Source organism: Panthera uncia, assembly GCF_023721935.1.
Source record: "Panthera uncia isolate 11264 chromosome B2 unlocalized genomic scaffold, Puncia_PCG_1.0 HiC_scaffold_24, whole genome shotgun sequence".
Lineage (NCBI taxonomy): Eukaryota > Metazoa > Chordata > Mammalia > Carnivora > Felidae > Panthera > Panthera uncia.
Genome location: NW_026057580.1, coordinates 40,933,496 through 41,005,584, shown reverse-complemented (window position 1 = coordinate 41,005,584; position 72,089 = coordinate 40,933,496). Strand labels below are relative to the sequence as shown.

Here is a 72,089-nt window from a genome sequence, read left to right as displayed (position 1 = left end):
CTTTCACTTTCATTCATCTCCAAATACTTTCTAAATTTCATTGTGGTTTCTTCTTGGAATCACTGGTTCTACAGACGTTTTGTTTAATTCCCACATATGCATGTACTTTCAAAATTTCCTTTTGTTTTTTATTTCTAATTTCCTTCAATTGTAGTTGAAAGAACATATTTTGTATAATTTCAATCCTTTTAAATTTATTGAAATGTGTTTAACATAATTGCCTAACATAATGGTATATCCTGGTAAACATTCCATGAGCACTTGAGAAGAATATGTATTCTGCTGTTGTTGGATGGAGTGTTCTATAGATGTGTTAAGTTTAGTTGGTTTACAGTGTTATTCAAATTTATTTCCTTGTTGATCTTCTGTCTAGTTCCTTATTCATTGTGGCAAATGAGATATCAAAGTTTTCAAGTATTACTATTGCATTGACCATTTCTTTGTTCAATTTTGTCAGCTTTTGCTTCATATATATTGGGTCTCTATTAGGTATATATGTGTCCATATTTGTTGTATCTTTCTAGTATATTGACTTTTCGTCACTATAGTATGTCCACCTTTGTCTCTAGTATTATAAATTATAAAAATAATTTTTATTTTTGCTTATTTTGTCTGATATTACTATAACCACTACAACTCTCTTTTGGTTACTATTTACAAGTATCTCATTTCTATCTTTTCACTGTTTTTTAACGTTTATTTATTTATTTTTGAGAGAGAGAGCATGAGCAGGGAAGGGGCAGAGAGGGAGACAGAGAATCTCAAGCAGGCTCCATGCTAATAGCACAGAGCCCAACATGGGCTCGAACAACACGGGGCTCAAACTCATGAACCATGAGATCATGACCTGAGCTGAAAGCAAGAGTCAGACACTTAACTGACTGAGCCACCCAGGTGCCCCTCTATCCTTTCACTTTTAACATATTTTTGTCTATTAAAGTAAGTCTCTTAGCATACTGTTGGATCATTTTTGTTGTTTTGTTTTTAAATCCATATGCCGATCTCTGCCTTCCCCCCCATCTCTGTCTTTTACGTAAAGAATTAATCCATTTACATTTAATGTAATTATTGATAAAACAGGATTTGCTATTTATAGGTGTGTATTAGGTCTATAGATAATAAATTTTATTCTATTTTATTTTGCAGTTTCTTTTATAAATGTTTTATGTCCTTTGTGTTCTTCAGTTCCTCAATTACTGCCTTCTTTTGTGTTAAATACTTTGTAGTGTACTATTTTAATTCCCTCATAGACTTTATCTTTTACTATATATCTTAGTTATTTTCTTAGTGGTTTCCTTGGGGATTACCATTAATATCTTAAGTTCAGCTCATTAACAACCTTAATTCCATCTGTAACTCTAATTCCTTTTTGCCATATAACATAATTTATTCACAGGTTCTAGAGATTAGGATGTGGAAGTTTAAGGGGACCATTATTCTGCCTACTACAGGCACCTAAAAGTCACTATGTCCAAACCTTTTTATTAAATGTTGCCCACAAATGCACAATCACACACACACACACACACACACACACACACACACTAATAGATTCTACAAAATAAACAAGCAAATGACAAACTTCTGGTACTCTTCCAGTGCTTCCTGCATCTCAGTGTCTGGCTGAATCATTTGTTATTGTGCAAACTAGACCTAGGAATTACCTTTCACACTTTCCTTTCTCCCATTCTCCAAATGTCACTCATCATCAAACCATAGTGCCTTACCTCCCCCAAATTTTCTGCATTTCTGCATTTCTACTTCCATCACCCTAATCTAAATCATCTTTACTAATCTTTTCCTTATTATTATGCCCTAAGAAGCCTTTTTAGGCATTCTTTTCTAATTGCCCCATCCACAAAATGTAAGCACCACAAATATATTGCATAGCTGTAATTTATATATAAAAACAGTAAGTATATTGAATACAGGAGTTTTTTGTTTACTACAGGATTAAGAATGGCTGAGTAAAATTTTTAAGTTAAAAGATAATTTGTAAAGCTATCAACATTTAACTTAACATTAAAACTATATTTGCTGAGTAACTCTTTTTTAACAAATAAGAAAATTTTATTAACTATTCATTACAAACCAGGTAGTCTGATACATGCTTTTGAAACATGTCATTTAATCTTTTTTACAATATTTAATTTTTATCAACATCGTATATGTACATTGTTTTAAATGTTAAATGAAGCTTACTATGGAAAATAGCAATCCTCTACTTTTGTCCTTTCCTTTTTCCAATTTACACGAGGTAAATTTTAATGTAATTTATATGCTTATGTAAATCATAAAGTATCAAATATGTGCATATATGCAAATGAGTGATTTATATAAATACATACTATTAATAGACACAGAATTAAGTTCTTTTTTAATCATTAAATTGTATTTTCCAGCAAAAGTATAACTTTAAGAACTGAATTAATTTCTTAAAAATTATTTTAGTTAACTTTTGACTCTTGCTTGATATTGGAAAATAAAATTTAGCTTCATTGGCTGCTAGATATCTATTCAGATTTGTTAAAATTTTTCTTTTCAGCATTTGACAAGATGAATGATGAGTTGATTAACTTCTGTCAAGTTAAATAACAAAATATAAACTGTTTTTACTTAATTCTCAAAGCCCAACTCACACACAAGATCATTAAGATCAAACACAAACAACATCTACAAGGTAGCCAAAAGCAGTCTCTACCCAAGCTCAGACAATCTTTTGCAATAATTAACTCAAGATCAAATAATCCTACAAGAGAAAGTCCCCAGTTACAGCCACATATTCCTGTAGTTATAAAGCACTAATCTTGCATACATTTTGTGTATCATCCATAAATCCAATGCCAATGTTGCTCATGTGATACCTCAAAACAACACTAAAATGCAATGAAAGACATTAAATACTGAGGAATAAGATTTTATCAATTAGAGTTGAGTTTTGGAGGGTCACAAACTATAATAATAATACTGAAGATTTTTTTCCCCAATGAACCAATTTTTGCTCTGTTGGGAGTGATATCGCCCCTATGAAGAGTTCATGGTCTAAACAATTAGCATTTATCACTTGCATTCCTAAAATAATCTCCTGATAGTTCTCAATACCTCCTTCTTGTCTCTCTGATCTGTTCTTTGCAAAGCTGTCAGACTGATTTTCCAAAACAAAATTTGATCACCTCACCTCCTTCAATGCTTTCAGCAGCTCTCCAAATAGAGCAAAAAGGCATACCATTGCCTACAAATTATGCATGATCTGGTCCTAGTTCACATAATCTCCTATAAAAACCTCCAACTCTCTCTGCACTCCAGCAACACTGCCCTTTATTTCATTGAGCCACCCTTTCACCACAGGGACTTTGCACATGCTGTTCTGCCTGGAAGACCCTTCTCTGCCTTCTTTGCTTATTTAAACGCTATTTCTTCAGATTTTTGCTTAATCATTCCTTCCTCAAGGGATCTTTTTCTGTTATCCCCAATGTTATCAAATCTGCCTTTAATAAAATGTAACATCACCATACCCTCCCTTCAATGACACTCATCACAATTGTAATTTTATATTATTTGTTCTGTAAGTTCTATAGTCCCTAAATTGTATGTGTCTTTTTTCCACCAGTATCTCTCCAGTATCTAGAATAAATCTGGCACAAAGTAAGTGCTCAATAATTTACTGAATGAATCCATAATTGATGAATTGTGTTTTAAAGAACTCAACAGATTAACTAGTTTGAACAAGTAAAAAAAAAAAAAAAACAACAACAACATTGAAATCCATACCACAATCATAAGCAAAGGCTTCATGAAGCAAAAGTAAAACTATAATAACAAGTATAAACTATAAAAACAAGCAATATGAGTCTAGACCTTGAGTCTTCTATTATAATTGTATTCCAGAAATCTTATTTTAGAGTCCAATTAAGCAAAACGTGTTTGACTGAGACTTGCCATATTGTCACCTTAGAATGCTATCAAATGTAGTAAATGCTAAAACTGTTCCAAATATAATAAGTCTTTGAAACTTCAGATCACATCCTGAGAACCTGCAATGCCTTAGGGACATTGTTGCAAACCACAATTATCACAGCACAACTCAGCAGTCACAGACAACACGAGCTTGCTTTCAGCGATCTGTCAAAAATGCTGCACCAGTATTCTGCCTCCCAGCCTTCTGCTGTGTCTGAGCTGACGACAATGCCCTGGCATACAAGCAGGCATGCAGAAGTAGCTCTTACAAGCCTTAGGGTGTGAAGGCAGCCACTAACCTCTATCCACAAAAAACGGCCTTCATGCCACTTATGGCACAGCATTTAATACTGTCAATGCTGAGGACAGCATTAATGTAGTGAAAAGAATGACAGGTTTTAGTCAGAAATTTGGACTTAGTCCTATCCCCATCATTAATCAGTTGCAAGAGCTTAGAAAATGCACTTGACCCCATTTTACCTCTGTAGAACGTTAAACCGGATACATAGTTGAAACATTTTCACTACTAAATTCTCCTGCTAACAATTTTTAACCATGGACCTTGTATTTCAAAATATTACGTCTAGAAAAAGTCACTGAGTGAGCAATAATTGTTTAATTTTCTGTTTTGCTAAAAATTCTGACAAATCTCTAAGGGGGGGATTAGGAATGGCGGCCACACAGACAGGGGAAGCTGTGGGAGGCAGAGGGCAGTGTAGGTGACTAGGCTAGAAGGAGATGTCACTTTCATCAAGTAATTAAGCAACAATTTGATGTCCTGTTTTTATAGAACAAAGACCCATAAAACTGAGCACATTAGGGGGAAAAAAGCCCAGCAAGAATATGATTTTGCCAAGGCATTTTGAAATATTGAAAATAGCTCACGACATCCCATTACCTTTGTAATTATTCAAAGATCTCAGACTGGACACACTGCACAAGATGATTCCCCAAGTCGCTAGAAAAAGTGCACTCCAAAATGAATTTCTATTTAATGAATTTCATGAATTCATTAAATGAATTAAATGACTTCTGTAATCAAGTTAGGGAAATTTTTTAGGAGGAGGGCAGTCATCCCTTATCCTTGTAAAATTATATGTAAGAGGTCAAAAAAATTAAATTGTGTAATTTAAGGGAAAATATATTTTTCTTGCAAATATTCACTTTATAAATATTTTCTATCACTGTTTTAAATTTTTTTAATGTTTATTTATTTTTGAGAGAGAGAGAGAGGAGGGAGGGAGAGATACAGAGACACAGAGAGAAAGAGAGAGAGAGAGAGCAGGGGAAGGACAGAGAGAGAGAGGGAGACGCAGAATCCGAAGCAGGCTCCAGGCTCTGAGCTGTCAGCACAGAGCCTGATGCGGGGCTCAAAATTCATAGACCCCGAGATGATGACCTGAGCTGAAGTCGGAAGCTTAACCCACTAAGCCACCCAGGTGCCCCTTCTACTGTTTTAAATTCATTTACATTAGGCATTCTCAGTGGGGCACTGTTGCACCAAACAGGACAAAAATTATTCCTTGGGGAGTGTTAAAAAAAAAACAAACAACAACTTAATATTATAATGGTATGTGGCTCTCCAAAGTGCAACTGTACCTTATAAAATATTATTCCTTCGTATTTCATTCCTTTCGTTGGGTTTTGAGTCCTTAGGGGTATCACACGAGCAGCACTGACATTGAATTCACAGAGGGTACCAAATGTATTCCAGGTCAGTTCTACAAAACTATGGCTAATAGAAGGCTGTGAATTGAGGACTTTCTCTTGCTCAATTGATCTTGATCTCAAAGTTGCATTGCAAGAGGTGGCCTGCACATGGCTCTGGGATGCTGTTGGCCTGGTGGCTATTTATGTTTGTTCCTCATGCTTTTGGGTACAAGTTGAAGTTTGAAAATTAAATAAAAATAGTTCATATTTTACCGCTTAACTTGATAAAAACTATTTGATATTTTATTACTTATGTCAAGTGCTAAAAAGAAAAAATTCAACAATATCTGCATGATAAATTAGCAACTAAATGAAAGGTTATATTTTCACATCAAGCAAAAGACTAAAGTTTACTTAAAAAGTTAAGAAATTATTTTATTTTTTTCAATAGTTTTAGTTTTGCATAAAAATAACACTTTTGAGGGATTTCTTTAAAAATTAAGCTACATTGCTATCATTATTATATATTTATATATATTGCTAGGATGGAATTTAGTTTCTTTTGGCTTTTTCTTTTTTTTTTTTCTTCATTTAATAGCTCTCTTTTTTTTAAATATGATTTTCTCAGTTCATGTGATTTTTTTTCTATTTAAGGATGGAAGGGATTGTCACACTGTCTACATCATAACTGGAACAGAATGTCATTTGTTTTAATTTTGCCATTTTGATAAAGGGAAAAATCAATAGCATACAGGGATTTTATATGTTTGATTTAAGCCTTTAAGAAAGAAGGGGCATGTCAACATCTGAAATGAAGATTACTTCTCCAGTCTAAAGACACTGACACACAGGTCATTTACTCTGAAGGGCGTCTCAGTACAGGGAGGTAGCCAAAATGAAAGTTTTAGAAATGGGCTACAATTCTGTGAGCAATGCTAATTCTCAGACTGTGGGACAAGAGCTGTTCACATCCTTCCTGTGTAAAGTCAGTTGCTCCTCACCTTGTAACTAAACTGTCTCATGGTTTCCATTTTGGGTCAAAAGCAAAAATGAAGCCTCATTAGAGTTTTTCCTCTTTGGCCTAGCGAGAGATGTGAGTCAAAATAATATAAAATGCCAGACTAGACCAAAGATCTACAGAGGGGTTCTACTAAGTAGAAGAGATGTGTGGGATTTAAGGGATTTCTCCCTTGGACAGAAAGGGAGTCTATTCTATGTGAAGAAAAAAGGTGTGCACAGATATTTGGGTTACCAGAGATGCTGGTGTACTAGTTTTCTATTGCTGCTGTAACATATTATCACGAACAGTGGCTTAAGACAACAAACAATTATTACCTTACAGTTTTATAGGTCAGCATGTCTCCCTGGGTTAAGATTAAGGTGTTGGCTGGCCTCCTTTTTGGAGGCTCTAGGGAATAATCTGTTCTCCTGTTTTTCCAGCTTCTAAAGTCCACCTGCATTCCTTGGCTCATGGTCCCCTTTCTTCAAACCCAGAAGCGGTGGGTTGGGTCTTCTTCACATGGAACTTCTCTGACCCTCCTTCTTGTCGCATCTACCTTCTGACCATAGCCAAGAAAAGTTCTCTGCTTTTAAGTTTTTATATTGGGCCCACCTAGATAATCAATAATAATCTCCCCATCTTAAGGTCCATACTGCAAAGTCATTTTTTCCATGAAAAGTAACATATTCACAAGAATATTCTGGGAATAAAGGTGTGGATATCTCTGGGGGACAATTATTCTGCTTGTCATAGCTAGTTAAACCTCAATATCTATTTTCCTGTCCTTCAAAAGTAGAACCTCCATGTTATTTACTGAAAGTAGGGAACATCACTGCTCAGAAAGAGGACCATGTTTTCTAGCTTCCTTTAATATGTTTAACGTGACTAAATTCTACCGTAGGATATAAGTGGAAGTGCTATATGCAGCTTTTGGAAGCTGCCTTAAAGAAAAAGAGCAATTCTCTCTCTTTTATCCTTCCTGCTCACTAAAATGTACACATAAGGAATAAAGCTGGATCAGCCATCTTGGAAGAGGACATAGAAGCTGCATAATGAGGATGACAGAGTAATGAGTTAAGAGACTGAATCCTAATTTGTCATGGAGTTACCACATCAACCCTGTGATTTTAATGTGAAAAAAGTTAGCTTCTATCTTCCTAGCCTCTGTTATTAGGGGATTTTGATGCCCAAACATACTCATATCAAATATAGCGTGCAATGACATTGACCGTTCAAAGTATACAAAACAAGATAAACAGGTAAGGAAGGAGAAAGGGGGTCTTGGGATTTCTCCAGGCTTTGGCCAGCTACAGAAAAAAAAAGTCATGTGTATGACCATAGAATACAAAACAAGAACAAACAAAACACAGCAAAACAAAACAAAACAAAGCCCTCAAGAAGAAGGTGTAAGTAACCAAAGAGACACAATGGAGGTACAAGGTTCAAATACAGCAGCCTTTGCCACTGCAAGAGCCTGTTCATTATTTTTCTCTGCAAACTTTGAAAGAGTCAAATTTTAATTTTAAAAGTTAAAACCTTATCAGTTTTCCGTAGGGGGAAAAAGGACCCCAAATCTCAGTGGCTTAAAATAACAAAGGCTTATTTCTATTCACTGTGCATGTTCCATGCGGGTCAGCAGGGAGCACTGCTCATTTCTATAATTCAAGGATCCGGGCTGAGGGAAGCTCATCTTCATGTGTGCCTCTTTGTTCATGGCAGCAGGAAAAAGAGAGTATGGGGAATCATACACTGACTCTTAAAAATGGTGCTCAGCATAGCACACTATTTACAATAGCTAGCAGGTGGAAGCAACCCAAATGTCCATTGGCAGATGGATTCATAAATAAAATGTAGTATAGTCACACAATGCAATATTATTCAACCTTAAAAAGGAAGAAAATCCAGGGTGGCTCAATAGGTTGAGTGTCTGACTTTGGCTCAGGTCATGATCTCACAGCTTGTGAGTTTGAGCCCCACGTGGGGCTTTGTGCTGACAGCTGGGAGCCTGGAGCCTGCTTCAGATTCTGTGTCTCCTCTCTCTCTGCCCCTCCCCCACTCAGGCTTGCTCTCTCGCTTTCGCTCTCTCTCTCTCCCCAATGGAATACTACTTGGCAATGAGAAAGAATGAAATCATGCCATTTGCAGCAACATGGATGGAACTGGAAGGTATTATCCTGAGTGAAATAAGTCAGTCAGAGAAAGACAGGTATCATGTTTTCACTCATATGTGGATCTTGAAAAACATAACAGAAGACCATGGGGGAAGGGAAGGGGAAAAAATTAGTTACAAACAGAGAGGGAGGGAGGCAAACCATGAGACTCTTAAATACAGAGAACAAACTGAGGGTTGATGGGGGGGGTGAGGGAGAGGGAAAATGGGTGTTGGGCACTGAGGAGGGCACTTGCTGGGATGAGCACTGGGTGTCACATGTAAGCAATGAACGACAGGAATCTACCCCAAAAACCAAGAGCATACTTTACACACTGTATGTTATCAAACTGACAATGAATTATATTTAAAGGAAAAAAAAATTTTAATTAAAAAACAAGGCAGAAAATCCTGTCACATACTGTAACATGGATGAACCTTGAAGACATTATACTAAGTAAAATAGGCAGTCCAGACAAATACTGCACAGTTGATTTCATTTATATGAGGTACCTAGAGTAGTCAAATTTCTAGAGACAGAAAGTACAACCAGGGGCTGGGGCAGGTGGGGGAGAAAGAGAAGTTGTTGTTTAATGAGTACAGGGTTTCAGTTCTGCAAGATGAAAAAACTATGGAGATCTGTTTCATAAGCATGTTCATGTGAACATGCTTAACACTACAGAATAGTATACTTAAAAATGGTTATGATAGTAAATTTTGTTATGTGGTCTTTACCACAATAAAAAAAAATGGTGCTCAGAAAAGACAAATGACACTTATGTTCACATTTAATTAGCCAAAGTAAGTTATATAGCTGTGCCTAACTTTAAAAGTGGCAGGGGGTGAGGGGCACCTGGCTGGCTCAGTCAGTCAAGCATCCCACTTCGGCTCAGGTCATGATCTCACGGTTCATGAGTTCAAGCCCCGTGTCAGGCCCTGTGCTGACAGCTCAGAGCCTGGAGCCTACTTCGGATTCTGTGTCTCCCTCTCTCTCTGCCCCTCCCCCGTTCATGCTCTGTCTCTCTCTGTCTCAAAAATAAATAAACATTTTTTTAAATAAATGAAATGAAATGAAATAAAATAAAATAAAATAAAATAAAATAAGGTGGGAGGGGAAGAATGATAATCCCATTAGAAGTAAAGCTGACACAGGTGATGAACAATACTGACTATTATCACAGTCTCCTCTTCTGGAAGTGAAATCCTTCTTTCACTCTCCTTCCTGCAAACAAAATGCACTTATTAAATCCCTTTGCAGTGAAGAGAACTTGAAAGTCCCAGTGATGACATTAAGCTCAAAGCCCAGGGTCTCTGGGTGATGTGTGGTAGTCTTTATATCAGAGAATAATGGCCTCTGCAACAGGTCCATGTGCATGTCCTCTCAATCCAGGGACCTGCCCCTCCCTGTGGTGGTGGAACAGCATTGGGATGATGTCAATAAATACTCATATGAAAATAGGAAGAATGGGAAGCACATGGCAGTCACTGACCTATTGCAATTCTGATATTAGACTCAGCAGAAGTTGGCCTCCTACCCCAAAGGTGAGGAATTTTTTCCCTGAATAGGCTTCATGTAGGTTTCCTAGGAGGGGCTCCCCTGTCTATTCAACTCCATGGTACTTGGATCTGCCCTTTGGGAAGTTCCTCCTTTTCCATTACCCTTCTGGGCGCCTTGTCTGAAGTAGGCATTGAAGAATATATCTGCCTTAGAGACAGCAGTTTTCTCAGCATACTTCTCATCCATCAAAGGTATGGAATCTAAGGGTCATTTTAAGTCTCATACAGCTACAGTGGCATTTAATCCAGGTTGGTGCCTCTTTATCAGTAAAACCATCTTCCAAACTTAAACTTGTTTGACTTCTTCCCTGCTCTCATGTTTCCTTTCTAGACATATGCCTTTGCCATATTTCTGTGTTCTCTTGCCCCAATGCCTGTCTCCCTCTCCCTCCTCCTCTCCCTCTCTGTCTTCCTCTCTGTCTCTGTCTCTATCCCTCTTTCTCTCTTTCCCTCCCTCCCTCCTGCCTTCTCTTCCTAATTGTAGGCTTTTTGAGCCTAGTAGTGCCAATACCTTTCCCCCTGAACCATTTCATGTTATTTTGAGCCATTTGGTCCAATTGAAAGGAATTTCAAGCCAGCACACCCTAATCCATGTTCAGTGAATTGATCCTTGCTACAAAGCTGAGTTTTAATAGTCCCTTGTGGCTCAAAGTATGAATTTTATCCTTTAATGTTTGAGTTGAGAAGCAGTTGCATTTGAATCCCTGAATTTGTAGACTCTCTTTTTTATCCTTACAAACGGACCAATTTTTCTCCAAACTTATCTCTCTCTTGTATTTTGCCAAATGCAGTTCATGGCAGCCAGTTAAATGGGAATAATAACATTTTCAATCTCTTCCCTAAAATTAGGTAAATTAGGTAATACCTTCGAATTTACTGAAGGCAACACTTTTACCAAATGTTTCACCACTAGAAAATCCATTCTTCCAGTCTTCAGCAATGGTTTCTTTCATACTCTCTGACCAGCTATGAAGTCAATGCCACATATTTTAGGCTTTATTTTATTATTAAAACAGCACCCCAAGCTCTTAGGTTCTAAGTTCTATGTAACTTTGGAATAAGATAGATAAACCTGTGGTAACAAATCCCCCCCAAATATCAACAGCTTAAATAAAAGGTTTATTTTCACCTGTGTCCCATATCCACTTGAGGAGACTTCAGAGGGCTCTGTTCACAGTGGTCACTCAGGGACACACATAGACAGTCTGCATCTCAACATCTGCTTCTATAACCACAGATTCAAATGGAAGAGAGGGTGTCCCTTAAAGCTGGAAATATTTCATAAACAACACTAAGAGAAGTTCTATAGCTCTGATTTCAGATGCAGGGAACAGAACCCATTTTACCTAACTTAAGGAGGAAGAAATACATTCAAGGAATCAATGGCTCATGGACGGTAGGGAGGGCTAAAGAAATAGACTTGACATTGAACTTTCAGGAAACTCCCCCAAAGTCACACCCCAGAACCAGGTCGTCAAAGGAGCTGTGCGCTCTTTCTGCCCTCAGGACTCCACCAGTGTCAAGACTCCATGATAATAACAATGCTTTCTCAGTCAGGAAGCCACTATTGTTCCCCGTTCCAGACCACACCACACCTGCTGCAGTCTACATGTACAGAGTGGATGCAGAGAGTCCTGTCTATCAAAACCCACAAAGCCAGTGCCTGGGATCTCTGCTGATATTGTTGCAGGAAAACAGAAAGCAGCAGACACAGCAGACGTAGCCTAGTGTGGCCTCCTCTTAATCTCTACTTGCCAAATTTCACGCTAGTGCATCTAATTGGCCAAATCCAAATCACACCCAAAACCCGAGCTGCAGAGAGCTCTGGGATATGCTTTTTAGATTCTAGCATCTACAGTACAAGGAGGCCTACTACCACAAAGATGGAGTTGAACAACAAGCCAAAATATCCTGGCCTTAGGCCATAGTCTAGGGCAGCACATTCTACAGCATCAGTTTATAATGTTTATCTCTGCCTATTTTAAAGTAATTTTAAGAGGTTTACACTAAACATTCATAATCAGGCCCTCAGGGATTCAGGGAAAGTTAAAATTTTTCTGTGTTCTCTTTTATAATCTATGGGGGGTTATAATACACTTTCTTGAAACAAAATATGGTAAGTACTATGCTGCAGGCATACAAGCGTTCGCATAGTTACTGTCTCCGGTTTTCACACCAATTCTGTGAGGTAGTCTATCAGTTAGGGATTATATTCAGCTGCATGTCACAGGCACCCACCTACAGTGCCTGGATCAAGCATGCTGTTTATTTTCCATGCATTAAAAAGTAGTAGAGTGGTAGCCAGTACAGGGCCTGGGATGTCTTTCTCTTTCATCCTTGACTTGTCAGGCTTTCATTCTCTTGGACACAAGATAGATGTTCTACTTCTAGACATTATTATCAACTTCCAGGATGGAGGAGGGGGAAGAACAAAGGCAGAAGGCAGCTGTGGGGCTGGGTCTGCCCCTGTCCCTGTCCCTGTTATAGGTGGTGTTTACAGCACTACCTTGTGACTTTGGCACACATCTCATTCACCAAAACAGTATCATGTAGCAACCTCTCTGCTGGGGAACCAGAGAGGTAAAGTTTTTGCTTTGCTTTGGCCAGGCCCATTGCCAAAATCAGAATTCTGTCAGTAAGACAGAAGACTAGTGTGAATACTTGGCGAGTAACTAGCAGTGTCTGCCTTGGATAAACATTATTATCATTTTATGACAACAACAACAACAACAACAACAAAACAGAGTTCAAAGAGGTTAAATAATTTGATTGCAGCTCGATGACTTGGGATTTTGAGTTCAAGCCTTATGACTCCAAATTCAGGTTTTTGGATAAGCATTTATGCAAAAAAATAGTGAAAACTTCAGAAAATTTTTGACATATAATATATATAAAGAGGTAAATTGGATTAATCAGAAAAAATTTTTTTTGTTAAAGTTTGCAAAGAGCAGAAGTGGGAGTAGGAATGAAAAAGAGGGGAAGGATGAGATTTTATGTGGGAATAACACAATTCCATGTTTTAAAAACAACAACAAAAACAGCAACAACCCTGTGCTTAAAAGCAGCCTTAAAGACTATGGCACGTTTCAGGCTAGCTTTCCACTGCTGTATAAAAATGTATTGCCTTGAGAATTATGATAGTTATTAACCACGCTAACCTGAAAAATCATCTCCAATTGCCTTATGGTGTTTTTCAGAATGATTCTCATTTCTCTAAGCCTCAATTTTGTTTATTTGTTTTCACTGAGAAAAGGAAATGGTCTGATCTGCCCTGAAAGGCAGGACCACTGTGAACAGTGACAGGAATGGGGCTGTTGGATATTTCTTACAAGACTCCAAGAATTCTGAGGTTTGAAGGAAATGCAGAAGACATTGGACATGGGTAGCCAAGCTCCCCAGCTTAGAAGGCAGGGTGTGGTCCTGACTGAGAGTGTACTGGCAATGGCAGTAGTCTACAAGAATGTGTAACTCCGTCTCAGAAATCTGCAACAACCCCTAAACTAGTCTCTGGCACTTTGCAGCTTGTGGCTTGTCCCCAAAGGGGAAGAGATGTGTCTTTTCCTTGCTGTGTCCTCACCATGAAGCTTCAGGAGTCCCTTCCCTTAACTTTAACCTCCTTGAACATGGTTGGATCTTGGCACTGGACATGTTCTCAATCTGGCAGAAAGGGATGGCTTGAACAAATGTAGCCCAATCCCCGGTTCTAGTTACTGAGCATGGTTAATTCATCCCCAAATAGTCATTTGGGAGCTACAAAGAGCAAATTAATTACACTCTGATGAGTTTAAGCGGCAGCAACAAGAAGAAGGAGAGGTAGATAACACAGAGATTGAACCTGAAAAGGACTGGGGGTGGGAAAACTGTATAGAAGAACTGTGTAGAAGAACACACATAGGGTAAAGAATGTGCACATAGATTAAATTTGATTGAAGGCTGGGAAAAACAACAAGTTGGTTCCTGTTGGAAGATCACAGAATGCCCTGGCTCCCTTGCTGTTAATGCAATTACAAGGTATGCTTGTACAACCACTGAAATAATACAACATTGAAAGGGTGTGGTTTGTGGAGCTTTGGGCAAGTTAGGTTCCCTTTGAGGATGTGGGGTCAGGGAATTTAATCTTATCAGAGGCTCAGGGAGCTGCCTAGAGTGCTGCCTGGGAAGATAGGAAGAGGCACTATTCTAGGGACCTCAGGGTCTACAGTTTTCAATGATCCTTCAGGCTCCTTGCAAGACGAGAAGAGGAGGGAGAAGAATGTGGACTAAGCATGTAGTGCCAGGCTAAGCTGGAACTGAGGAGAAAGCACAGGGGAGGCCCATGGTAGGGAAATTTCACCCACAGAATTATGCTCCTTCTCTGGAAGTGTGTTAAGGAGGCAGCAGCCTTTTATATCATTTGAATCTAAGTACCAGCGGTCAACAAAAATTTGTTGAGACCTAAGGTCGAGTCTAAACTTCTCAAATTCTAGTATAAAAATCATAGGAGAAACTTGTTTGAAGTGCATATTCCCAGGTCCAGGCATGAAAAATTCTGATTCAGTAAGCTCGGGTTAGGGCCTGGGTACCTGCATTATCATCAGGCAGCTCCTATGATTTGGGATTCATGGCTCTTAGAGTATCCTGGTTACTTTGTAAAATTAAACATGGTGTCTTTAAAAGTTAGCATCCAATCAAACTAGAGATTTAACTGATAAAAATACAAACAAAATAGAGTATTCCTTTGCTACCTCTTGTCAATTGTTTTTGATGTTGTTTTGTTATACTCCTGAATTCATTCACTTCGGGAATTCTTTGGCCGATTACCGAATAATTTATTCCAGAATTAGAGTTATCAGAAGCAACAGTCTACAGATTCTAGATATTAATTCTCCAGAAATTCGCCATTAATTACAGCAAAACCCTGCCTGTGCCTGCCTGAAAGAGGCAAGAAGTGACAGATCAAGAGGGAGGTGGTCCTTTCCCTTCAAATTTTCCTTTCAAGATTTGAAGATTAAACACCCTTCTTCCAGAGGAAGAAATTCCTGGAACCCCAAAGATCCACAAGATTCATTAGGGCTGTGAAGTAGCTTTAAAGTTTTTTCACCAACACCCATCTTAAAATACATTTCAAGTTACAACCTAGAACACACACACTTACACACACACACACAAACACGCACATGCGCACAACTATATGTGTACATGTGTGGTATGTTTATGTGGGAATGTGTGAAAAATGGAAACATTTTATAAAACACTACTTAACTTTACCATGTGAAACACTCTGATATTTTCCATGCTCTGCCCTTTCTTTTCTTTTCCCTTCTCCTTTCTCTTTCTTAATGATACTCATGATACCATCAATGACTTTGTCCTGCTGTTTGAAAAATGCTGAGGCAGGTTTAGGATTCCAACTGTTTCAAGTAGGAAAGAAGTAGAGAGGAACTGGAATTGGAAAAGAAGTTTGTTCACTAATTTTTCCTTCTTTCTTCCTCAGGCAGTAACTCCCTGCATTTATCCATCATCTGTCTTCACTAAAATAGTCTCATCTTATAGAGAAGACTTTACTGGCTTAGAGGTTGATGTTTCAAAGCAAGAGAAACACTCAGAAGAATATACTGCCAAACAAATGAGTCTTTACTTCTTACCACGTTGACCTTGCCTCCTCACGTGGCATGCTCCTTTCTGCTCAAGTGTCTTATCTCCTAACCTGGAATTCTAGCTACCCACTAAATCATTCCCTTTGCCTACTCTTCTTTCCTCCAGAGGTCTGTGCTTATTTTCTCAGATGTTGGAAGATATTGAAGATACAGGGAGAACCCTCTATTCCCCAGTGTTCTGCTCAAGCAGGTGTAATCCACTTCAAAGGAAAGAGAATTCATGCTGTTATTCATTTCAAAACTAACCTGTCATTTTTGTCACTTATAAATGCACTAAGAGGCTCAAATGACCCAAGGTTCCCACAATCAACTTTCTTTATCCAACTAGCTAGTTTCATTTTCATTGCAGTTATTTTATTATGTGCAGTAAAAACATTCACAGTTTTGTTTGTTGTTGTTGATAGTTTAGCCTTGAAAAATATAAACTAAAGAAGCCAACTTTGCACTTACCATCACAGAGGGAAAAATTCACCCTAGACTACTTTTGTTGTGAAGCCTTTCCATCTCCGTAAAGAAAAAAATTTTCAACCCAGATTACAAGTGCTACCGAGCATCCTTCCACACATATCTCATTAAAAGTGTCTTCACTGGCTTTTTTCTTAACCACCAAACATTTTGCAAATTAACTCTCTTCCAAGACAGCTCCATTATAAATATTATTTTTATGGTAAAATTATTAACCTCAAAGTTTATCCAATTCTCAAGCAATGAACTGGTTTTATTCAGATTATTTTTAGTATATTGTTATCCACTGAATGCCTGAAAGTGAAAAATCTATCAAAGACAACTGGGATCATGTCAAAATGACCAATATGAGTATAAAAAATAGTAATAATAGCAATAGATTGAAGTGTACCAAATACATAAAAATCCATGAGTTCCTAAAGATATTACAAAAAGAAAGTCATTGACCACTTCTAGAGTTTGCTAGGATGCTAATTTGTTATTCTGAAAATTAATAAAGAAAAAATCCAAGCATTAAAATTATTTAATTACATTGTTTAATGCATATTTTCATCATCTGCATGACCAAAGTGAATTTGGCCATGTTTGTGGTGTAAGACTTCAATACATTTTCCTATGAGGTGAACTTTTGCCTTTCAATATGATTATAAAACTAAGCTTGCCTAATTTTACCTTTTCTGTAACTTCAAAAGAATGAAATTATTCAATATGGTCTTTTGTATTTGACTTCTTTCATGTGGCATTTTGTTTCTGGCATTCATTCATGAAGGAATATTTTATTCCTTTTAATTGCTGAGTAATATTCTATTGTGTATGGTTACCATAATTTGCTCACCCATTCACTGGTGCTTTTCCTGTATCTGCTGAAATGATCATATTGGTTTTTTTCCTTTATTCTATTATTATGGTGAATTACACTGATTGGTTTTCAGATGTTGAACCAACTTTGAATTCCTAGGATAAACCTCACTGGTCATGATGTCTTATCATTTTAAATGCTGTTGGGTTTGATTTACTAAAATTTTGTTCAAGATTTTTGTGTCTATGTTTATAAAGGAAATCAGTCTCTAGCTCTCTTTTCTTCTGAGGTCTTATACCAGTTTTGGTATCAGGGTAAAACTGATCACATAAAATAAATTCGGAAGTGTTTCTGCAAAGCCTGTTTAATGCCTTGCAGAACTTTGAGAAACATTAAAATATGTATATTTTAAATATGCTTATTTAAATGTTTCAAATGTAAAATAATCTGTTCTGACCTTGTTCATTCTTTTTCTGATTTCCATAACAAATATATCCTATTCATCTTTGAGCCTAGTTTGAAGTTGGCTGAATTAAAATGAACATTTAAAAAAAATTTTTTTTTAAGGTGTGCCTGGGTGGCTCAGTTGGTGAAGACTCAGACTTCTGCTCAGGTCATGATCTCACCATTCATGAGTTCAGTTCATGAGTTCAAGTCCCCAGTAGGGCTCTGTGTTGATAGCTCAGAGCCTGAAGCCTACTTCAGATTCTGTCTCTGCCCCTCCCCAGCTCACGCTCTGTCTTTCTGTCTCTCTCTCTCTCAAATATAAGTAAACATTAAACAAATTTTTTTTGAAGTTGACTGAATTAGTGATTTGTAATCACGGATTTTGATATTAAAACTAAGTAATTTTAGAGATTATTGTCACTAGATATCTAGAACGGGAAGCTGAAACCCTTAGAAATTGCCACACTCTTCCAGAACAGGGTATCTTCCCTCTCTTACAGGTCTCCATCACGTAACATTCATTACAAGCCTTTATGGGTAGGAAACCTATAAAGTGCCTGCTGTGCATATACTTACACTATCAAGTTAATGTGTCCATCCTTACTCTTTTTCCTGTCTCTAAAGGCCCACGCTGTTCCTAGTGACACAATCCAAAAAGGGAGCAGGAAAACAATGAAACTCCAGGACCCTGTAGCTTGGAGGTTACTAGTTGAACTGGGCATGCCCAGTCACCAGGCAGATTTTTTCGATGAAGTGGAAACTACAACAGCGCTTACCGTGTGCGCGGAGGTGGGCGTGCCCTCGTGGAATTTAGAATGTTGCCGCAGCCAATGGGGCCTCGCGGCCGGCTGCTGGGGCTCCTCATTGGGTGAGCGAGGAGACGAGCGAGTAGAGGGCCCCTGGAGGGAGCCGCGGAGGTGCAGGTCGGAGAGGCCGGGTACGCCGTGCCCTGCGCGTGAGCAGCTGCAGGGGCAGCGGCAGCATCCAGCGGCGGTGTCTGCAGTTCCACCCCGTTGCTTTACTTTTTAGCTGCACGAACGTAGTCATTATGCCGAAGAGAAAGGTAAGTCTCACCAAAAAGATTTCAAAGGCCTTCAAATTGTGCTTACAGCAGATCTTGTCATTGCAATGGATTGCGCGGAATGCACTTGGTAGTAACTCCGGGTTTGCGAATCTTTTTGCTTCTCCACGCTTGTTTTCAGATGCCTGTTGCAGACATTCCTCCTTCCCTCCCTTCCTCCCTCGGTCCCCAAGGATTTCTGAATGTTACTTTCTCTCCAGCGACGCCGCTTCCCTTCTTTTTTGAACTCCTGGTAACTGGAATGGTTTCCACCTTCTAACAAGAAGAAGCAAAAGCGCTTTCCATTCCCCTGTCCAGGAGGGGAGTTTCCTCTTTGAAACTGCCGGGTTGTGGAAAAGCAGTGATTGGGGGAAAACAAGTCCATGCATAGAGAGATCGAAAAAAATAAATAAGTCGGGCAGATGTTGGGGTTATTCCCAGGTGGGCCTAGCCCACGGCTGGGCGCGCCGCGTTGGCTCTGAGGCCAAGAGAGAGGGAAAGCCATGTTTAAAATAGCACTCACCCCCCTGCTCGCCTCCGCTGCAGACCCGTATGTACCAACTCCAGTGTCAATCAGGGCTGGGGACGGCGCAGGCGGGGCCGGGCTGCCGGGACCTGCCCGCAGTTCGCGGCGGGAGCGGCGGAGTTAGCCACGCACCGGACGGGACGGCGCCAGTGGCGCCCACTCTGGCTGCCAAGGGCAGGGGCCACCGGGTCCACTCTGGCGACCCAAGCCCACACTCAGTCGGGCAAGGCGGGGTGCGCGAGCTCCCAAGTCCCTCGGTGCTCACCGGGAACTGGGATCATTTTCGTCTCGGCTTCGGTTTCTTTTGGACTATTACGTCCCCTTCCGCGCGGGTCGCGGACACCGAGTATCGCACACCGCGACGCACGTTTCCGGAGGTGCCGGGCTCAGACCCCGTCATTGTCCCGGGGAGGGAAGGGAAGGCTTGCCTCCACCCTGAGAAAACCGGTGTGTGGCGGCTGTTCTCAGAAAATGCTTTGCACCCTCCCACCGCCTGCCAGCAGTGTGAGCCAGTGAGTGTATTAAATTTGAGGCAAAATTACAAATAATATCCTGCATTATCAATTAAAAACTGTGGACTGATTGGTGTAAATGAATGCGTTACTTTAAAATATTGAAGTTTTAAAAATACAGAAGGTTTTGCTTTCTTACCTACCATTACTAAGAATTTGGTGGAAACTTGCCTCCACTTTTTAACAAATATAACGAAAGTGGTTTTTTTTCTTAGAGTTTATCGTGCACATACTATGTGCTTCATATTGTGGGAAGAATTTGGTTTGCATGATTTCATTTACTCCTCAGTACACCCCATTGAACTAGGGCTTAGAGACATGAGTTACCCAACATTTCACCAACCAATTGCTAGTAACCAAGGTTTAATTAGATACTGTAGGTTCAGAGTCCTTACTTTCAAACATTATTCACTCATTCTTTTCATTTAGTGGCGGTAGGTGAAGAGGAATTTAGGAAATGCAGAGATTCTCAGCCCTAGAAAATGGATGGCATTTACTGATATTTGAGATTCATTATTTAAAGTTAATGTTTATGAAAGTATTGTTTTTCTAGCCCTGTTTTACTAGAACTTAGATATTTAAAATGATGCCACTATTTTCAGCATTTTATCTGAGGTTCAGTGACAGGGTTGGGAATTCTAGTAGAGTCATATCCTTACAGAGTGAATGGTGCCTTCCCCTTTCCTGAGAATTATTAACAAATTTAAATGAACGGTAACTTAGATATGCACAAAACCCATTATTATAATGGACCCTGATGTGCTGGAGTCCTTGTTGCTAAAGGGCCAGAATTGGTGAAATCATTCTTACCTTCCCTTGCTGTCCACCTTTCTAAAGGAAACAGTAGGGAAGAAAAGAATTACAGTAGAGGAACTGTCTTTTGGTTATTGTTTTATTTCCCTGGAAGGCAGGGAGCACCCCTATGAAGAAGCTAGCCAGCCATCCTGGGACTAGAGGCAAACCTGTGTACGAGTACCTGAATGTCATCCCTCAGGACATCAGAGTATTCTTCAGAGATGGAAAAACTGTCCTTGATTAGTAAGAAGGCTCTTCATTTATACCTGGAGCCCAAAGTTGATACCTGAAAAGAAGCAGCCACAAATTAAACATAGCTAACGTGGCCATCCCATCTATCAGTCAGACCTTAGAGCTGCCTCATAGAATCCTGGAGTTTGTTGGAGCTTACATTGGAAAGCACTATCTTTAGGTAAAGCCTGCCTGGATGCAAAGAGAAGAACTGAAAACAATCTGTGCCTAGCTTTTTGAGGTATGTAAAGCTGGGGCAACTGCTAAAGCATTTACATACTACTCCACATTATTTTTCTTGACTAAAGGGACTGCCTGTTCTACATTATAATACATTTGAGGAAAGTGCCCTACAATACCTTTTTTTTTCTCCATCTTGGCCCTTTTTTTTTTCAACTTTTCCCAGAAATCAAGAAAAGTTATTTAATGAACACCTGTTTAGGCTGTTCTGTAGTGTAGGATCTGGGATCCTACCACTGCTTTAATGTCGTAGGGATACATAGTTTGCTCTCATGGAACTTATATTTAATTCATTGAAGATGATAAGAGTGACAGGCACTAAACACTTGAATAATGTTAAGACTGTATATATGTGCCAGAATATATAGTATAGGTATAGATTCTAAATGCTGTAGAATTGATAGGGAAAAAAGGTTGAATTTGGGCTGGTCCTGCAAGGGTGGGTGGGACTCAAATATATACAGAGAAAAACAGTCATTTTCTGTTATCAGGCATTTCAATGCCTCTTCTGATTATTTCTTAACCAGCTATACAACTTAAAAGCCATAATATCCACATTAATACAAAATGTTCTTTTATTTCTTAATCATATCTTTGTTTTATCTCTTTGTGTGATAGTTATAGCTATGTTAAACCAAATAGGTGGTTTTTTTTTATAACTGCTGTAGAATTTTTTGAAGCACTCAACAATAAGGAATTCTTTCGTTAGCATTAAATCTCCTTCTGAGTTTGTAAAATAAGAATGAAATTCAGTTTCCTGTATTTATTACCTAATGGGTGATGGGTCATTCACCACCTATTAATAGTGAGTGACATAGCAAGGAAAATGATAATATGCATGAATGCAGTGGTTGTGAGATAATGAGTGACTGAGTTCTAGAGTGTTCTGGTCAGACATCCATGAATGCCTACACTGGTCACGTTGTTATATGATGATATGATGTCCTACAAAGAGGCATCAGCCAGTGAGGCCTAGAGTCATAGCCTGGCATGATTAGCAACAGCAACCACATTTTCACATCCTTCTTTTTATTTTTCCACTATCTCATCACTAGAACTATTGGAAATATCTAGTGTATCACATCAGAAGTTCTCTAATGAGGCACTTGTCCATGAATTCGGGGTATAAACATTCGTGTTTCTTTATACACTTAAAGGCTTAAGGAAGAAAAGGCTGTCTGCCTCTAGCTTTGAAATTTGAAATTAGGGTTTTCTTCTCTTAAAGTAGAAAGGCCCGATAGTGCTGGGCTTGGCACGGAGGATGATTAACTAACAATATTCAAGGTTTCTGATTACTGTTTCAAAAGAATATCACATGTCAAAACACCAGAGACAGACTCTGGAAGTGAAAATACAGATGAATGTGACTACATGAAAATGAATATTTCTGTATGACAAAAAGAAAAACCTATTGTTAATAAAATCTAAAAACTTACGAAAAACTGGGAAAAAATGTTTGTACCACAGATCACCGAAAAAAGTTTGCTAGTTTAAAAATATAAGAGTCTCACATGTCCTTATGGAAAAGATGTATATTTAGAAACTAGCAGACCCAAATAGATGAAATGTTCAGATTTGCTAGAAATCAAAGAAATGTATATTATTAAGAATAAGGAGATGTGATTTTTTAAAAAACCAGTCTGGTAAAAAAGATTGGAAGTATCACTGCTAAGTGCTGAATTGTACTGACACTCTAGCAGCAGTCAGGCTATATGGATGGGAATATAATTTACTTAAAAAAAAAAAAAAAGCTTGGGGCGCCTAGGTGGCTCAGTTGGTTGAGTGTCTGACTTCAGCTCAGGTCATGATCTCACAGCTCGTGAGTTCAAGCCCCGCATCGGGGTCTGTGCTGACTGCTCAGAGCCTGGAGCCAGCTTCAGATTCTGTGTGTGTCTCTCTCTCTGCCCCTAACCCACTCGCATTCTGTCTCTGTCTCTCTCAAAAATAAATAAACACTAAAAAAAAAAAAAAAAGCTTTATTGGAGGTATGATCTACTTCCCATAATGTCCATTCATCTATGCAAATCAGTAATTTTACATACATTTATAGAGTTTATGACATTACCGTAATCCAGTTTTGAGCCATTTCCATCACTGGAGAAAGGTTTCTCAAGTTTTTTACAGCCAGTCCCTGCTCCCACCCCAGTCCTAGGCAACCACGAATCTACTGAGATTTGCCTTTTCTGGAAATTTTACATAAAAGGAATCAAACAATATGTAGTCTTTTGTGTCTGGTTTCTTTCAGCATAATGTTTCCGAGGTCCATATGTGTTCTAGCATGAATCAGTATTTCGTTCTTTTCTGTTGCCCAGTGATCATCCATTGTTCATCCTTTCACAAATGGATGGACATTTGGATTGTTCCAGGTTTTAGTTATTATGAATAACGCTGCTGTGAATATTTATATATAAGTCTTTCATGGGCACATTTTCATCTGTCCTGGGAACTTTCCTAACTGTAGAACTGGTGGGTGGTTTGAAAGTCTATTTTTAACGTTTAGGTAACTTCCAAACTGTCTTCCAAAGTGATTATACATACCATCAATGGATGAGGGTTCCAGTGTTTCAACATCACTGATATTGTCAGTTTTAGTTTTTTTCTTTGTAAGGTTTGCATTTATTTTTGAGAGAGTAAAAGTGGGGGAGGGTCAGAGAGAGGGGGGACAGAGGATCCAAAGCAGGCTTCATGCTGACAGCAGTGAGCCTGATGCGGGCAAACTCCTGAACCGTGAGATCCTGACCTGAGCCAAAGCCAGACACTCAACCGACTGAGCCACCCAGGCGCTCCTGATATTGTCACTTTTTATGCTTATAGCCATTCTAATAAATTTAATTTGTATCTCCATAATAACTAATGACGATGAGCATCTTTTTGTGTGCTTACTAGCATAATGTATGTCTTAGGTGAAATGTCTATTCAGATATTTTTGCCCGGTTTTTAATTGGGTTGTTTCTTATTGAGTTGTTAGAGTTCTTTAAATGTTCTAACACAGGACCTTTATCAGCTATGTGATTTGTAGATATTTTCTTCCAATCTGTGGCTTTTTAAAATTTGGAAAAACAGATGTTTTTTTAATTTTGATAAATCCATTTAGTGTCATGTTTAATAAATCTTTGCCTAATCCAGAGTCACAATTATTTTCTCATAAAGCTTTATAGTTTTAGCTCTTATATTTGGTTCTATGATCCACTTTGAGTTAATATTGTACCTAGTGTGAGATAAGGGTTTAAACTCTCTTTCTCTCTCTCTTTTTTTATTTTTTGGCATGTTGATAGCCAGTTTTCCCAGCACCAGTTGTTGAAAAGACTGTTCGTTTGCCACTAAATTGCTTAGGTACTCTGGTGGAAAATCGGTTCATCTTAAATGTAAAGGTTTCTTTCTAGGCTGTCAGTGATATTCCATTGTCTATATGCCTGTCCTTAGATCAGTACTGCATTATCTTGCTTACTATGGTTTTAGAGTAAGATTTGAAATCTGGTAGTGTCAGTCCTCCAGCTTTCTTCTTCTTTTTCAGAATTGTTGTGTCTATTGTATTCTTTGCATTTCCATATAAATTTTAGAATCAGCTTATAAACTTCTACAAAAATACCTCCCTTGACTTTAATAGGGATTGAATTGAATCTGTAAATCAATTTGGGGTGAATAGCCTTTTTAACATACTGAGGTCTCCAGTATGAATATGAAAGGGTCTAACTACAGGTAGTGTGCCACCCAGATGCTTACTGAGTTTAATTGAGTTAATATTGAGATGGTACCTATGTTTGAGTAAAGGCTCCAAAATGGCAGAGTTGTACATTTTATTCATTCATTCACTCATTCCATGTTAAATAAACATTTATTGAGTATCATCTTTATGCAAAGTATCATCATGTTGGGAGAATAAGTGAATTGGATTTTTTTCCAACCCTTTTTGAAGTGAATGAGTAAATGCCCCTATTTTTAAGGATCCTTTAGTCTGATAGGGTAGGTAGTATACATATGTAAATATTTATAATTTATGGCAAGAAATGATAATGAGCCACAAGAAAAGATAAAAGCATTGAAAGGTTTGGCCAGACCACATGTCCAGAGAAAAAATACTGACAAGAAATTGTTTGGTTAAAAGGGTTGAAGGTGATAGGTTTTTTTTTTTTTTTTTTTAAATCTCAAGAGGATCAGTGCTAGTTTGTTATTAAAGGTGATCTGTCATTGGTTTTTCTGTGAAGTCTTGCTTTCTTTGAAATATGAGGAAGCTAAATTCAAGGCCTGTTAACAGTTGAGATTAGATTGTATGCAGTAACTACCCTCCCTCATTAGTGCCTTTCTTTTAACTACTGTCTTGTATTTTTATTTTTATTTTTTTACTCTCTTCTATTTTAAAGGTAGTTGTCTGACAAGCACCATGTTTCTAAATTGGGACACATGGTTTGATTACCTAATTTAGATTTAACTTTGTAATCTTCCTAATTTGACTTGACTGTGAAATATTTGATGGCTCTGATGTTTCTCATATCCCGTGCACCTAGCACAAGTAGTATAACTATTTGTTGAACAAGTGCATGAGTGAATCATTTCCAAGGGAAGAAAGTAGTAAGTTTAATTATTTCATATGTTTGTTGAGGAGGTAGTCCAGTAGGGTTCTGACATGTACCGTTTACTGGCTGTATGATTTAGGGCACATTACTTCACTTCCCCCTAAACTTCTAAGTTCCTAATTCTCTAAGACTCAGTTTTCTTGTCTATCAAACTGGGATACAAATATGCTTTACCTCATTGGGTTGTTGGAGAAATTAAATGAGATTGTGAATGCAGAGTACTTCGCATAGCACTTGCCATGTGTAAAACACATGGGGTGTTCGTTATTGTGATAATGATATTTTCAATTATTCAGAGAACTACAGTGAAATAATAATAAATAAGCACCATGCTTCCATTTGGTAGGAGGATAAAATGGCACACAGCGTGGATAGGGAACAGGTAGATCGCACAGTTTAATTAACTGCAGTTACAGAAATAGATGTTCAACAACTGAATAACAAATGTAGTGTTTTTGAAGGAACATAAGCTTTAATCTGGTGCATTTTTACAGGGTTGTGTTTTCTCAAAGAAAAAATATGTTTAAAAATATCTCCATATAACATTAAAATTCCCTTGGCAAATCAGTTATCAAGTGATCCTCTTTTCCTATACTTTCCACCTAAAACACTGCTTTTGTTTATACCCAAGTTAAATATATTCCACTTTCCTGCAGGGTACAATTTGGAAATGGTGACTGAAATAAACACCATTTAAGCTGTCTGCTTTCACAGTACCTAGTATGTTGAAATATGATGTTAGTCTCCTGAGTAATTTAAAAATCAGTGTTGAAGATAACAAACCAAATCAAAATGTTGAATTCCTTTTTCACTGGCTGCTTATTTTTTGTACATTTCACTGTCTTCTTAGAAGAGTTCAGTCAAATCAAGTATTGGTTCCTGGTCATGGTATTTATTGAGTCCAGTGTTATTATATCTTGTGGACACATTCAGAAATGGCCATTTAGAGATGCCTAAGGCAAATGCATATTTGATCACACTTAAAGTAAATGATACACTATTCAGAAGTCGGGAAATAGAAAAAACAGTTTTAAATTTCAAAATGAGTTGCAAATTTAATATTTCAAGGGAAACACAGCAGTAACAACATATAAATACATTTATTACTATTAAAATTTAAGTAGCTACCATTTATTAAATGCCTGGATGTACCAGACCTTAGCTTTTATATGCTTTACATTCATTAGTTTAAACCCAAGTATGTGAAGCTACTAGAAACAAACATATATGGGAAGTATTATGGTGTAATTTCATATTATTTCATGTTATTCTCACAACAGTTATGTGAGGCTATTCTCATCTCACAGATATGGTAACGACAGCCACGATAACTAACATTTAGATGGCTTTCTGGAATTCAGGCACTGTTCTGAGCACTCTGCATTAATGAACCTAACCCTCCCAACCACCCAGTAAGGTATGTACTCTTCAGACTGTGGTCTCACAGAAGGCCCCCTTGATAAGAAATGGCCCAGCTGGGATTGCAGTCCTGGCAGTCTGGCTCCAAAGCCTGTGCTTTTAACCGCCGAGCCCTACGGCCTTTCTCATACACAGAAGAGAATATTGGGATTTAGTAAGAATAAGGAATTCCCCCTAGGTCACACAGCTAGGAGGTAATAGATCCGGGAATTCTAACCCAACCCTCTTTACCCAAGAATTTTGCTCTTAACCATTACACCACAATACGTCCCATAAATGTTTATATCTAGGAACCTCATGTAGTTTTACTTAAACGAAGATGCCCAATGAATGAAACAAGGAAAAATCAAGAGTTATATAAATACGTAAATGTTCCTTTGATTAAAATGTTGTCTTTATTAATAGACATAGGCTGATGGCCATTTTTTCTAGGTGCCAGTACAAGTTACCCAAGAAGTATTTATTATTTATGATCATGCCCTAAGGTTGGCCTCAGGGTCAGGCCTCTGCTTCTGAGAGAGGCACATACATTATCGTGAAGGCTTCTGGTATGCCAGTAACTAATAGACTGTAGAGCCATATACAAGATATATATGTATACATGCACAATTTCCTCACCCCAGTATTAATATCTTTGAGTGTTGAAAGTCTAAGACTCAGTGTTTCTTCAAATTACAACAAACTGCTGGATTTACTATTTCCAAGATATATTGTCTTCATTAATTTGTTCTATATAGGCTAATAGAGATAGTCCCCTGTGATCAGAAACACATAAGTACACTTGCATATTATACAATATATTGAGAGGTTGCAACGTAAATATTACATTACCATTACTTAAGCATTGCGTTTAAAAAATGAGCCGGTGCTTTTGTTTTGGGAACTCTTCGAATAGAATAAAAGCTTTATAATTTGGAAAATCTATTGAACCTAGGACTGAATGGATTTTTATTTCAGAGTTCTGGTTTACCAATTATTTAATGTTTAATCACAACATTTATTTTTTTAATTTAATGTTTGTTTATTTTTGAGAGAGAGAGAGACAGAGTGCAAGCAGGGAAGGGGAAGAGGGAAAGGAAGATAGAGAGAGAGAGAGAGAGAGAGAGAGAGAGAGAGAGAGAATGAATCCCAAGCAGGCTCCATGCTCACTAACTATGAGATCATGACCTGAGCTGAAGTTAGAGGCTCAACCAACCAAGCCACCCAGGCTCCCCACAAAATTTGTTTTTAAAAGGTATACTATAAAGTGATATTAGTTTAAAATTATAATTTGATTATGTGACCCCATGCAAAGATAAATACAAAGTCTACCCTGGGTTCCATATTTATTTTTCTTTTTTTCTCTTTCTCTCTCTTTTTTTCTTTGTGGATATAAGCTGTGTTTTGTTTTTTTTTTTTTTTTTACAATACTGGGCAGAATTCTATTTTGTAGGAAATCATGAGTATTAAGCGTGGTGTATGTGGGCTATAAACATACCAAAGATTTGAGGTGGTCAAAATGTGAAGCTTTGAAGGCTCCTTCTGAAGTTCTACATTCCATATAATACATTCTATTCTTTCTACGTCTCATGGCTTTCCTTTACCTTTTAGTTATAATTTTTAATTTTATTAACCCCCTTTTTTGTGGCCACAGGTCAGTCACATCAGAGCTAGCTGATTAATTTTGCAAAAATACAAGGACATCGTAACTGTGCTTACCATTTGCTAGAAATTAATTCATACCAGCGCAAATAGGAAAATAAAGTAACCATCTGGAAAGATCCCTGGTATAAAAGTTGGAAGACTTGGGTGTAGTGTGGACTCCACCACTCTTTAGAAGGGGAAAGTCACTTGACTCTTTGAACTTCTACTTTTCATCTGTAAAATGGGAATATTAAAGTCACACCTCTGTATTCCCATGCTATTGAGAGGACCAAATACAACAACAATGTAAAAGTACATTGAAAAATGTAAAGTGCGGGGCACCTGGGTGGCTCATTCGATTGAGCCACCGACTTCAGCTTAGGTCATGATCTCACAGTCCGTGAGTTTGAGCCCCACATCAGGCACTGTGCAGACAGCTCAGAGCCTGGAGCCTGCTTCAGATTCTGTGTCTCCCTCTCTCTCTGCCCCTCCCTTGCTAATGCTCTGTCTCTCTCTGTCTCAAAAAGAAATAAAGACATTAAAAGAAAAAAGAAAAATGTAAAGTTCTACAAAAATTGATTGTTTTAATAGATAAAAATACTTTTATCTGTGTATGTAACCATTTAGAAACCCAGAATAGTACATTTATGTGCATCTCAACATACGGTATTTTTAAATGGGACATTGTTTATTGTTATTCCAAGAGGCTCACCAGTGAGGGGGGAATAGGAAACACTCCACTACATATTATGTGTTTGTTGGCTACATCTATAGATTAAGATATTTCCCAATCTGGAAACCCTTTGCTCTTCTAGCATCCGAGATCTGCACCTAATTTTTAAATTCGGAAAACTAACAAATCAGTCTGAGTGTTGTAGTAGTTAAGGGAATGAACTCTGAGGACACCTGGGTTGTTCATCAGTTAAGCGTCCGATTCTTGATCTCAGCTCAGGTCTCCATCTCAGGATCATGAGTTCAAGGCCCACATTGGGCTCCATGCTGGGCATAGAGCCTACTTAAAAAGAGAGAGAGAGAGAGAGAGAGAGAGAATGAACTCTGAACCAGCCTACTTCGGTTTAAATCCCAGGTCTTCACTTACAGGCAAGTTTACCAGCTGGGTAATCTGGAGCAAGTTACTTAACCTCTCTGGTCTCAATTCCTCATTTATAAAATGGACATGATGCTAGTTTACCAACTTCACAGGATTGTGGTGAGATTTAAAACATTTAGATCATTGCCTTGCACATAAGTGCAGTATACATTGTTTATTATTATTATTATTCCTCTTGGTCCCTTGTCTCTTTCACTTGTACTCATGAAGAAACTTGGGCAGAGGGAAGTGAGATGTGAGCCACACTGGAATTCAGGCTTCTGACTTCAACCAAGTGCTTTCCCATTGATGCAGTACAACTCACATGAAAAACGTAACTCGGGTAGAAAAGACCAAGGAGATGTGTGAAATATTTAAGACTATTTCATTGAAGATATACTTCCATTATTGCATTACATATATATATGTATATATATATATATATATATATATGCTAATAAAATTTCACTGAACATCCTAGAACATGGCTTATTCTTTATTTTTGGTTATCTTTTGTACCTGAATACAATGTGAGATATTTTCCCTAAAAGTATCCCTCAGAAAAGAGATAGTTGCTATTTATTTCAGTTCATCCAAAGTCTTCTAAAGCAGAGTTTTTAACTCAATTATTTTTATCTCTAACAACAAAATAAAATTTGGGGAAGACATACTAGCCTGACATGACATTAATAACTGCAATTTGGATTTATATAAGTTGATGAAATTAACAGGCATAAGCAAGGAAGGAGGTAGCAGAGAAATGTAATATTAGTTTGATTATTAATCCTCTTAAAATGATCTCTCAGTTGTAAGTATTGGGTTTTTAAAGATTATTTTACAAAGCAGTGAAGTATTGGAGGATCCCAAACATAGGCCTACGGGATGAATGAAAAACAATCATGCTAATGTTAAATAGTGACCTTGTGGCTTTGAATCAATATTTTAGTATCGGTTTCATATGTCATAGGAATATTTGAATTTAAGAGAACTACCTGTTATTTTAAAAAACCTCCAGAATTTCATGGGCATTGCCCCCATTTGAGGAGGGGGGGGAATTCATACTGTGTTAAAAAGTTGAGTTCTGTGTTCATTTTAGCTGAAGAGTGATAAGAGTTAGTTATGGGCACATTTCTCTGGGTGGATTACTTGGATTTTTTGTCCCAGAATTTCCTCTGCTAACCAGCTCACTATTAGACTGCTTCTTTCCTGTAGCTTTGGGTTTATAACAAAAAACATAAAATTAATTTTTAAAGAAATTTTGATAAAGAGATTAAAAAAAAAAAAAAATACTGGCCAGGGTGCCTGGGTGGCTCAGTAGGTTAACCGTCAGTAGGTTAAGCTCAGACCATGATCTAGGATTCATGAGTTTGAGCCCCACATCTGTCTCTCTGCTGTCCACGCAGAGCCTGCTTCTGATCCTTTGTCCCCCTTTCTCTGCCCATCCCCCGCTCGCACTCTGTCTCTCTCTCTCTCTCTCTCTCAAAAAATAAACTTTAAAAAAGAAATACTGGCCAGCAAGTTAGAGAAGAATCACCTCAAAGTAATACCTTTCCTGGGTTAAAAGAAGTAATTACTGGTTTATTTGCACTGTTACGTCTGCTCCCTAATTTCCTGCATTGGCATGGACAACCCAGGAGTTGAGACTGGATTTGTTCTGTGGCTGCTGGAAAATGATTGCTTGAATTGCACAGATACTGTAGGCTCTCAGGTAGTGCACTTATAAAGCAATAGCTTTTGTCTCTCAGTCTTAGAAGAAAATCTCTGAGAGCCGACACTTACCAATCATTAAGACTTTTTGGAACTTTGACATAAGGCCCAGCATTTGTTGCTGAGACTCCCGAGCCCTCCCCTTTCTTCTCTTGTGTAGCTTAGAAGAAACATGGCACAAGCCGGGTACTAGCCTCACCACGTCCAGCCATCTGCCACACCCTCCATATCTCTCTGCTGTGAGAAGTCCACAGGCTCATGCTGTTTGAACTGTTCCCAAGCAACTGTTGAAGGGTATAAGGAATTTCCCATCTTCTCTGATATCTTCCTGAGTTTGGAGAGAGAAAATTTGGCTTCTGACCACTGCCACCACCGGTGCCTTTCAGTCCAGTGGTAACTGCTATTTACTGGAAGAGAAACTTGGCAGTTGGGGAGTTTTTGCCTGTTGATTCCTTATGGATTGTCTGTGGGATAAAAATTCCAAGTTTCTTTTCTTGGTTTCCTAAAAGGACTGCTGGTCCTGTTTAGTCTTCCAGAAAATGCAGTTGTGTCCCCTCAATGCATTTTTGTATCCTCAGGGGCGGGGCTGAGGTATGTCCGAGTAAAGAAAGAATGGGGATGGAACAGTTGGTCAGCTGCCGAAGGAATCTGTGCTCCCCGTCAGCTCTCCTACGCTAGCCCAAGGAGAGCTCTGCATCCTTGTGGTAGTGCCCTTGGCTTCCCATCTTGCCCCACTCCAGAGCCTTCATATAAGATGAAACAATTATGAATGATATGTCTTTAAAAAAATTTTTTTTTGATGTTTGTTTATTTTTGAGAGAGAGAGACACAGAGTGTGAGCAGGGGAGGAGCAGAGAGAGAGGGAGACACAGAATCCAAAGCAGACTCCAGGCTCTGAGCTGTCAGCACAGAGCCTGAGGTGGGGCTCAAACTCACGGACCACAAGATCATGACCTGAGCTGAAGTCGGACACTTCACAGACTGAGCGCAGGAGCCCCGGAATATGTCTTGAACAGAAAAGGAAGAGGCAGTATATAAGCCAGGTTTATAAGCCATTTAAGAAATGCAGAAAATGCTGTGAGTAAACCTAGTCATGGAATTTGTGTGAGGGCCCTGTTAAACTAGACTTAGTGGAACAAGTTTGCCTCTAGTCTTTTTTTTCTCTCATTATTGGTAATATTTTTATTTGAGAAAAATTTAAATACAGAAAGATCCAGAAAATAATATACTCGTTTACCCACCTCTCAAATTCACACATTTTAATGTTATCATTTTGCTTCAGGTTTCTTTTTAATAAAATAAAATGTTGCAGGTAAAGTTCAGTTTTCCTTAGAACCCCCCCCCCCCCTTGGTCTCCTTCCATTATCAGCCTCCCTAGAGGTAACCAATATCATGAATTTGTTTTGTATCCTTCTAGTCCATGATTTTATACTTTTATGGTACATATGTCATATATAAATCCTTCGTATTGACTGGTGCATGTTTTAAAATTTGTAAAAGTGTAGTCATAAGCATATATTATTCTGTTTTTTCCTGTCACTTGACATTATAATGGATAAGTATAATTTGTTTAGGTATATTGTGATTACTAATGTGTTTGGACTTTTTCTAATGACTTATTTTGTGGGGTGTTTTTTTTTTTGTCATTTGTTTTTTTCCTTCCTTCCTTATTGACATAATAATTGCTTAATTTCACTCCTCTTGATTTGGAAGTTTATAGATCCTGTTTCTTACGTTAAATTTTAATGGCTATCTTTAAATTTTATTTTAGCAAATCTAAATGATTCTGTGACTGTATCATCCTCCAGAATAAAACCAGGACCCTAGCATGCTTTACCTTCTCATCTGTTCATCCTCCTCTCGTTTTTTGTGGTTATTATGGTCTAGAACTGTGCCATCCAGTATGGTAGTCACTAGCTTTGTAAGGAAATTAAGCACTCTTTTTTTTTTTTATGTTTATTTATTTTTGAGACAGAGAGAGAGCATGAACGAGGGAGGGTCAGAGAGAGAGGGAGACACAGAATCTGAAGCAGGCTCCAGGCTCTGAGCTGTCAGCACAGAGCCCGATGCGGGGCTCGAACTCATGGACTGTGAGATATGACCTGAGCCGAAGTCAGTCGCTTAACCGACTGAGCCACCCAGGCGCCCCAATTAAGCACTCTTTAAAAAGAAGAAGGTGAATCTTTTAAATTTCAATTTTAACTTAAATTCAAAATTTGTATTAGATACAGTTATTGGAACAATTTAAATATGTTTGGGACAACCCAGATGTGTGAAACTACTATATACTTGAACTCCAAATATAGATAGGTGAGAACCTAACACTTGCATGGGGTATGCTGTTAAGTGTCAAGTACGTGCTGCATTTTGCAGATTTAGTGTTAAAACTTTGTGAAATATCTCATTAATAATTTGTAAATTGATTACATGTTGAGGTGATAAAATTTTAGATAGATTCAGTTAAATAAAATATTAAAATTAATTTCATCTATTTCTTTTTGCTTTTTTAATGTGGCTATCAGAAAATCTGGAATTAAATGTTATATTTCTATAGGACAGCACTGGTTTAGGATTTCTAGGGAAATGTTTTTAAACACAAAAAAACAGGTATTATTTACAAGTAATAGTTAATTGGATTTGCCAGTATTTTATACATTACTTCTTTTTTTTTTATTTTTTTTTTTAATTTTTTTTTTTAACGTTTATTTATTTTTGAGACAGAGAGAGACAGAGCATGAACGGGGGAGGAGCAGAGAGAGAGGGAGACACAGAATCGGAAGCAGGCTCCAGGCTCCGAGCCATCGGCCCAGAGCCCGACGCGGGGCTCGAACTCACGGACCGTGAGATCATGACCTGAGCCGAAGTCGGACGCGTAACCGACCGAGCCACCCAGGCGCCCCTATACATTACTTCTTACATACTTTTTCATCTGAATTCATTTTTCTTATTACTGAATTTGATTCTTTACTAACAGTTCCTTATTGAAATGCTCTGCTGATGGCAAAGTCTCTTAAGTATTCATGTTATGAGTTGTCTTTATTTTTCCTTCATTCTTTTTTTTTTTAAGTATATTTATTTTCAGAGAGAGAGAGAGAGAAACATGAGTGGGGGAAGGGCAGAAAGAGAGGCTCGCAAGCAGTGCAGAGCCTGATGTAGGGCTCATACTCAAGAATCGTGAGATCATGACCTGGGCCAGAATCAAGAGTCAGATGCTTAACTGACTGAGACACCCAGGCACCCCTGTTTTCCTTCATTCTTAAGTGATAGCTGGATATAAAGTTCTAGGTTGACAGTTAGCCTCAACTACTTGAACCTTACTTCATATTTTCTTAAACTTGTATTTGCTGGTAAAAGTAATTCTTTGTAGATAATCCATCTTTTAACTCTGATAACTTATGTTTTTTAAATGTTTATTTATTTATTTTGAGAGAAAGAGAGCATGCATGCAGGGAAGAGGTAGAGAGAGCAGAGGAGAGAGAGAATCCCAAGCAGGCTCCATGCTGTCAGCACAGAGCCCAACACAGGGCTCAATCTCACGGAACACCAGATCATGACCTGAGCCAAAACCAAGAGTCAGATGCTTAACCAACAGCCACCCAGGCACCCCTTACTCCGATAACTTCTAAGATTTTTCTCACTTTACTACAGTTTTACTACAACATGTTTCATGGTATCCATTTGTTTTGTTTCTACTTTGTTCCTTGTCATAAGCTTTCAACCTGGAGACTTATGACTTTAATTTGGGAAAATTCTCAGCCACCCTGTCTTTGCCTTCCTTCTAGTACCTCTGTTCCTGGCCTCTGAAATGTCTGTTAAGTATATTTGGAGCTTCTCAATTAACCACCATATCTGCTGTCCTCTCTTGCGTATTGTTTATTCCTTTATTGCTCTTTGTTGCATTCTGGGCTAATTCCTCAGCACTCTCTGACAATTTACTATTTCTTCTGTCCCTGGTCTAGAGTTTGTTTTGAGAGGTTGTTTGTTTTTTGTTTTTTGTTTTTTTTTTTTATTTCAATGAGTCTACTTTTATTTTCAGAATTTTGAATTCAAAGATGTTCAACTACCTGTTGGTTTTTGCCAAAGTTCAGGCCTTCTAATGCCGATTCTCTGTCCCCATCTGGTCACCAGGTGTTCAGTGATCCACCATCCTGCTGCCTTGCCCTCAAATCAGCACTCACTGGTACTCCAAACTTCCTAGAGTCTCTGCTGGGCCTTGCATCAGGCCACTGTGTATGTCTGCCCCCCCCCCACCCCCCCGCCTTGCTGGCTCTCAGTTCAGTACCTTTGCCTCTTGGGTGCTGAAGGAGCTTCACATATGTGAATGAGACCTTTTTGTTTGACCATGGTTCTTTACTCTCTTGACCATGGGTTCTGGGTTCAAACTGGATTAGCATAAGTTTGCTCTGTCCTGGGAAATGATTTGAGAACCCCTCTGTCTTGGAATTCTTCAGATCCAACTCGCCTCATCCTTCCCATCAGCCTCCCAGAAGGTTGAAGTACATCTGAGATCATCGCCATATACCCCCAGTCCCCATTTCCCCCTTTTCTTTGTCTTTATTCCTCACAGCCCCTTGGGACAAAAACTTTGGCCTTCTGCTTCAAGCCCTTCATACCATGTCCTGCTTCCTGTCTCCGGCCTCGTGGCTAAGTGTTAATGGTAGCCCGGGCGTGTGATAAGACAGCCTGAAATGATAAGTCCTTCTGAAATAGTGTATCTGTTACTCTGTGCAACAAAAACAGATAACAAGGTTACAGGGAGTTTTATGTGCTCACCTTTAAGGGTCTGTTGAATATAATTTGATATTTAATCATTTGGAAGACTCATTAAGATATATATTTCGTTGCATAACATCTGTATAACAATTCACCGACTCCGAAATGATCTAACATCTTGCTTGATCATAAGCCTGACGCTTGGAGTTCAGCATCATCATCCTCTGTCATTTATGGATGAACAGACTGAGCCACTGATCAGGTCACTGGCCCAGATCACTACAGCTCCTAGGTAGAGAGCCAACACTCAGGCCCGGGTCCTGACCCAGGATAAATATGAGTTGGCTTGTTTTGACTAAATTGGTTACGGGCTTGTTAATAGAAAGCCCTAATGGAGAGATTGCCAGAGAAACCAGCTTAGCCTTGAGCTGTAGCTCTTCACATTTCTAGTCTTATGTTCATTCACCTGAAGCCATTAACATCTTCAGTTATAGCTGCTTTTTTTTATGTGGTATCTTTCCGGGTTTCTTTTTTTCAGTAATTTGTACCTGACACAGACATTTGGTCAGTGTTTAGAAAGTGATCTCTCAATCATATTGCTGTCACTAATCTACTGCATAGAAGAATCTTGAAAATTTTGTCACTAACATCCATTTTTAACTTTTTTTAATGTCAGTTAACATCAGAATAGTTGTGTGCTGCTTCTTTAAATGCCCACCAGCTACAGGTGAATTGAAATCTACCAAGTGGCCTAACGGGTATGAATGAGAGCCCAGTGCTTCTTGACAACGGAGTGGCTGGTTTGTGTCCTGAAAGTTGGGTTTGCAGCATGGAGTTGAGCAAAGGGAAATAGCCCATGTAGGGACTATCTTCATATGCTGACACTTTCTAAGATTTTGCTATCTCCAGTTTGACTGGCTAATAGGGCAAGATGAGAAGCAGTGTTTCCCTTCATGACAGAAGTTTCCAGGGAAGAGGGGAAAACAGTTGGCTGTTTGGGAAACAAGAAAGAACTCCATGAATGTGGGAGGTTCTGGAGAGAAGTGAACTGACAGACTCTGGGTTGAAGGTTTAGTGTGTCCTCTGCCTTGAAGAAAAGTTTTTGACTTTCTAAAAGACTTTGTATACTTCTAGCCTATGTTTTACATGTTCTTTTATAATCTAAATTTTTTTAAGTTAACATTATTTTGTGTGGACTTTCTGTGTATTCACATAGCCTAACTTTTTTTAATTCCATTGCATTAATAGTTACATAGTTTACTTAAATATTTCTCTGTCATTTACTGATCATGTGAGTTGTTTCGAGTTAGTCCATATTAGAAACAGTACAAATAAAATGATGTTTTTACAGGCTTTCTTTGTGTCCTGGTTCCAAAATAGGAATTACTGGATCTTTATATGATTAGTCGGTGTGTCTTTCTCATATTGGCATGGAGTGTTTTGAAAATATCATATTAATTAACTGTGTCACCAGCCCCACCAAACAGTGGGTTTTATGATCTTTAAAACGTTTTTCTCATTTTATCAGCTGAGGCACCACTACATAGCTGTTTCATTTTGCTAAAGCCAAACATCATGGCAAATGTCGGTTTGCTGTTTTCTCTTGGAAACTCTTATTCATATCTTCTGCCCGTTTGTGTCCTAGAGATTGGGTATTCACCTACTACCTTTGTATGGTTTTAAAATATGTGAAATAGTTTAACATTGTAACTAGTTTAGTCATTTTCACCTTGTTTACTGTCTTTAGCCAGTAAAAATACATTGAGATCTGCAGGGTGTGTCACATGAATGTAAGCATATTTTTCCCAGAGTTGTATGCCCCCTAGAAAGTAGTCAGGTTTGAGCTGTCACCAGAGGGCAGGTGCTGCCCCAGGGGGGCATGGATCAAAATTAGGAAACAAATTAGCTGGAGTGGCAGGGCGTTTGGCTGTCCTGCCAAGCCTGTGAATTTGGTCGAGATGCTGAAAGAATAATAATCCGTGACACATTTGTCAAGTCGTATCAAGAAGTGGGCTAGACATCAAAACTAGGCAAGTATGGGACAGAAATATGCTTTTGTGCTCAGGCTGGGCTTTCTTAGCATCCTGCTCTCATCATAGAGAAACAAAGTCACTGGAGCATGTGGTGGCTTCGTGGCACTGCTGCCACTGGCTCTTGGGTCCCTGTCCTTTAACTAGTGGTGAAATCCTCAACAATCCAATGAAAATTGCTGAGGGTGAACGCACATTAAAAACACATCAGTTTTTATGTGCATATCGGTTCTTGCACCACTCCTGTTTTAAAATTAGAGCAGTTACACAGATTAAATGCTCTGTGGGGTGTGTGTGTGTGTGTGTGTGTGTGTGTGTGTGTGTGTATATATAAAATGTATCCTCTTACAGACTTACTTTTTTCCCACAAAATATCTGTTGACTTACGTGGTCTGGAGAATTGAAAGAGCTATTTTTTCAAATCTGCCTCTAATGTGTGCTTTCCAGTTTAAATACAATTCACTGAAATATTTTCTTTCCAGTCTCCGGAGAATACAGAGGGCAAGGATGGATCCAAAGTAACTAAACAGGAGGTAAGTGTATCTTTGACTTCCTGTATTTAATTATTTTAACTGGAATTTTTTTTTAATATTGTTAAGATTGTATGCATCTGAATGAATGCAGTTCTGAATAAGGCTGTTGAGACTACATAAACCAGAGATAAAAGTGTCACTGTGTAGCATTGCTTGGCGCAGGTAAATTTCAGTTGAGATCACTGATGAGACATTTTCCACTTACTATGTTGTTTATGTTTCTACCTGTCGGTCCTGCTGTCTGTTAAAGTAGATACTGAGAATTCCTTCTGGGCAAAGAGCGAGATAATAGGTAAATTCATCAAGGAGAACAAAGTCTGCCTTTCACAGCAAGGAAATGAAAGATGGTTGATTTAATAAATTCTCTGCTCCAGTGAGTGAATTATACATTTCTTTTTTAGTTCTGAATATTTGCCTAAAAGGAGTTATCTCTAGAGTCAAAAACTGTGGAAGGACACACGAAGTGTCGAAATACTGAACTTTTTTTTTTTTTTTAATCAGGAATATTCTTAGGGCTTTGGATAATGAATTGAGCAACAATTCAAAGAAATTCTGTATTAAGATTCAGAAACCTCCAAAAAAACTAAGAAATTGAGAGAGATGGTTGCATTTACCCACTGTGGTAATATCATGAACTTCTAAAAGGAGATGGATGAAAAAGTAGCAAATTAGAGGCTAACTCTGATGACAGCCATTCACTTTTGCACAGAGCTTTACAGTGTGTGGAACAACTGCAGTTCTTACCCTTGAACTTATAAACTAAAAGAGGTCACGTGAAAGACAGAAACAGTATTTAGTTACAGATTCTTTGATTGAGGGATTCATATTGTGGTTTAATAATTCAGAGGAGTTTGTCATGCATAGCAAAACCGCTCCACAAATGTGTACACGGAAATTTGTTCTGCCAAATGGAAAACCTTTAACAGAATCTATAACTAAATCAATGTAAAAGCCAAACGAACAAAACTGCCTGTCACCAAGGCCCCACCATGCATTGACCCAGCATTTAGTGTCACAGAGTTTGGGAGGTGAAGTTTCTAATCTCAGGTCAAGTTACTAAACACATGCTTGAACGAACCAAAAAATGGTATGTGCTTGGATTTTCTTAAAAATGGCAAAACTATAAATTGTAGGGCAGTTGGCTAAGTATAACAGATCTTAATGTTTTTAGATTTGGACACAAAATGCGTTTGGATTTTTCCTTTAGGAACTGCTATTTAAATTGATCTGTCAATCAGAAAACCTAGAAACCATTACACATGATAGATCTTGGATAGTGCACACTGTCTTTTCCAGCCTTCTACACTGAGCAGCCAAGCTGGTTAGAATATACATAAAAGATTCTTGCTTATACAGCTGTCTTATACATATTCTATTAGCCCCAGAATTTTAGTTATTTATGTTATTTATATATTTTATTATTTTTAATATTTTATTTTATATTATTGCATGTACTACATCGTGGCCAACAAAAATCGTTCCTAGAAAACACTCTTTCCCAGTCATGTAAGCTATGACCAGATTAAAACTCATGATTTGTCTTCAGGACATCAACGCGCTTGTTTGAAAAGTGAAAAGGTCAGCCAGCTGGTGGTTTAGGGTAAGAACTCTTAAACAGTATATTGATTGATTCCTCCACCACCGCCAAAATTGACTGAATTTTCTAGTTATGTCATTGTGTATGCACAGCCTTGACTATAGTGAATAGATATCAGTCACAAAGCAGGATCCTGTATTGAAAATCCTCTTCCACTGCCATGATGTGTGAAGGGCATGGTGCAGAGTATAGTTTTTGGATAATAAATGACCAAAACAGTACATTAGAAGCATTTCCCTTGGCAGTTTGCAAAGCCCTTTCACATTTGTTATTTTATCTGATCCATTTAATAACCCTGAAATGAGGGCAGAGCACATTCATTCCTCAACAGCAATGTATTGTGTACCTTTAATGTTCCAAGCACTGTTCCGGGCTCTGCAGAATCCACAGTGAACCAAAGAAGGAAAATCTCTTCCTTCATGCAGCTTCCATTTTAGTGGGGGGAGAAAGAGAGTAAAATAAAATCATTGGATATTTGCTATGAAGAAAAATAAAGCCAGGAAAGGGAATAATGAATATCAGAGAATTGCTGTTTTTGGTAACAGGCGGATGTTATTATGTCCAGCTTTACTAGAGGAAACAAGGTCCTGAGAGAAATACATTATTTCCCACAGGTGTCACAACTTGTATATAGCAGAACCAGGAAAATTATCTGAGCCCTGATTCAAAATCCTCTGTCCTCTAGGGCACCTGGGTGGCTCAGTAGGTTGAGCGTCCGACTTCGGCTCAGGTCATGATCTCATGGTCCGTGAGTTCAAGCCCCGCATCAGGCTCTGTGCTGACAACTCAGAACCTGGAGCCTGCTTCTGATTCTGTGTCTCCCTCTCTCTCGGCCCCTCTGCTACTTGTGCTCTGTCTCTCTCTCTCTCTCAAAAACTAAATAAACATAAAAAACAAAATCCTCTGTCCTCATGCCACTTTTGTGGTAATCATAAAAACATGGTTATCCAGTGCCTTTTCTCTGTCCTCTCCATTCCTTAGCCAATGCTCTGATATCCATGTTTCCCCACTTCCCATTTTTGCAAAGAAGTTAATTTCTTTTTTCTTTTTTTAATTTTTATTCATTTTTGAAAGAGAGAGGCAGGGCACAAGCAGGGGTGGGCAGAGAGAGGGGGACACAGAATCTGAAGCTGTCAGCCCAGAGCCCGACACGGGGCTGAAACTCACAAACCGTGAGATCATGACCTGAGCCGAAGTCAGAGCTCAACCAACTGAGCCACCCAGGTGTCCCACCAAAGAAGTTAATTTCCGTTTGGCTCCTCATTTATCTTTGGAAATTAAAAGCAACTTGACTTTTGGCGTTTGTTTGCAAGTACACATGGTCCCTGACTTGTGATGGTTTGACTTACAATTTTTGGCTCTACTGTGGTGCAAAAGCAATACTCATTCAGTAGAAACCATGTTTCCTGGTTTGCTCTTTTCCCAGACTAGCTGTATGTGGCACGATGTGCCCTTGTGATGCTGGGCACTGGCAGTGAGCCACAGCTCCTAGTCAGCCCTGTGATCATGAGGGTGAACAACCGATACACTAACAACCCTTCTGTACCCACACCACCGTTCTGTTTTCCACTTTCAGTCCCGTATCCAATAAATTACGTGAGATATTCAACACTGTATTATAAAATAGGCTTTATGTTAGATGACTTTGCCCAACTGTAGGCTAATATACATGTTCTGGGCACATTTAAGGGAGGCTGAGCTCTGATGTTCAGTAGGTTAGCTATATTAAACCCATTTTCAACTGAAGACATTTTCAACTTACTGGCTTTATCAGGATGTAACTCCATTGGAAGTTGAGGAAAATCTGTACGTGGTCAAACTTAGAAGCATTAAGAAATCTTATAAAAATAAACATACTTCCAGACTCCATGGGAATGGCACATATGTTTCAAGCAGTATTCAGCAAAGTCCAGTGATTCTACTTGAATCCAGCTACACCAGTGAACTTTGCCATAGCGAAATAAGACTTCCATGTTCTTTTGCAACCAGGACGTTAAAGTAAAAGGCTCTGTGTCTTTTGGAGTAGCCTTCACCAGAATTTGCTCCAACCCAGGGAATGATGAATTAATCAAATGCTTTTTGAAGAATTTCATTGTACCCAGCACCTAGACACCACATTGACAAACCCTCCCATTCTTTGTCTCTGTAACTCTTGGTGGCATACCATTCTGAAAGTCTCCTTTCCTCCTCTGATAACCACTTTTGGCCACTTCTCCTGAAGATTCACCATCAACAAATCGGGAGAAATTCTTATTAGCTCTTTTTTCATAGTAGCCCTGCCCAACAGTCTGAGTCTCAAGGGAATACTTAAGATTCTAGTGCTCTAAGGAGGAAAAAAATAGCAGTCTAGTCTATTTTATATCCAATAAATATAGCCCAATCATTTATAGATTTTAAGGCTGTGAAAGCTGATGGAACTTTCCAGGAAGGTGTACATGCTTGCATGCATAACCATGCTGCTGACTGTGAGTGAAAGGTTCGTCTCAGCCTCCACTGTTTGCAGTGAAAAAGAAAATCTCTTATGATGGTTGCTGGAAAGGAAAATTTGAGAAAAATCCTTTTTTTATAGCATAGAAAGAAGAGCTGGTAAATTTTAGACAGGAAGTCGTAAAATGATTTTACAGTAAAAGATGTGCTTTTTAGAGATGGTTGGTTTAGACAGCCTGGAGAGGCAGGCCTTGTTTTTGCATTAATTTCCTAGGCTTTTTATTTTGAAACTCTTGTACTGGGTCTGAATTATAAAAAGATAGGGAGTCCTTTGGATCAAAACAGCTTTCAGGCTCTGCAGAGCAGTGCTTGCTTAGGTTGGAATGTTTCTGGAAATCCCAGAGGGCTCTCTGACATCCGCCTCTTCAGTTTGCCCAGGTGTTCCCATGGAGAAGAAAGGAGCAACAGCACCAGAGTTGGAAAATCTGTCACATGATTTGGCTTTACTTCAATGAGATTTTCCTCAGGACAACTGCTTGGTGGATAGGAAGGCAGTGATGAGTAATAGTTAATATATTGGCTTCTTTTCAGGCACTAAACTAGACAGTATCCGAGTAGTGGCCTTAGCACACCTCACCTTAAGTTCACACTAGTACACATTTCTGGTGCTTACCCATGAGAAGTGCACTAGGGGTACAGATGTGAGATAGATGAGGTGAACACTGAGGTAAGGCCAAGGCGGTACACGTAAGTCAACACGAAGTGGAGAGGGGTTCAAATAAGGTCCTTTCACCCCTTCTGAGCATAGAGGCTGCGATTTTTTTCCCTGCGATATTTTCTGAGCACTCTTCTGCCGGCTATGCTTCGCTTGGGAGATGGTGGTGTAGTTCTTCAGGCCATGCAGAAGCATCAAAGATGAACTCTGTTTGGTAATTAGTGGATGCTCCTTTGCTCTTCCGTGTTCAAAAGAGCATCTGAAGAAGCACAAGTTACACACTTGCTGCCTGGTTTGATTGTTACTGTTGTCTTTTCTTTGGTGATACCCAGTTCATTGCAATTAACGATACTGAGAAAGGCAGCACAGGATTTGGGTTCTGGTTCCCTGCGACTCATGGGTGTGTTGTCATGAATGCACCCATCAGTGCACTTACGATAATCCTAGCAGACACCGTGGTATTTCCTGTGGAGCGTGTGATACAGGCATGCCTCCCATACTACATGTTGCACTGTACATCCCCTTACCTGGTACAGTGAATATATCATGGCCACCACTTCACTGACACAGTCTCCTAGTCTCTGCACATTCTGTTCGCTGGCCTTAAGTCCAGCTCTGATTTTTCTTCAGGACCCCAGGGTTAAAATTATTCATGGAGGCTCTGGCCCTTCATTTCCTTCTGTAGTTTAAAGAGAGATGAGTTTAGCTTCCTCTGGCTATTTTCAGCCAGAAAGTTCTGAGGTGTGAAGACGGCATGAAATATTTCTTCCAGTTTGGCCTGACCAGCTGACCTGTGCTGACCTCAGCACGGCTTCAGGAATTCCATAATTCCTTGCAATTGTGGCACGGGTTCCTCCTGACCATCTTTGCTGACCCCCTTGAAGAAATTATTTGAAACATTTAAGCTATTGTAAGGAGGCAAAGTTTGTATAAGGCAGCCTGAATTAGGTAAAAGATTGGAGTTCATTTTTTCAGCACGTATTTTTGAGAATCTACATGCTAGGTGGTACGCATACTATTCTACCAGAGACAGAGCAGTGAGTAAAACAGACAGAGTATGGAGTATTTATTTCTGGAACACTTTTCAAGAAAGGCAGTTATACTTTCAGAATGTGAAATCCCTTGGGGAGCCATCTTTTGCTGATGGTAAGTAGAATATCGGTTCTGTATGCTTATTTCTGAAACTCCTAGAACCGTTGTTGCTATTTTAAATTTTCTTTGCGGCCTCATTTGCTTAATTTGCATCCTTGAAGAGAAAAAGATTTCCTTAAAAATACTAATCTCAACCCAGTTTTTCTAAATTTTCTCAACTTCCAAATTAAAAGGAAAGATTAGTGAACCTTTTACTCTATCTCAATCTTTCATTAAACATATGCATTTAGCAGATAAATAAATGTGCTTATTTTGTTACAGATAAGAGGAAGTATTTCTTGTGAACTGCCTAAGATTTATAGTCATTCTCTTCTCTAACATAGTAACAAGTCAGGGAACTCCTATTTTGGTTTCTACACAATTATGTAACTCTTCTTTTGTATTAATTTATAAGTTTTAGTTCTATTTGTAAGGAACAAGAGTCAGACCGGAACTAGTTCTTAAATAGCTCCTCAGTTCTCGTATTGTCATTTTTATCACAAGTAGATTACAGGTCAGAACCTAAATTAATCTTCCTTTCTTTTTCTTACCTGCAACACCCTTAATTAGGAGAGGCCATTTCTTTGAATAGTGTGTCTGCACCTCTTTAGAAAACTTCCTGTTGAGTATTATGGTTCCCAGGGCACTTGAAGTATGTTTTAGTATGCTTGCTTACCTGGAGAGGGTAATGGGAGTCATACATTACACTCTTTCAACAAGTAAGATACCAAGAATAAATTTTTAAAAATCAGCTGGGTTGTGTCTAATAAAACTGTATATTTTTCCATTTCCTTTGTAGCCCACCAGACGGTCTGCTAGATTGTCAGCGGTGAGTACTTTAGAACCCTCTTGTTGTTAGTTCTTATGAGTAAATATTCCCTCTGTTCAGGACAAAGCAGCAGAAGGAAGATTAAGGTGTTATTTCCCTTGAGTTTTTGTGTTTCCTTTTTGGAAATCAACGTGGGTCACAATCTGTGGCAAATGTGACTGGTGTTGCCAAGCAATTCAGTTGATCAGATATGTCAGTGAAAAGTAGCTGCCAGCCCCATTACCAGGCGTACAAAACCCAGGAAGGTGTTTGATATTTCTAGATCTCTGAAACAAAAGAAGCACATTAGCAAAGTCCTACCCTTCTGATTCTGCACATGATGTGTTAAAGTGGAGATGAATTACGATCCTCTCTCCACGGCCTATACTTTATTCAGAAACATGCTAAAAGTCATCGGAATCCATGCGCTTTAGTCCCATTTCAGAACTAGAGAATCTTTGGAAAAGTAATGATTCCACTTTGCCACTCAGAGTCTCCCTCTGTGGGCCAGGCCTGGGGAAGAGACCAGGGTTAAGATCATTAAAGCTGGGATGGGCAGCTGTGACCAGCCTTGGCCATAAATGCGCTCCAGGCCTTCTCACCAGGCTGTGCTCCCTGCTGGCTCTTGTGGTCCTCCTTGCCGCCCTGCAGAGGTACCAGCCATTACTCTGCCACGAGAGGTCAGCCTGGCTCTCTGGTGGAGGATGTTGGTTAAAATAGCCGCAGCCCTTGCTGAGACCTGAGATGTAGGAGGAAAGGCACTGGCTTCTTGGCTGGCAGGAGCTGCTAGCTGCTTTAGCCTTCGGGGGAGCATGGATTTCATGTCAGCCAACACCTGTGCCTGGCACAGTATAGGGAATCAATGCAGAAAGGGCTATGAGGGCACTCACAAGTTCCGAAGTATAGCCAATTTGGGGTTGGGTGAGACAGTTTCACGTGAGTCCCAACCTAAGGAAGCAACATCAGAGCCACTGGAAAGATGAAGAGCCGGGAGATGCAGTTGTGTGTGTGCACAATTAATCCGGATTCTGCCGAAGTCCCTCAAGATGGTGTGCTCTATCCAATATTAACTATCACCATTGTTCAGTACTTATGTTTTAACTTCCGTTAGGCTTAGCTGTAGATTGTACTACAAGCCGTTGCATTCTGTGGATCTCTGTCCCATTAAGGGAGTAGACCTTGTAAGTCAAATAAAAATCAAAATTTAAAACAAGGCTTTTCCTGAGCACCATGAACCAGCGGTATAAGCACCTTCCACTGAGATCATTGCCTGTGGTGCTGACACAGAGCCTCCTCGGTGGCCGGTGGGATTACAGCCTGCAAAATCTCATCTTTTCCTGTTCCATCAAAACACTTAAATGCTGAATGGAGGAGAGGTCTATCTTTACAGAAAATACAAAAGGAAATCTTTGCTGTGAATTGTGACAACAAATACATGTTAATGCAATATATCAAAGCCTCACATTACAAAATTTTTTAAATTCTGAAAACCTAGTAGCCATGCAAGCTGCTGTTTAGGTAACAGACTACAGATTCAGGTGGTAAGAAGCTTAATAAAAATATCCCTTACTTTTCAGACCCAGTTGTCCTTTTTTATTTGAAAAGTCCTAACAGCCAATCTTCTGGAATTGAACTGTCTACAATTTTACTTTATGCGTTTGATGAACAGGGCCAGATTCAATATGAACCTGAACCACCTACAGGCACCAGGGACGAACGTGTATTTTCTCCAGAGGGGGATATCCTGGGCAGTGTTTTCTGTTCAAAAGCCATTCTCCCTAGTGTTGGGAGAGATGGACACTTATTTTTTTCTAGCTTGATGAGAGAAATATTTGCCCTAAAATAGCTATAGAAAAGCAGAGGCTTTAATGGGTTATCTTCCCCCATGTCCTCATATGCCCCCACCCGCCCTGGAAAGCAGGTGAGGGCTGAAGCTCTATATGTTATGGAGGGAACCATGGCCACAGGGCAAGCAGTGCTCATGGCAGCAGGGAAGAGAACCGCATGAAGCAAGAGAAAAATAGTTGCTCAGTGGACTCTTTGGCTAAGTTTAAGAGAAATCTTAAACTTTCGGAGCTAACAGTGGACATTTTATTATAATCATGTTCTTGATAAAAAGCTCTAGAGGCAAATAAGCCTAGTGTCTGGGTGGGCGAGAGATTCTTCTCACCTTGAGCTGGCATTGGAGAGGATGCGAATAGGAAGAAGCTGAAGCTTGGCTACAGAACTTGAAATTGACATCAGAGGTGGAAGGATGTGGAAATGATTTTGAAATACTTCACAGGCAGCGGTCTTCATTACCGGATGGGCTTTGCCTGCAATTGTGCTGTGATTTCTAGACTGTTGGGAAGGCCAGTGTGACTGAATTCATTGAGTCATTTGGCCGAGGGCCTGAGTCATTCCTCTTGCTGCTGTGCTGTGATCAAAGGAAGTACAGAGACATCAGAGCTAGAAGCTTAAACCTGTTCCTGGAGAGCTACTCTGGACTGGGGAATAAAGAGTCGGCTTTTAAATCTCACCTGCTGTTCACTTGAGAACCCAGGATGAAAATAGTCACGAAATGCACGGATCTTTATGCTGCTACCTGATGCCGAAAATAGAAAGAGGTTTTTTTTTTTTTTTTAAATGAACAAAATCGTAGTCAAAATGAACTGGTGTCTTCTGCAGTCTCGTTGCATTCCTTTTGGTCTCGAGGGTTGTCTTTTTCAGTATTTGTGTAATTTATCTTTGCAGAAACCTGCTCCACCCAAACCTGAACCTAAACCAAGAAAAACGTCTGCTAAGGTAAGAGGTGCTCCTTTGACTGACTTTGGCCTTTTAAACAATGAATAAATTATAATTTTGTGTCGAAAAATCCCCCAAGGAAAAATCACATGTAATGATTCGGGCTAAATGTACTGACTAGGAAACTGTCACCATTGTTGCAAAAGGCATAAAGCTCGGTTTTACGCTTTCCCAGGAAAGTGTTCCCATTTGGTCAGTAAAGGTGAAGGAAGTCAGAGCGTGGTGCTCGGAGAAGCCGCCTGTCCAGGAGGGTTTGTTAGCAGTGCGCCAGGGTGGCTCGGGAGGTGGGAGGCTGGGCCCTGGTATTGCAGCTGCCAGTAGCTCAAGGGCTTGGGGGAGGGGATCTGACTTCATATAACTGGTCTTAGTGGCTTAGTCTGATGACTGACATGTAATAATTAACACTAGCCAATAATTAATATCAGCAAACATTTATATGGTGGCTCTTATACTATGCCAGCCCCTGTTCTTGCTTTTCTTATGAAACCCTTGCATCAACCCTATGAGGTAGGTACACATACCCCATTTTGCAGACAAGGAAACAAGCAGAGAGGTATGAAGAAACTTGTCCCAAATTGCTTTTCTGTACTCTGCCCTTCAGAGCAGTGTTGTGAATTGTTTGAAACGATGTGTATTTGTGGCATGGGTAGATGATTCTGAAGCAGAACTCGCCCCTGTGGCTTAGTCTTCAAATCAGGAACTTTTCTGGGCGCCTGGGTGGCTCAGTCAGTTGGGCATCTGACCCTTGATTTCGGCTCGGATCATGATCTCACAGTTCGTGGGCTCGAGCCCCGCATCAGACTCTGCGCTCCCTGGCAGTGCGGAGCCTGCTTGGAATTCTCTCTCTCCCTCTCTCTCTTCCCCTCCCCTGTTCGTGCACATGCTCTCGCTCTCTCTCTCAAAATATATATATACTTGTTTTTAACAATCAGGAACTTTTCTTCACCTGGGACTTCATTTTCAAGCATTTTCTCAGCCTTCTAGTCACTCAAGTCCCACGTCCCCACATGAGATGTTTCTCTTGCTGGCTTCTTTCCTGGTTTCTGCCTCCTCCATCACTTCCCACTGCTGGTGCCCTCCACGGCAGAACCACTTCTCTGTAGTGAGAGAGGAGGCCCACTGAACAAATACATGAGGAGAATCACCACCTTTTTCCCAGAGGAGAAAGTCAGTGGATATTCTAAGCAGCCCATTACATTTTCACAGAGGCTCAGTGTAACTCACTCGAGGCACTGCAAAATTGGGTTCCCCTCCCCCTGGAAAGCCACCATGTTGGCCCTGGTTTTGCTTTACCTTGTGTTTGGGCGAGGTTGGCTGATTTTTACTGACATCACACCCTAACATGCCTTGTTTCCCTCTATTAGAAAGAACCTGGAACAAAGATTAACAAAGGTGCTAAAGGGAAGAAGGAGGAAAAGCAAGAAGCTGGAAAGGAAGGTACTGCACCATCTGAAAAAGGTGAAACTAAAGCTGAAGAGGTACTTTCCATAAATACCCCCCACTGATTGAATCAGTGTCTTAAAAGAAATTGCTCAATCCTTCAGCCGGTGATAGCACGTTCATAATGACTCTTTTTATTGCCCGTAATGTTATTACAGATCCACATCTCTCGCTCAACTGTTAATGTCTCAACCTCCAGAGGTACCCCACCCAGCACACTGTCAGTAAAGGGGCAGATTGAAACAGTGAGAGTTAAGGGTACAGTAGAAAATTCTGCATGTTTGCAGTGACTAGAATCAGATAGTAGTGTGGTGTTTTTTTTTATTATGAACAGTGGGAGCTTACAGGTAAAGCTTCTGTGGTCGTTTGAAAACCAGAAAGCAATAAACGCAGCCAAGTGTTTGCCTACTATATTCCTGCCTTGTCTGTTTCACACCCAGAGTTGAAATAGGTTTTGCAATCGAGCTGCTAAAAACCAGATGTTCAGAGTGTGTGTGTTGGTCGGGTGGACTTTCTTTTGGCTGATAGTAGCTTTAATAGTAACTATATCTCCCTCCCCCCCTTTCTTTTTCACAGGCACAGAAAACTGAATCTGTAGATAACAAGGGAGAATGAATTGTCATGAAAAATTGGGGTTGATTTTATGTACCTCTCGGGGCAACTTTTAAAAGCTATTTTTACCAAGTATTTTGTAAATGCTAATTTTTTAGGATTCTACTAGTTGGCATACAAAAATATATAAGGATGGACATTTTATCTTCTCATAGTCATGCTTTTTTGGAAATTTCCATCATCTTCAAGTAAAATAAATACGAGTTTATTATTGAAAGCTATGTGTAAGGTTGATTGAGCATTCCATGCACTTGCTTTAAAAATCGGGTCCTGTGGATACTGTGGTGTTTCTACTGTGCGTATTTAAATTTTTCACGCAGTTTTTCTAGAGCAATAATCGGTGCTTTTGTACCTAGGTTTTATGTGGTTTTAATGAAACATGGATAGTTGTGGCCACCTGCTGACTATTTGTGGTTTAAAATAAAAGGTTTTCTTGCCTGCAAAATACCTGCCTCTTAGTAGTGTCTTTACTATAAACTTGGACAGTGTTTCATTTTGTTGTTGCAGAAGATGTGAAGAATATTTCCAGTGCGTGCCATAACAGCATTCCTAATAAGTCAAGTAGGATTATTTCTTAATTCTTTGGCCTGTAAAAATGTTATTATTTTAATGAAACCATCGGTGAGTGCTAGTGTGGAAGAATTACATCTAAGACACTTTATATCAGAAGTGGTCATCAATGATCACCATATAATAAGCTTTTAATAAAACATTACTTTTTCAAAGTTCTTTATAAACAGCATAGAGTTCTGTTAAACCAGAGAAAAACCATAAACTAGTGCTGATCCTTGAAAATCTCTCCCTTTCAAAATATACTAAGTCACATTTTACTAAAATACTTTCCCATTTGTTGAGGACTTCACAGCCTTGAAAGCTCTCTACCCGGCATGACCACATTTTAGCCTTGCATCAAGCTAAGAATGGAGGTAGCATAAGTAATATTAGAGGTCCTTTCTAGGCTAAGAAATGGGGACTTGGATGTTTATGCCTTACTTCAGGAAAGAGAAAAACCAGGATTTGAACCTGGTATTTCGAATTTTAAACATAGCCTGTCTCGGTCTGTTCAGGGTGCTGTAACAAAATCCGATAGTTTGGGTGTCTCATAAACAAGAGAAACTTATTTCTCACTGTTTTGGACACTGGAAGTCTAATATCAGGGTATCAGCATGGTTTGGTGAGGGCCCTCTTCTAGGTTGTAGAATTCTGTGTGCTTACATTGTGGAAGCTCTCTGGAACCTCTTCACAAGGGTAGTAATCCCATTCATGTGGGCTCCACCGTTGTGATTTAAGCACCTCCAAAAGGCCCCACTTCCTAATACCATCATTTTTGGTGGGTGGGATTTCAACATAGGAAAATAGGGGGATCACAAGCATTCAGACCATAACAGGCTCCTTTTTCTGGAATGACATAGGTGTGCCGGGAACATAGGAACTACGTGTTTTCCTTTCTTTCTTTCTTTTTTTTTTTTTTTAATGCTTATTTTTTGAGAGAGAGGCGAGCAGGGAAGAGACAGAGGCAGACAGAGAATCTGAAGCAGGCTCACTGCTGTGAGCGCAAAGGCAGACGCAGGGCTTGAACCCACTAACCTTGAGATCATGATCTGAGCCAAAGTCAGACACTCAACCTACTGAGCCACCCAGGCACCCCACTCCCCCCGCCCACAGAGAACTACTTTATAAATATAATTATTTGGTTTTTCTTTGCATTCCTGAGAAGTTTGGAGACTGCATGAGCACCCAAGAAAGCTGAATTCTGGGGATTCCTCTTAGATGAGGACTTGAATCTTTTAAGATGGAAAGTAGCACCTGAATTGCTCAGAGGCTCTTGTAAGGAGGCTGTAATTCCTCAGGGCCTTAGCATATACTGTGGGAGCTCAGAACTTGTGTCAGTGTCCCCAATCTGTCCTTAATCAACTGCATTTACTCTCCATATTATATCCAGAAGAATCTTATTCATAGCTTTTTTTTTTTTGCTTCTGATTATAAAATGTACCTTAATTTGTGTTGGACATGCTGAACACCACTTTTACCCAAAGAAAAATAGCTGGTATCCAGTGAATACAAAAATATTTTCAATGTGCAGTCAGTACACAGTTGACCTATGTTCTTGGCCTGCTTCCATTTCACAAATGCAGTGTGAACTCCACAGGTCTACTTTTTAAACAGAAACAAAAGTGCCACAGGTGATTTTTTTTAAATAAACATAACAATAGTACGAAGGAGAAAAAAGCCAACGTCCTCCTTTCCCGCATTCCTGTGTCCTAGAGGTAACACTGCACACCATTTTCTCTATGACTGTGTATGGATGTGTGTATCTATGAATGTACATTCACACACATGTAGATGCACATATAATTGTTAAAGGAGAATATTGTATACATTCTATTTTGAACTTATTCAGCCAATAAATTATAGTTATAGGTAAAGATTATTTCTAATACTGCAGTGATACTGCAGTAAACCTTCTTGTTCACAAAGCTTTTGCCTACATAGATTTTTTTACTTAACTAATTTCTAGAAGTGGAATGTCTGAGTCAAAGGGAATGTACATTTGACATCTTGACTATGGCCAAAAGAGTTGTACTCATCCACTTCCATCAACAGTATATAAATGACATCTTTCCTTACCTTTGCCAGCACTCTTATTTTGGCCAGTCTAGTAATGAAAACTAATGCCTCACTGTTCTAATTTTAGTGGTTTTTTTTTTAAGTTTATTTATTTTGAGAGGAGAGGGGAGGAACAGACAGAGAGAGAGAATCCCAGAGACCCTGTGCTGTTAGCATGGAACCCAACACAGAGCTCAATCTCACAAACGATGACCTGAGCTGAGATCAAGAGTTGGAGACTTAACTGACTGAGACACCCAGGTGCCCCAAATTTTTATTTTATTACTAGTAAAATAAAGTTTTTCATATATTTAATGGTCATTTGAGTTTCTTCTGTGAATGATGTTGTTTTTCTACTTTTCTGTTGGGGATCACTGTGTTTTAGTCATTCACACAAAAAAATCATTATTTACAATGATCATTGATGCTATTACTTTTATGCAAACACAAATATCAGGGATTCTGTAGGTCATTGGTACGTGTGTATTAAAGTTTATGGGTATTATCGTTACCACATTAGCAAAGTGAAGGAATACTGTAGAGCAGATAACTACCAAAATCACATAAGAGCCTTAGTTTGGTTCCCCAAAATTTGATCTGATGGTTATCCTGCTGTGAGTCTGGATACACTGCCTGCAAACAGATGGAAGTTTTGGTCCTACCCATGACTGCCACATTGCTTACCTCAGCAGTGAATTTATACATGTTAAAAAGTAGCCACCTTCTCCAAAACACCTATCTGCTAATCTGACGGAAAATCCTAACCCTATGAATCTACAATGACTTTGAGTCATTGACGTTCCCTGTGGTTAAGCAGTGTACTGCTTGTATAATCATACGTTTTAGTTCTGATATTCTCCCTGGAGATGGCCCCATGGATTGTAGTATTAGAGTGCAATGTTCCTGAAATTCCAATTTTTAAATTCTAAGAAAAGATAATCTGAAAGTCAAAATCCATTGGTCTAACAATAGGTGAGATCTCCCATAAAATCTTGAATGTACATTTACATAATTCAGGAATTTGAAACAAGGTTATGAAACAAAGACTTTTTTTCCTGTCCCCAAATTTTAGGGGACTTCATTCTTAGCCCGAGGTACAAGTGCTGTCCCCTTTACCAATCCTAGCAGGCATAGGGAACTCATCTCAACTTTTAGCTGTCACATATGCTAACAAACATGTCTTCTGAATGCTTTTCACTTAATCATGAATTCCAAACTTGTATACTGTTTTCTATTATTTTATTCAGAACATTGACTTTAAATCTCTCAGAATAACTTTAATGATTAAGATAGTAAGTAGTGGTTCGCCTGGGTGGCTCACTTGGTTAAGCATCCGACTTCCATTTAGGTCGTGATCTCATGGTTCATGGATTCGAGCCCTGCATCAGGCTCTGTGCTGACAGCTCAGAGCCTGGAGCCTGCTTCAGATTCTGTGACTCCCTCTCTCTCTCTGCCCCTCCCCCACTAGTGCTCTGTCTCTTTCTTCAAAAATAAATGATAAAAAAATTTTTTAACTTAAAAAAGGTAAGTTTTAATTTATTAATAATTATTAATATAAATTATATGTGAATATATATTAATATGTAAATAACATAAATTATTTAATTTATTAATAATAAATAATAAACAGTTTATTCAATGCCCTGTGACAAATATTTTACATAAATTGATTTGGGAGAAAACTTGTGAATTCTGTATTATTTTAATGTTTCCATCTCCTAGTAAAAATGAACCCAATTTTCCAATGCCAAATAGAGTTCAGACTTATTTAAAACTGCTAAGGGAACTTTGTGATTATGTATTTCTCCTTCATGAGAGAAGAGTGTCTTTGAAATTCCAGTTTAAAACGATATTTATATATAAACGTCATGACGTTGAATTAAGCAATGGTTTATTAGGTATGACACCAGAAGTACAAGTAAGCAAGTAAAAAAGTGGACAGTTTCACAAAAATTTCAAGAGAGAGAACAGCCACAGAATGGGAGAAACTATTTCCAAATAGTTTCTGATAAGAGTCTAATATCTGATAAGAGTCTAATATCTAGAATATGTAAGGAACTCTTCTTACTATTCAAAAACAAACACTTTTTAAATATAATTTTAAAATGGGCAAAGGATTTTTAAATAGATGTGTCTCCAAAAACATACATCGATAGCCAATATGCAAATGAAAGGATGCTCTACAGTTAGTAATTAGGAAAATGCAAGTCAAAATCATTATACCATTTTACATGCACTAGGATGACTTAAAAAATAGCAAGTGTTGGAAAGGAAGTGGAGAAATTGGAGCCCCTTTTCATTGCTGGCGGGAACCTAAGATAATGTAGCCTCTACAAACAACAGTTTGTCATAACCAAACGTTAAGGAGGGTTAAGGAGGGTTACCATACGATATAGCAATTCCACTCTTGGTATGCACCCTAAGGAACTGAACACATATTCCCACAAAAACTAGTACATGAATGTTTATAACAGTGTTATTTCTAATAGCCAAACGCTGGAAATAATCCTGATGTCCATTAACTGATGAATGGATAAGCAAAATATAGTATCTCCACACAATGGAAAATTAGTCATGAAAAGTGATGAAGTACTGATACATGCTACTACCTAGATGAACCTTGAAAACACCATGCTAAGTCAAAGAAGGCAGTCACCAAAACCACTGATATGATTTCAAGTATATGAAATGTCCAAAATGGGCAAATTTCATAGTGGTTGAAAGTAGATATGTGATTGCCAGGAACTGGAGGGAGAGGAGAGTGGGGAATGGTTGATAATCGGTACAGAGTTTCTTTTTTGGAGTGATGAAAATTTTCTGGAAGAGTGATAGTGGTTGCACAACCTAGTAAATATACTAAGAGCCACAGATGCATACACTTAAAAAATGACATTTGCAAGGCCACTGTGCGAGCACAGGACTTAGAATCAGGAGGTCTGGTTTTAAATCTCAGTGCTAACTCACTAAGTGTGTGAACCCGCATAGGTCATTTAATTTCTGCCTCTCAATTTCTCCTCCTTAAAATAGAATTAATACCTGTTTGACAAAGCTGTTAGGATAGAATGAGATAGTCACGGAGAAATCACTTAGTGCAGTGCCTAAAATACAGTAGGTTTTCCATAGATGCCAGTTGAATTGAAAATGGATGAATACAAATGAGCCGTGTAGGCTTTGATGAGTGTATATCATGTATGATCGTTGTAGGCTGTCAGCCTCTAGTCAATCTCCTTTGAACAGTACAAAAGGAAGAATTGTGTTCCACTTAGAAGGCAATATAGTGTAATGGTTAAGCTTATGAATTCTGAAACCAGACTGCCTGGGTTCAGATCCTCTTTGTTAAATACTATCTGTGTGACCATGGACAGATTTACTTAGTCTCTCTATCTATACTCTGTATAACTTAGAGTTCCCATCTGTAAATGGAAAGAAAAATAGTTCCTACTGTATAGGATGTTATAAATGTTAATGGTACAAAGTAATGTTCAGGAAGTATTATATTTAGTCAAAACATGGAGCAGATGAGAGGTTAGGTCCTTGAAAGGAGCATTGTCTCATTCTCCTTTGTAACACACAGTAGAGGCCAAACTAATATTTGTTGAACTGAATGTGGCCTTCCAGAGACAGAGAACTAAGTTCAGGGTTGTTACCATTGCTATTTCCATCTCCAAATTAAGCTAATTGGATGGGGTAAATCAAACATACAAACTACAATTCTGGCCAGTCTTCCTTGAAATTAACATAAAAATTAAACCATTTTAGTTTGTATTTAATGTCTTTTAAAACATCAATGCCATAACTTTAAGAACATTTTTTCTGTTAGTTGTGGTATTATTCTTATAATAATACTTGTTTAACCTGTGTACTCACATACTTATTTTAATTTAACACCAACTTTACTTTTCTAGAAAAATACACCATGATCTATAATTCCTTTATTTCTAGATCACAAAGCACTTAACAGTTAAACAGGGAACATTCTCTTAGAGATAAATACATCTGGACCTAAGGTAATGGGCCTCATTGAGTTCCTTGAAGTCAAATCATCAACTCTGAAGATGGGAAGAATCCCTGGGATCATGCAGTTCCTCTCTGATACGATTTAGATTCCCATTTACAACAGGACCAGCAAAGAGTTTCTCAGACTTACATCTGGTCATAAAGGAGTTATCCCTCAAACAACTCTCAAAGTTAGGAAGTACTTTCTTATTATTGAGCCAAGAGCAATCTCCTTGTAGCTCTCCCCATTGATCCCGGTTCACCAGGACCAGGGACATATCGAAGTAACTGATTCTTCCCCCCAGCAGTCCCTCAAACGTCTGAAAACACCTATTATGGTGCCTCATAAACACTTCGGTTTCTCTCATTCTTACGGATTATGGTATTGGACCTAGATATTTTTAAAAATGTATAATGCATTTAAATTAGTCTCATAAATTCAGATGGTTGAGAAATGGAAACAAAATTTCAACACATTAGGTTGAACAGTATGAAATAGCTATCTTATGGACCTTCAAAAATGGTGATTTCATATGGTTCAACCTACACTTTTCCTCAGTTTTTCCCCCTTTAGGAAACTTGAGTAGTGAGTTCATCCTGTTCTCTAATTTAAGTATGTTTACAAGGCAAAGAGCACTTCAAGACTGCACCAAAGTCTGTCTTCCAGATTTATCCATTCATCAAAAATACACTGAACGTCTAAATGCTGAGCATTTTGCATGGCATTAGGGATTCAGTAGTGAGAAGGTCAGTGTCCCTACTTCTTAAGCTTAGAGCTTAGTGGGAAAACCAACATTAATTACTTAGTAACACAAATAAATACATATTTACAAGAGCGATTACAGAATTCTAATCTCTTCCATGGTAAACCCTTCATGTAGTTCCTGTAATGGACTCCATTTTGAGAAAGATATTAGCCACAAACAAACCCACAGGAAACTAAGGTAACTTACTGAATAGCATTTTTAAAGTATTATTCACATGGTTGCTATAAAGCACCTGTGAAAAATGACAATTTGGGCTTGGCATAATAAATGTTTCGTTGTTCTTCCAGGAGATAATTGCTCTTGTATTTCTCATGCCTTTTCCAGGGATATCTTTTTGACTTAGAAGACTCCAATCCCACAAGTGACTCCTGAAAGTTAACTTGACAGGTGAAACAGATTCTTGAGGGAACAGAGGATGGGAGGAAAGTGGCCTAGGAGCTGGAAATCACAAAACTGGATTGACCTTTGTGGGCATATGATTTAGCTTTGCTCTCAGAGCCAAGTCTCCTTTGAATTCTAGAAAAAACTTTTTTTTTCCTGCACAATTTTTTAGGTCTTTTAATAGTAGGCTCCAAATCAGGACAAGGTGATTTAAAAGTATATATGTACTTTTTTTGATGGAATTAAATTTAAGAAATGGGTAATGAGTGATACACTTAAAAACTGGTTTGCTGAGCACATACAAAAAGTCTCAGGAGCTGCACTGAACTAGCAACTGTTATGCAGCTATGATGTTCTGAGCACTTTGCTACAGAAGTAATAACAAACCCAAAAAGAGATGCGAGTTTTGGCTTCAGTCTTATGAGATAAGACACGCCTTGGCTCTATGCATTTCTGGATTCTTTTTACAAGAAGTTGAATACTGATTCATCAAAACTGAGAGAGAGTAAAATCCTCCATAAGTCAGCAACTGTTAAATGTCTACAATGTGCCCCGTGGTGGATAGCAACAAAAGGAAACTTTACTGACCTTTTCTGTCAAAATGAGTTGCTTTTCCCTTGCATTCTCATAGCACTTTTCTTGACCTATATTTTGTACTTATTTTATTTCATCTGGTACCATAAAACAATGCTTCCTTGTCTGTTTCTCTAAGTAGAAACAGAGAGGCAAGGAGCCTTTCATCCTTGTATTCTCCATAGCACCTACCTAGTGCTCAGTACATAGTAGTTACTTAATGAATGTTTATTGAAATGTTTAGGTACACTAAATTAAAAGTCAAACTTTTCTCTCCACTTTCAAAGTCCTGCTAACCTCAAAGGAAGGCAAAACTACAACACTTCATAAGAGAGGAAAAAAGACCCTAGCATACAATATTAAGTGTTAAATGTGTACAGTTCAGAACTATCTTGAGCATCTGTGGGAAGATTCAATGGTGGGGAAAAAGCATGGAGGCTCCTGATTTGTTAAGGAGGCATGGATGAGTCCGAGAGGAGCAAGAGGACCTGTCAGACAAGGGAACAGTCTTTATAAAGGCTGGAGGCAAGTATGTAGTATCAAATATATCTAGAGTAGGTTCATCTCCCAAAACTATGTTTTGGGTACCTGAGAAAATTGATTCACCGCTGCCTGCTTCCATTATGTAAAATGATTGGGTTGGATTTGATTAATGGCTTGTAAAACCATTTTAAAAACAGTAAGGTACTAATAATTCTCTCTTGATAATGATGGGAAAACTGCAGGGGGGTGTATAACTCACCCTCTTGACCATCACCTCATCCCTAGGGGCAGCTCCTAACGTTCATGGGCTGAACCCTTGGAACCCAAGTGTGTTGAACCAAGGGATCTCTGAAGGCCTGGGTGACAGGATGACTCTTCCCAACTACCAAACTTGCTCAGTTTGTGCAGAAAGACAGGGATACATGATGACCGGAGTAGAACATTGATGGTAGGAAGCAGAGAACACTGAGACTTTGGACATAAATCAGTCAGCACTGTGCCTAGCACACAGTTGCAATTCAGGAAATGTGATATAACGTATGTGGAAATGTGATATTATGGGCTAAGAATGTGAGCTCTACATGGTCATGGAAGCATTGAATGGCAGTCACCAGTGTTTGGATTTGATCCAGCAAGAAACATGGAGCCCTCCTGGCTTCTTGCCCTGAGAAGACACAGGATGAGCATGGTGTCCAAGGAAGAGGATTCTGGCAATTAATTCAATTTTTAACCCATATTTTCCCTTTAATTAGAATATAGTCTGGATATTGCATTTCACAGGATTATTATTAGTTTTTTCTAAGGTGTAAAATAGTATTATAGTTATTCTTAGGAAATCTATGCTGAAGTCTTTTAGGGATAAAGTGTTGTGGTAGCTGCAACATTTTCAAATAATTCAGATACGTACACACGCATACATATACAAATATCCATCTACATAGATATAGCAAACACGGCAAAATATTAATTGTTGGATCTAGTGGTTTATATACGAACTCCTTATATTATTCTGTTCTGTATACTTGCATATTTTCATAAAAAAGAATTGGAAAAGAAGTGGGGGGAAATGTTTTCCTTTGATCTTCTTATAGGAGGAAGAGAACAATTAATAGTGATAGTCACTAATGATACTCCTACACATTAGGAGAATACTTACTCTGTGACAGTCTGTGAAGTAAAAAAATTGGTCTAACCCAAAGCTCCTGAGAAGTAAACCTTTAAACTCTTACAATTTCCCAGGTGATAGGAGTGTTTTTGTTATTCCTGGTAGGCACCTTGGGCCATGAGTATCAATCTAAACTGGGGTGGAGGAGGATGAGGTAGAAGACTGGAGACTGATGGGCAGTCAGTCAATGGGCAATCAGTCAATTAGTCATGCCTATGTAATAAAGCCCCAGTTAAAACTCTGGATACCAAAGCTCTGGTGAACATCCCAGCATGGCAGTATTGCATGTGTATTGTCACACATCGATACCAGAAGGGTAACACATTCTGAGGAAAACAGAAGCTTTGCCTTTGAAACTCTGCTAGACTCCACTCTATGTGTCTCTTCCTATAGCGTGTTCTAATTTGTATTCTTCCCCTTAATAAATCATAACCATGACTGTAACTCACTTCCGGTGAGTTCTGTGAATCCTTCCAGTTTTATCACATTATCAACCCCAGGAGTGGTTTTGAGAACTCCTTGAACTTGCAGTTGGTCTTAGAAGTGACCACAGTCTTGGAGATTGTGCCATTAGGCTTTGCAGTTTGGTGAACACAGGCTCAGATATTCTCCTTAGTATTTTTGTATGAATGTTAAATACTCATAACCTAAGCATAAATGAATTGCAGTAGGACCTACTATGTGGCCTATTTCACAGATAAGGAAACTTAGGAACAAATAACTAATTTGCCCAAGCTTATATAGTGAGTAAATGGTGGAACTAGAGTTTAAACTGTGGCAGGCTGCTCCAGAGCTACTGCATCTTGTTGATAAGGAAACAAGTCTCTATCAGGAATACAAGTGAAAAGAATTCCAGAGTACATAGGTCCAGGGAGCAATGTAGGTTGAGTTCCGTGTCTTCCATTCTCTAGCTGCAGAAATGTATAATAATAATGCACCTTCAGAATGAATACCCTGAGGCACAGCAAGACACTGCCCTGAAAGATTCAGTGATGTTTAATACTACTCACTTTGTTTTGTAAGGCCATTAAGTGGACTAATTAATTTTATAAAGAAGTCCAAGAATTCTAACAGAATGGGCTTTCTCATAAACGTTCCCCTTATCCAAGTAACAAGACCTCCACATTCTCTGACCATTCTAGTTAATAGGAGGCCTGCTGTAAAATTTCAGTGGCATGGAAAAATTGCTTTAAAAGCGAGAGCAGTCCCACACCTCTTTCCACTAATTGATAGTTGACAGTAATCCAAATCTAAATGACATGTGCTTCAGAATTCAAAAATGGGAATGGTAAAAACTTGAACACCCTAAAAAAAATAAGATGAGGAAAGAAGACCTATCTAACAAATGGAGCTCCTATAGACTCTTCTTTGCAAAATTCAAAATGTTCCAATGGGAAAGGTCTAATTTTCAACAAGCCACAAATTTCAAGCACTTTGGTAATTTCGTAAATCAACTAGCTGAATATGTGTTCAATTTTAATCAAATTGTCACAAAAGCTTGCAGACAAATGGTACTATATAGGTGCAAGCAAAAAGTGTGAATGACTGTCTGCAGTAGTCACCAAAGTCGGGCATTTGCTCTTTGAATACGTGCACTGATGTGTGAACAATGCCCTTACACAGGTTGTGCGATGCTATTCTTCTCTTGCCACCCCCAAAAAAGCCTGGAGGTAAGCAATTCACTAGTGGGGGAAAAAATTAAGCAATGCCAAGAGTACATAAAAACAAGAGAGATCCAAGAGATTAAACCGCTGGTGCCGCTTTATTCTGCTAACTTGAGCCTAATGGCCAAACGACTCTCTTAAGAGGTTTTAGTTTGTGCCTCTCTATGGAATTCCTTAAGTGACTTATATTTCATCTAAAACATAAAACCCACAAGTCCAAACACTATGTCTTGACATTATGCTTTGCTCTGATCTCTGCTATCATCATTTTCTGATTTTTTCAATCATTAAAAACAAATCGATTCTAAAACGTAATTACACACTGTTCCAAAACCTCATGTAGGAAAAACAGAAACAAAACAAAGAAAGAAGAAAAAAAACACACACTACAAAAGGAAAACAGGAAACAGTGTTTCTATAAACTGAGAATAGTGCAAGGGCCTGAAATCATTATTACACCGTATGTTAACTAACTTGGATTTAAATTTTAAAAAATAAATTTTAAAAAAACTTAAAAAACCCCACAATACTAAAAGTACCTTTCTCATAGGAGTGTTGTGAGGATTAAATGAATTAATATTTTTAAAGTGCTTAGGACAGCACCTTGCACGTAGTAAGCTATATAACTTTGTTTAATACAGTTTTTTAACACAAGCAGAAGAAACGTCTGGGTCACAAGTGGAACGAAGTGAGTGAACATGAGAAACCCGCCTTTGTCCTCCTTCCAAGTAATTTAGCACCGTGAGGCAGTCGTGGAGCAGATAGAATTGAGGTACAGTGGGAGAAATGTGTTTCAAGCAAGTCTCAGCTAAGTGTGTTATCCCTCGGTTTATTTTCATTATATGAGTTTTTTGATTCTGCATACTTTGAAGTTTGCCTCAAGGGAAAAAGTTGAATTGGGACTCTTTGTGACTAGAATCTTTGGCCTAGAAGGTTGGCACCTTCGACTGTTTCTCATGCCAAGCCTTTGAGATTCTGTTCCCGTTCCAAAAGCTGACAGGAGCTTCCTTGCAAGTTGTTCTAAAAGAAATGAATGAGACTAAACTCCAACAGATTTCTGCCTTTATGGACCCTTAACTAGCCTAATTAGCTTGGTGAATTAGCAGTACGAAGGCCAGAATGCAGAGTGCAGCAGGCCCCAGCACTGGGGGTGGACACATACGAGGCCCACAGATCACGAAGCAGGACCAGCCCTGCGGCCCGTGGGGGACACTCAAGAAAGGCTGCCCTGAAAACACTGCAGAAAAGCTGCTGCCATCTTTTGGCTGATTGCACAGGAACATGGATTTTGAACCATGAGCTATGCAAATCTATACCCACAAAAAGGCTTTGTAATGCCAAACCTGGTGAGCATAAGATATTGCATAGTTTATACTTTTAGACTTGAAAAAAATGAAGGAAAATGTTAATTAAGGTGGTTCTGAGTAGCTCTTTTCCATCCCCAATGGGTGGGAGGAAATGACTGCCAATGGAAAGTGGCATTAAGCAGGGACAGAAGGGACCCAGGGTTTCTTAGTACAGTTGTACTAGACCCAGTCAGAGCCACCCCCTTTGCATAACAAATATTTGTCTCCTCTATTATACTGTACTAATGCTTATAGGTAATATACCCATAGGTGTAATTTTAAAAACTCAATATACTGCTCTAACTGCAAAATGCAGAAGAATTTAAAAGGAAAGTAATTTATAATAAACTATTTCTATATGTAAATGTTTGATCATGATTAACAAGAAGACATAATGGAGTAGATAGATGCACAAAATAAGTTTAGATTGAAGAAAACACAAATTCAGTGAATTATCAACATACTTCCTTTATACTGGAAACTTTGAAATCGGAGTTAAATATGTTTATATATGCATGGAATCACTGCAACACAAGAGCTGCAGTCGTATCAGAGACTCAAATACTACAAGGGCGCTGCAGTTGGTGATGTGGTGTTCTGAAATGGTGCACGACACTTGTTAAAGCTCCAAACTAAGCAGTGTTTAAAACTGTGCAAAAGGTATTCAGAATATTCAGTATGTATATGTTAAAACAGAGTTAGGTTCTAGGCTTAGAAACTTATGAGCATGATTTCTTTTTTTAATCTACCTGAATATCTGGGGGGCCTGAGTGGCTCAGTTGGCTAAGCACCAGACTTCAGCTCAGGTCATGATCTCACGGTTCATGGGTTTGAGCCCCACGTCGGACTCTGTGCTGACAGCTCAGAGCCTGAAGCCTGCTTCAGATTCTGTGTCTCCCTCTCTCTCTATCCCTGCCCCACTCGCACTCTGTCTCTGTCTCTCTCCCAAAAATAAATAAACATTAAAAAAATACATACATGAATATCCAATGGGGACATGAGAACATCATGAGAGATGTAAGAATGCTACACTCTGTGGGATTGTTCACGCACTGCAGGATGTCCAGCACCTCTGGTCTCTGCCCAGGAAATGCCAGCAATTTTCTCCAGACACCTCTCACCCACCTCCCCACTTCTGATCATTGTGACAACTAATAATGACTCCACAAAAGACCAGAATACCATCTGAGGGCATAGGGGTAGGCTCCATTAAGGAACACCACTCTAGAACTTTAGTATCCTCTTGGTGAAGTCAGAATTGGAATGAATCTGGGCATGAGGTCAGGTCCCAAGTGATGGAGCCTCTGCTGTTGTTTGGGGGCCTGATGGCATCAAGGTCACAAATACACCTCCTTTCCTGTGTTTTTCCATTCTACCTTTTTAATTTTAGTGTACTTTATTTTTTTTAAGTTTATTTATTTATTTTGAGAGAGAGAGAAAAAGAGAACCTGCACACAAGCAGGGGAGAGGCAGAAAGAGAGGGGGAGAGAATTCCAAGTGGGCTCTGCTCAGTGTAGAGCCCGATGTGGGGCCCAAACCCACGGACAATGAGATCATGACCTGAGCCAAAGTTGGAAGCTTAACCAACTGAGCCTGAATACCCCTGTACATTATTTTTTTACTCAAATGTTTTGAAAGTCAAGTAGTACATAACAGTTACCTGCTATATACTTCCCCATCAAGCTCTTTCCCCAAAGGTATATACTTTCAGATATTTCCTCTGGTATTATGTATCCATAATTCTAAATATGTTTTTCTCTCCCTTAGGGATTGATGTCTTAAATCATAATCTTTTAAAATTTATATATAATTACATTATGATTATATATAATTTTATATTTTATATATAATTATGTAATTAAATAGAACTTTATATTATATATAATTAATTATAGATTAAATTATATTATCAAGTATAATATATAATAATACATATTATTAAAGTAATTTATAATCATATATGTTATCTATTGGCTTTCAAATAGGGTATATAAATGTTTATGCCATATGTACAGCATATATTAAAATTAAGCTACTTTCATGTAGTGTTTTAGAATTTACAAGCACACACAACACTTGCACACACATCATCTCATGTGATCCTCACAGAACTTTTGAGAGGGTTATTGTTAGTGTCATTCTCATTTAAAAGATAGGAAACTGGAACACAGCTAAGTGACAGATCCAAGATCTTGACTTACAACATAGCAAAGACAAGACTAGAGCCCGGAATGTTTGCTCTTAATAGACTTGTTTTCTACCTTGCTTCAACAGCTTGTCTATAGACCTATTCTGCTTAGATTCCCTTCCAGCACTTCAAGGCCCTGTTCCAATGCCACTTTCTTCCTGAAACTTTGCTGACCCTCCCCAGACTGTGAGTCCCCAGCACTTTGGCCCATACCTCCATAATAGCACTCATCACAATGAATCATGACTTGTCCTTTTCACACTGCCTGAAGTTGGATCATGAGCTCATCAAAGCCCTAGGCAGTTTCTGCTTCCTCTTTTTGTCCTCAGAGCCCAGCAGGTTATAGGGCACATGGAAGGTGCTAGTTATCCAGGAATGTGAAGAGGCATCTGTGTGTCAGGACTTGTGTTATGTGCTGGGGGTACACAGATGACCAGAACAGAACACATTCCCTGGCTTCCAACCCTCCAGTTGGTAAATACGTGAATGCTTGAGTGCTACTTTCTGAAATGGATAGAGAAGCAATGATTTCAAGAGGATAGCCACACAGACTGCAGTCCACTCAGATTTGGCTTGCTTTGCACCTTAAAACTTAAAAGATTAGCCAAAACAGACTGCAAGAGATACTCATGGAGAATGAACTAGATTCATAAGGTAATGAAGATCTTGAGAGAGGAATGGAATTAACAAAAGAGGTCAGTAAAGGTATATTCTTACAAGAACAAAGATGAAAAATGATTTTGGTGAACAGAAGTGAGCTATAAGTAAGGCCAATAGAAGTTTACATTAATCAAGATGGGAATTTATAAATGCGTGGATTGATATTTTATCTGAAAATTTTTTAATAGCTTTAACAATAGAGAAGATATCTTTGGCTTTCAAGATGATCGGGGAGAAAGGAGAAGAGGAACAATTTTTTTTAATATGAAATTTATTGTCAAATTGGTTTCCATACAACACCCAGTGCTCATCCCAAAAGGTGCCCTCCTCAATACCCATCACCCACCCTCCCCACCCTCCCACCCCCCATCAACCCTCAGTTTGTTCTCAGTTTTTAAGAGTGTCTTATGCTTTGGCTCTCTCCCTCTCTAGCCTCTTTTTTTTTTCTTCCCCTCCCCCATGGACTTCTGTTAAGTTTCTCAGGATCCACATAAGAGTGAAAACATATGGTATTTGTCTTTCTCTGTATGACTTATTTCACTTAGCATAACACTCTCCAGTTCCATCCATGTTGCTATAAAAGGCCCGAAAAATAAATAATCCAGTGAAGAAATGGGCAGAAAACATGAATAGACACTTCTCTAAAGAAGACATCCAGATGGCCGACAGGCACATGAAAAGATGTGCAACGTCGCTCCTCATCAGGGAAATACAAATCAAAACCACACTCAGGTATCACCTCACGCCAGTCAGAGTGGCTAAAATGAACAAATTAGGAGACTATAGATGCTGGAGAGGATGTGGAGAAACGGGAACCCTCTTGCACTGTTGGTGGGAATGCAAACTGGTGCAGCTGCTCTGGAAAACAGTGTGGAGGTTCCTCAAAAAATTAAAAATAGATCTACCCTATGACCCAGCAATAGCACTGCTAGTAATTTACCCAAGGGATACAGGAGTGCTGATGCATAGGGGCACTTGTACCCCAATGTTTATGGAAGAAGAACAATTTAAAGAGATAAGCCTTGGGGCACCTGGGTGGCTCAGTCAGTTAAGCATCTGACTTCAGCTCAGGTCTGTGAGTTCCAGCCCTGAGTCGGGCTCTGTGCTGACAGCTCAGAGCCTGGGAGCCTGCTTTGGATTCTGTGTCTACATTTATCTCTGCCCCTCCCCTGCTCACACACTCTCTCTCTCTCTCTCTCTCTCTCTCTCTCTCTCTCTCTGTCTCCCTCTCACTCTCTTAAAAATAAATATTAAAAAAATAAAAGAGAGAAGCCTTCAGAGGCAATATGATAAGAGAAAAGGAGTAAGGCTTAGCAATAAGCTAGTAATGTATATGAAATTGAAAGGAGTTTATAAAGTTATCAAATCAAGTGGTATTGAGAAATTATGAAGGAAAAGAGAGGAGGCTTTGTAGGGGGTGAGTAATTTTTTCATTGTCCAGTTGAGCAAGAAGTGAATGCAATGAACACCTAGTAGGAATTACAATATATAACATACAGACTTTATCCATAAATGCTATCAAAAGGTATTTGAATTGCCAGTTATACATTTCTTTTCTTTTTCCAAGCCTAAAAAGAAAAATATCCTCCTTTACCTTTGGTAAATAAACACAGTTGTAAATAAATGTATTGGGGGAGTACTGTGTTAGCCAAATACTTTAGTTCAAAGAAAGCATTGACTATTTGTAAAGAATAATGTAATAGGGGCACCTGGGTGGCTGAGTTGGTTAAGTGTCCGACTCTTGATTTCGGATCAGATCATGATGTCATGGTTCGTGAGATCAACCCACATCAAACTCTGCGCGGACAGCATGGAGTGTGCTTGGGATTCTCTCTTTCCCTTTCTCTGCCCCACGCTCTCTCTCTTTCTCTCTCTCTCTCAAAAACAAATAAATAAACTAAAAAAAAAGAAGAATATGCATAATAGTAGATGCATACATGTGCTAGGCCTTGACACAAACTTGCCCTAATCTTCTGCAAAGAAGTTTTAGTGAGAAAATTAAAGTAACTTGCCTTTGGTCACATAGAACAGCTCAAAAGATCTGCTGTGCCAGGCACAGTGCTAAGCATTTCATATATAGTGTGACCCTTAATCTTTATAATAAATCTAAGGAGAAACTATTGTTCTCATTTCATGGATGAAAAAACAGGAACTCTAGAATAATTCTTGCCCGAAGTTGGTAATAATAGTTGTAGGAAGAATCTCCTGAAAGTCCACCTGGTTCCTCTCTTCCACCTGGCATCCAGCAATTCCTCTTTGATGATATGATGGATTATCAATTGTGCAAGGGTGTCCATGTAAACATGAATTATAATTTCCAGAAATATCTAGTTAAATAAACTCTCTTTTGTCAAAAAATCATTATCATCATTATCATCATCCTCATCATTGATGACAAACATCTGCCATTCTCAAAAAGAAGGCACTCAATTTTCATTAATGATGTTGAGTTGGGAAAATTCCTCATACACAGCAAGTTAATGGCCACTTTAGATTCAAAACAGGGGCTCAATAAAAGGAACAGCAAAGGAAGATAATTCTTGTGGCTCCAATGCAAAGCATGCATTAAAAAGGTAATTTATAGGAAAGGCAGACTGAATGAATTTCGGGTTGAAATAATGAATGTTAAATTAGGCTTTTTAAATCTTAAAGGAAGCTTCAGAGTGACCAAGTGTAATTTTGTTTCACACTTTCTCCTTTTATATTAGCATTTGTTTTAGAACAGCCAGTAATTTATCTTTAGCTAGCTTCTGAAACTAAATAAATTGATTTAAAAAGAGAGAGTTTTAATAAAATACCTCTGTTCCTGATGCATTTATTTGTGTCTCCATCCACAACATCTTTGTTGAGAGTCCAAGAACTAAAGAGTCACTTGGGGCTATGCCCTTTCAGGACCAGGTGAAATGGCAATTATCAGTGTAATGGGGTCAGCAGAGGGCCAAATAGCTTTCCCTGAATTAGCATGTGAGGGGAGTGTGGGCAAATTAACTGTGTATGACTAAACTCCACTTTAGTTGCTGCTGGTGACACATTGCTGGAGCCAGATTCATCTCTAAAAATGGAACTCTTCAGGGATCCTGAAAGAGTTCATTTCACATTCTTGGTCATTAGTCTGCATAATAATAAAGCTCACAAGTATTGAGTACTTACATACACTGGGTTTTGTGCTTTACATTATTTCATTCTCACAATAACCCTAGGAGATATTGATTCCAACAGGATTCAGTACAAAAAACAAAAGGAACCCTTCTAAGTATTTTAAGCAAGGTAGGATATAAGACAGGGAATTGGGTGTTTACGAAACTATTAGATGGGCCAGAGGAGCAGGTTCTAGATGGGGCCTCCAGAACTGATTCCCAGAGAAATAACAGAACCGGTCTACGAGGAGAGCAATTACCTTCCAGGTTACTGAAGTTAGTAAATTTACAAACCATGTGCCAGAACAGGAATCCAAATTCAAAAAGCTGCTACCACTGCCACAACTTTTGACACCCAGGCAGCTGGAAAAAGAATCCCGGAGCACTGCTCAGATGAAACCTCACGCCTCCAGGATTTTTAGTGCCAGCAGTAAGATGGCCAAGTGAGATGAGAAGATGGCCTTCTCGTGTCTGCCTTCCAAATTTCAAACAAATCCATCTAAATGACGGGAACTAAATCACAGCCAAACTCCTAGTTGCAAAACAGTTTGAGAAATGCAGGATTTTAGCTTTTCAACCTCTGCAAGAGAGGAAGGACCGAGAAGGGAGGTAGAATATATGATAAGCAAGGTAATCCACATTATTATTCCAGGGGGGTACTCTATTACCATCCTCATGCCCCTGTTAATAAATAAGGGAACTGAGGAACAGAGAATTAAGTAAATGGCCTAAGGTAACACCAAGGCAGTCTGCTCCAGAACCCGTGCTCCTACCCATGGGCCTTTACCGCCTCCTTATAGTCAAGTTATGGTCCTTGTGCACAGAGGCTAAATGAAAATTCTGGCAGCATTGCTCACCAAGTTGAAACTTTTTTTAACGATAAAAAAAGTTCCCACAAGGTAAATCAGGAAAGAGCCAAAGCTATAGTAAGGGTACTATTGGATTCTTCCTACTTTAATAATACTAAACAAAATCCATTTAATCAGATAGATCCAGCAAAACTCTTGAATTTTACTTTTTTTAGGACCTGACTATTGATTTAGGTACTATTAGATGCTATGGAAATGGTGTTTCAGCTTGGAGAACCAAGAATAAACAGGGACCCAACTGCAGATTAATCCCCTTTCAACACTAAATTCAACCCAAAATCTCAGAATTTACTACTACAATGTGATGAGTAACCTCTTACAGAGACAATGGAATCAGACCTCCAGAGAGCAAAAGAAAATATCTTTTATCCCCAGCCCAGAACTGGTGTGACTGAGACATTTCCAAATGTTTACCAAGCCCATTTTAATTTCCTCGTGGGCTTCATTGCAGTTAGACTGGGGCATGTAAGTTCTGGACAATGGAGGTTGGGAAGTAACGATGTACATTACTTATAGGCCTGGCCACCCTTTCCACCCATCACTGGACCCTGATGACCAGTCCATGTGTTGATGATGGTGGGATCACAAGATAGAAGGAGCCGGAGCTCCTCACCACACTAGACCATGATGTGAGGAAGCAATACATTTTTATGGTATTAGGCCACTGGGGTCTGGAGCTGTTTGTTACAGCAGTTAGACTGACTAATCCAGCTGACCTGGACCTTCTGCTAAAGATCTTCTTGACAAAGACAAGACCAGGTCAAGAAGACCTAGCCCATGGGCAGAGGCACACCATGTTGGATTTGTAGGCGAGTACCCAAAAGGGTGTTACTCTCTGGATAGCCTCAATTTCATGGCGTTTTACCTGCCTTCTCCTCATCAACATCAGACTCTTTTTTCAAAAATTCATTCAAATATTTCCATACCCTTTGCTTTGCTTCTGCTTCTCAGACCAGAGTAGCAAAGCTGGACACAGTGTTGGAGAGGAAAATAAAAGAGCTAAAATGGAATCAGGGAAAAAGGACTCTACCTGAAATTGCTGGACCTTTAAAATCTTTTGATAGTGTCACCCCTGGAAAAAGTAGTCCCTTCCATCTGCTGAAATCAGATCATTGATGAGCCCTCTTCCGCCTGGTGTGGGAGCAAGCAGCATGGGAAGACAGTAAGGACACAGAGGATTTGAGCTCCCTTTTCTGGGGAACATTGGTGATCACAGGATAGGACTTCACTGATGAGGGTCCCCTTCTATAAACCAAAAACATATGAATAGGCTAACCCAGAATTCACACACCCTAAAAAGAAAACCCTAAAGCTCCTTAAAAGCACCATTTATATACAATAGCAAATACGTTCATTGTAGATCACTTTTAGCTGTTCATTAAACCAAATTCCCTGGGGACATTTTATGTCAATGCTTTGGAAATTAGTCTTTGTTACTTTATGTAATTGAAAACAATAAAACTAAGGGCCTGTTATACTCTTCTGTAATTTGAAACAGGGACTCCCAACCTCAGGTCCTATCTCCAGGCCCCTCAATGGCCTCAGAGGTAATGATGGGAATCTGCATTATTTCCATTATATCAGAAAATCTTACAGAAATTGAACATTCAACTTAAAGCTGTATGACCTAAATAAAATGTTGTTTCTATTTTTTGACTGAGATATATCAGTTTAGTACAACAATTGATCATCTCAGAAGATAATTGATAGTTGATCACCTTATGCTACCTGGCCGTGCTGAATAGCAGTCATTTAATGTCTTTGATTAATCACCCAATAAGATCTTCATAAAGAGCAACCTTTAAGAAATGGGCTCCATGTAAGAAAAATTATTAGCAGTTTAAGAATCTAGCCAAAAAGTGGAAACAACTCAAATGTCCATCAATGGATGAGTGGATAAGTAAAACATGGTATAGCAATACAATGGAATATTATTCAACAATAAAAAGAATGAAATACTGCCACGTACTACAACATGTATGAACCTCACAAAACATGCTTAGTGAAAGAAACCCATCACAAAAGA

At 38.9% G+C, this 72,089-nt stretch overlaps 1 protein-coding gene across 4 annotated transcripts; it reads left to right on the top strand.

Annotated features, from left to right (window-relative positions):
• The first annotated feature begins 18,560 nt into the window (after window positions 1-18,560).
• Window positions 18,561-50,672, top strand: HMGN3 (high mobility group nucleosomal binding domain 3). 4 transcript variants are annotated; one of them, XM_049653918.1, is made up of 7 exons: window positions 18,572-18,723; window positions 38,663-38,713; window positions 45,383-45,412; window positions 48,125-48,175; window positions 49,540-49,653; window positions 49,774-49,873; window positions 50,192-50,672. In XM_049653918.1, exons 1-7 carry the CDS (start codon window positions 18,709-18,711, stop codon window positions 50,203-50,205), a joined length of 375 nt encoding a protein of 124 aa, XP_049509875.1. In that variant the 5' UTR covers window positions 18,572-18,708; the 3' UTR covers window positions 50,206-50,672. The 4 variants fall into 4 exon arrangements, with proteins under 4 accessions (XP_049509874.1, XP_049509875.1, XP_049509876.1 ...); XM_049653919.1 differs by having other exon boundaries at window positions 18,574-18,723; window positions 49,774-49,816; XM_049653917.1 differs by lacking the exon at window positions 50,192-50,672 and having other exon boundaries at window positions 18,561-18,723; window positions 49,774-50,185.
• The last annotated feature ends 21,417 nt before the right edge of the window (window positions 50,673-72,089 follow it).

Bases quoted from the DNA above. Each gene is read 5' to 3' on its own strand.
- HMGN3 (XM_049653917.1), top strand. The intron at 45,413-48,124 runs GTGAGTACTTTA...TTATCTTTGCAG, and splicing joins GGTCTGCTAGATTGTCAGCG to AAACCTGCTCCACCCAAACC. The intron at 48,176-49,539 runs GTAAGAGGTGCT...TCCCTCTATTAG, and splicing joins CAAGAAAAACGTCTGCTAAG to AAAGAACCTGGAACAAAGAT.